The sequence below is a fragment of the Phocoena phocoena genome, chromosome 21 (assembly GCF_963924675.1).
Source record: "Phocoena phocoena chromosome 21, mPhoPho1.1, whole genome shotgun sequence".
NCBI lineage: Eukaryota > Metazoa > Chordata > Mammalia > Artiodactyla > Phocoenidae > Phocoena > Phocoena phocoena.
This window is the reverse complement of record NC_089239.1, coordinates 4,347,651-4,419,169: the sequence shown is the minus strand read 5'-3', so window position 1 is coordinate 4,419,169 and position 71,519 is coordinate 4,347,651. Positions and strand designations below refer to the sequence as shown.

The following is a 71,519-nucleotide window of genomic DNA, read 5'->3' as shown; positions in this document are numbered from 1 at the left end:
AATTGTTTCCAGGAATGTTGCACCAATTTATAGCCCTAACAGCAAGTATGGGTTAGTGCAAAAGCATTGCAGAAACAAGTCAATATTTTAAAATGTTTTTCATATTAATAGGAGGAAATGATATCTCATTATTTTGATTGATATTTCTTTGATTAATGGGTCTATTGAACCAACAAACCAATTCTTAGGTTTGTTGACCATTTGGATTTCTTCTATGAGTTGCTTGTTTATTTTCTTTGGTCATTTTCCAATTGGGGTATTAGTATCTTTTATTGACTTGATATAATTAAGGCTGTTGTTCTTTGTCAATTTTATTGCAAATATTTTTGCCATTTTTTTTTCACTTTTAATTTTTATTATAGAGGGATTTTAAAAAATACAGACAGTTTTGGGTTTCTTGTTTGTCTTATGTAGTTAAACGTAACAGTTTCCTCTGTGATGGATCCCAATGGCTTTATGCTTAGAAAGCTCTCCGCATCCCAAGATCAGTTCAATGTTCCCCTATTATTTCTTTTAAATAATTAAGAAGATTTATAAAATCACAACCTATAAGAACTGGAAAAGCTCTGTGTTCTTCATTTTATAAATGAGACAACTCAAGCTTAGGAGGCAAAGTAACTCAAAAACCGGGAGACAGCCAGTGAGTAGAAAAGCCAAGATTTTATTTCCAATTAAAGAATAATTAGCACACAATAAAAGTTACATATCTTAAGTATTCAGTTTGATATGTTCCGACAGTTGTACACACTCTTGTAACTACCACCCAAACCAAGATACAGAATATGTCTACCACCATCAGCACCTACTGTCTGACATCGTTCACTATAGATTTCTTTTTCCTTTATTTGGATTTTATAAAAATCCAAAAGTACTTTTTTGTGACTCTCTTTGTTCGCTTACTTAGCATAAAATGTTTAAGATTCAATCGTGGTATTTGGTCTACAGTAGTTCAGTCGTCTTTTATTGCTAAATATACTATGAATACACTAGTAATTGATCCCATGAATATATTATGTAAATAGAGCATGTTGTTTTCATTCTCTTCTTTATCAACGTTCAAGTTGTTTCCAGTCTGGGGCTTTTTTGAAAAAGGCTGATGTGAATTTTCTTGTAGAAGTATTTGTCTATACGTGTGATTTCATTTCACTTGGGAATGGAACTGCCGGGTCATTGAATAGATGTGTGTTTTACAGCTAGGGTTTGCAATCTGACTCTAAACACCATGTCCTAAGCCATTCAACCACACTGCCCCTCAGAGATGCAAGCATTAGGAGATCGGGTTCAAATCCTAGCTCTTCTATGTCCTTGCTGTGTAAACACGGGCAAGTTACATCCCCTCTCAGTGCCTTGTTTCCTCAGCTTCACCAGCCCCTCAGGTTATTATGGAGATTCAATGAATTAGCAGAAATAAAGCACTTCGAACAGGTCTGGCACATGGTTAGTTTTTATTATTATTATTATAAGAGAATGTGTCTACATTTAGCCTCTCGGATACTGGATTCAGAGAATGGTTCTCTTGAAGCCAGTGTGAAAGGCCTCCCTGTCGAAGGTGGGACCACAGCGTAAAGAAGATTTATGGAGGAAGACTGTCCCTTCCCACAAATTCAGCCGCACCTGCCACCTAAGCGCCTAGTGCTGGGATCTGGCGGCCTCAGGCATCTCTGGGACTCTGAGGGTCTCATTCTCTAGTTCCTACACTCGTCCTTGTCTGGTCCTACATGCATTCGGCCTCTGTGTCTGCAGCTTCCACATCCACGGATTCAACCAGCTGCCATTTTATATAAGGCCCTGAGCATCCTTGGATTTTGGTGTCCATGGGGATCCTGGAACGGGTCCCCTGCGGACACCAAGGAACAACTAGTTGTACTCTGTCCTCATGCTCAGTGCCCAGCCGCAGCCAGTCCCCGAGGACTCGCTCTGCCCTGAAACCCTCCTTCACATCTGAGCAGGGGCACACCCCTGGCTCCACCTCTCCTCCCTGGGCATCAACCCTATTGCCCAAGACTCTATTTGTGCTGTGTAATTACCGATGTCCCAGCCTGAAGTCAGTGTGGAGGGAGGTCTTCAGGAGGAACGCGTTAGTGGCCTGAGGTAGTGCTGTTGGCCCTGAAACAAGGAACACTTTTCCAATCCTGATTATTTCCTGATCTCTTTGGAGCGTCATCAATTATGGCCTTTTCTCCACGCCACTCTCCCACTGGCCGGTAAGCTCCACAGGGGCAGAATCCAGACTGTTTAGCGCAGGATGGCCTACTGAGTGCCTAGCAGAGACCCGGCACACAGTCAGGAAGGCACCCAGCAAGCATTGCTGATGTGTAAGAGGAAAAGATATTTACAGACAAGTATTCAGCGTCTCTCCTCTCCTCTTACCCGCCGGAGAGATCTCTGCCTCCCCTCAGAGTTCTGGGCTTTTATTATCAAGATCAGAAAATAGTTGAGAAGGGAAACAGAGCCCAGGGAGTCTTCTTAGATTTCGCTGGAAAATAAATACAAGCAAACTATTCATCCATGAACAGGAGTATTTATAAATAAATTATGACCATGCATATAATAGAATATATAGTTTAAATACACAATCTAACATGCACTAATCCATAGACTTTCTCCATGCTCTTATCAACATGGATAATCACACCAGGTTCAGTTTTTTAAATTTGGAAGGTGATATATACATACGTATATGTGATGCCATTCAAATGGAATTTGAAAAATGCAAAATTATGCCATTGCTGTTATAATAGATGGTTATGAAATAGACATAGAAAAATTATATATACACAATATTATGAAAATGATAAATACCAAATTCAGGATACAGGTCATGTAATTTGGGGGCAAACTATACGATAAGTGCACTTTATTTGTAGAGTATAAGTGAAAGTATTGGGGGAAAGAGTTTTTCATTCCATATCCATCGAGTGACCATTAGGTGTCAGGCACTGCTATTGGCACTTGGGATAGATCGGGAACCAGACAAAAGTCCCCATTGTCACAGGTATCCTTGTAGCTTTCTAGGCCTGAAGTAGAAGCACCTGTCTCAGAGTGGTCCAGCTGACAGCTAATGAGGGCCTGGAGGTGTAAGGGGAGGGAAGAGGAAGTGTTGGAGCTAGAGGCCACCCGGCTGGAGGGCAAGGCCCTGGGGTCGCGGGGGAGGCACGGTGTCATGGAGGAAAGTGGGACTTTGCATCTGCGTGACCGGAGCAGTGGGATGTCAGGGCAAGAAAGAAGGGGCTCCTGCTCTAGGCCTCGCCCTGCAGCAGGGCTGCAAAGATCCATGATGTGTTCCCTGCCCCCAAAGAGCTCGCAAATTAGTTGTGACAACCATTCACTCAGCAGTTCGTTCAGCAAATACTTTCTGAATAAGCGTGCGGACATCGGCGCTAGAGAACTCATCCTCCCGGCAACCCAACCAGAACTTGACGTCCAGCCCCCGAAGGCAGAGACGAGAGGGCCCCCGGCTCCGGACAGCAATGAACCTGGGAGAGTTACGAGGTGCGCTCTCCTCTCACCCGACTCAAGTACCTGCATGTCTCTTCCATAAACATTGTTAATTCCCCACGCCCAGGTCCCTTGCTGGCTCAGCCCCCAGGAGCAGCAGGCCACAGCCATAACTTTCCAAATTCAAAACATCCACTCAGGCAGGATAAATTTCTGGTTCTGGCAGGACCCTCTGGGAAGGGCTGTTACAAAGGCTCACCCAGGGCAGCTGGCTGCTCCAGGGGACTGAGCATCAGCCTGCAAAACTGGAGAACAGAAAGAGTCTGTAAGCAAGTCAGAGATCTGGGTTTAAGTCTCAGCTCTGCCACTAACGAGCTGGGTGACCTTGCACTACCACTTAACCTCTCTGGGCTTCAGTTTCTTCATGGGTAAAAAGACACACTTAGATCTCTTGGGGCCACTCCAGCTCTCACCACTGTACCGTTTCCTAGGGCTGTTGTAGCACAGTACCACAAACTGAGAGGCTTAGAACAACAGGAATTGAATGTCTCGCAGTTCTGGAGGTTGGAAGTCCAAGATCAAGGTCTCAGCAGGGTTGGTTCCTTCTGAGGCTGTGACGGGGAAGTGTTCCAGGCCTCTCTCCTGGCTGCTGGTGGTTTGCTGGCAGTCTTTGACATTCCTTGGCTTATAGAAGCATCACCCAATCTCTACCTTCATGTTCACTTGGCCTTCTCCCTCTGTATGTGTGTGCGTGTGTCTGTCTGTCTCTTCACACAGTTATTCTTCTTAGAGGACGCTAGTCATATTGGATTAGAGGCCCACCCTACACCAGTATAACCTCATTTTAACTACTTATACCAGAATGACCCCATTTCCAAATAAAGTCACATTCTGAGGTGCTAGGGAGTTAGAAGTTCAACACGAATTTTGGGAGGACATAATCCAACCCCTAATGAAAATCTTGAATCTCTAATTCCTCCTCCCATGGACCTCTGTTGGGGGGGCGCATAACATTTATTATTATCACCCAGCCAGGACATTTTGAGAATGAAAAGGGGCACCGTGAATAATTATGACAGACAACAGGTGTAACTGGGAACTGACCCAGGCAAACTGGGACGTATGGTTCCCACAGGTACTGTTAGGTCCAGCAGAGGCACCTGACACAAGTCTGGGAAGCAGGGATTGGGACTCTCCTCCTGCTTCCTGCTGGTCACTCTGTGACCAGGCTGAAAATCACATCCTGTCTCAAATGAGAAATGGACAGAGTGGGAGGGAGGAGAAGGGCAGGAAACAGTGCCTGGGAAATGCCGGAGGCCGGGACATGCTGGTGCTGAGAATGTTCACATGTGGGGATGAGTTGGAGAAAAGTCATCCCAGTTTCAAGCAGGAACTCTTCACTGAGATGCAAATATGGACTCGAGCCCAGGTCAGACCTGCAGGGTGTGCCTGACACCATATGAAGTATGGAAGAGTCCCCTCAATGAGTTTTTAATCTATCTTGAGTGAGGTTGAGTCCCGTGAATAATGAATAAGGAGGTACTGGGCTGCTTGGTGCAACCAGGGTTCAGAAGGGAGACAGTCGAGTGCTCTAAAGTAATTGGGAGATTTCAAGGTGTGTAAATATCACTTAAGGCCAAAATAAGTAGCCAGACAGCCTGAGTAAAACAGGCTTCATAAAATGAGTTGAGAAATGTCCCCTCTTCCTCTATTTCCTAAATTTGTGTAGGATTCATGTAATTTCTTCCTTAAATGTTTGATAGAATTCTCCAGCAAAGCCACCTGGGTCTGGAGTACTATTTTTTGTGGCATGGCTTTAAATTATGAATTCAATTTCTTTCATTGATTTGGGTCTACTCAGACTTTCCCTTCTTCCTGAGTCAGTTTTGGTTGTTGGTGAATTTTTTTTTTTTTGCGGTACGCGGGCCTCTCACCGCTGTGGCCTCTCCCGCTGCGGAGCACAGGCTCCACACACGCAGGCTCAGCGGCCATGGCTCATGGGCCCAGCCGCTCCGCGGCATGTGGGATCTTCCCTGACCGGGGCACGAACCCGCGTCCCCCGCATCGGCAGGCGGACTCTCAACCACTGCGCCACCAGGGAAGCCCTGTTGGTGATTTTTTATTTCACTTCGCCTTTCATCTAGGGTGTCAAATTTATTGACATAAAGTTTAAAAACTAATATCCTCTTATTATTCTTATAATGCCAGTAGGACCTCTAATGATGTGTTCTCTTGCATACTAGATGTTGGTATTTTCTGTCTTCTCTCTTTTTTTTCTTGATCAGTCCAACTCGAGGTACATCAGTTGTATTGTTCTATGCAAGGAAACAGCTTGGAGTTTATTAATATTTCACTATCATTTTTTATTGGAGTATAATTGCTTTACAATGTTGTGTTAGTTTCTGCTGTACAACGAAGTGAATCAGCTGTATGTCTACATATATCCCCTCCTTCTTGGACCTCCTTCCCAACCACCCCCCCATCCCACCCATCTAGGTCACCACAGAGCACCCTGTGCTATACAACAGGTTCCCACTAGCTATTTTACACATGGTAGTGTATTTATGTCAAACCAAATTTCACTGTCTTTTATTCTTTCTTTTTCATCAGTTTCTACTCTTTCCTTTGTTCTTTCCTTCCTTCTACTTATTTTGAGGATAATTGGCTACTCTTTTTCCACAGTCTCAAAATGAACACTTAGGTCCAGGATTTTAGATGTTTCCTTCCTCACATAAGCATTTAAAGCTATAACATTTCCTCCAAGTACTTCTTTAGTTACACCGCACAAATTTTGGTGTTTTTTGGTTTTATTTTCATTCTGTTCAAAATACTTTCCAGTTTTCCTTGGTACTTTTTAAAGTGCATCTCTTGTACATAGCATATAGTTTTTAAACTCTAGAAGTTCTGTTTGGTTTCTTTCTATATCTTCCATTCTCCTCATTATCTCCATATTTTCTACTAGATCTTTGAGCATATTAAACATATTTATCATAGCTCTTTTATTTATTTATATATTTATTTTTTTTGTATATGTATATGTATACACAGACACACACACACACACAGATAAACTCTTCCCATAAAGACTACCAACAGAGATCTGAAGTCCATTACTACTTTTTTTATTATTAATATTTTAAATTTGAATTTTATTTTATTTATTTATCTTTTATACAGCAGGTTATTATCTATTTTATACATATTAGTGTATACATGTCAATCCCAATCTCCCAGTTCATCCCACCACCACCCCACCCCCCTGCTTTCCCTTCTTGATGTCCATACTTTTGTTCTCTACATCTGTGTCTCTATTTCTGCCCTGCAAACTGGTTCATCTGTACCATTTTTCTAGATTCCACATATATGTGTTAATATACGATATTTGTTTTTTCTTTCTGACTTACTTCACTCTGTATGACAGTCTCTAGATGCATCCACGTCTCTACAAATGACCCAATTTTGTTCCTTTTTATGGCTGAGTACTATTCCATTGTATATATGTACCACATCTTCTTTATCCATTCTTCTGTCGATGGGCATTTAGGTTGCTTCCATGACCTGGCTATTGTAAATAGTACTGCAATGAACATGGGGGTGCATGTATCTTTTTAAATTACGGTTTTCTTTGGGTATATGCCCAGTAGTGGGATTGCTGGGTCATATGGTAGTTCTATTTTTAGTTTTTTAAGGAACCTCCATATTGTTCTCCATAGTGGCTATATCAATTTACACTCCCACCAACAGTGCAAGAGGGTTCCCTTTTCTCCACACCTTCTCCAGCATTTGTTGTTTGTAGATTTTCTGATGATGCCCATTCTAACTGGTGTGAGGTGATACCTCATTGTAGTTTTGATTTGCATTTCTCTAATAATTAATGATGTGGAGCAGCTTTTCATGTGCTTCTTGGCCCTCTGTATGTCTTCTTTGGAGAAATGTCTATTTAGGTTTTCTGCCCATTTTTTGATTGGGTTTTTGTCTTTTTAATATTGACTGCATGAGCTATTTTTATATTTTGGACCTTAATCCTTTGTCCATTGATTCGTTTGAAAATATTTTCTCCCATTCTGAGGTTTGTCTTTTCATCCTGTTTATAGTTTCCTTTGTTGTGCAAAAGCTTTTAAGTTTCATTAGGTCCCAGTTGTTTATTTTTGTTTCAATTACTCTTGGAGGTGGGTCAAAGAAGATCTTGCTGTGATTTATGTCAGAGTGTTCTTCCTATGTTTTCCTCTAAGAGTTTTATAGTGTCCAGTCTTACATTTAGGTCTTTAATCCATTTTGAGTTTATTTTTGTGTATGGTGTTAGGGAGTGTTCTAATTTCATTCTTTTACATGTAGCTGTCAAGTTTTCCCAGCACCACTTATTAAAGAGACTGTCTCTTCTCCATTGTATATTCTTGCCTCCTTTATCAAAGATAAAGTGACCATATGTGCGTGGGTTTATCTCTGGGCATTCTATCAATAGCTCTTTTACTTAAATAAACTGTTTATTTTGGAACAATTTAAATTTACAGAAAAGTTGTAAAGATAGCACAAAATTCCTATATAACCAACTCCCAGTTTCCCCTAATAGTAACATCTTACATAACTATGGTACATTTCTCAGAACTAAAAAATTAACAGTGGTACATTTTTATGAACTAAACTCCAGACTTGACTTTACTGGATTTCACCCATTTTTTCCACTAATATCTTTATTCCAGAATCCAATCCAGGATACCACGTTGCACATGGTCATCATGGTTCTTAGTTACCTCTGGACTCTGACTATTTCTCCATCTTTCCTTGTTTTCATGATCTTGACAGTTTTGACAAGTACTGGTCAAATATCTTCTAAAATGTTTCTCCATTAGTGTTTCTCATGTTTAGACTGGGGTTATATGGGTGTTTCGGAGGAATACCACAGAGGAGAAATGCCTTTATCATGGTATCATATCAGGAGATCAAAGATAATAAAATATCACTGGTGATATGAACCTTGGTTGCTTGACTAAAGTAAGGTCTGCCATGTCTCTTGCTGTAAATGACTACCTTTCCCACTCCATGCTCTTTGGAAGTGAGTGGCTAAGTCCAGCCACACTCATGGCGGTGGAGGTGGGGAAAGCTGAAGCATTGTTTTGACATTTCTTTCCATCATGTCTGTTTCTGAGTATCCTTTGAGTAATATTTTTGTCTTAGTTATGAGTTAGATTTTCCTGCTCCTTTGCAAATCTAGTGATTGTGTGAATTTTACGTTCTTGAATGCTAGATTTTGTTGCATTGCTTTAAAGAGTGATGGACTTTATTCTGGCAGTCAAGTAAGTTATTTCCACGTCAGTTTAATCTTCTGGGCTTTTATTAAACCTCTTTTCAGGACGTCTAGAGAGTCTTTCTTCAGATTCATTAAGTCCTTCTATTAGGTATGTCCCTTCTGAGGCCTTAATGATATAGAAGAATGTCTCTCCACACTGTCTGGTGGAATTGAATTACTCCCAGTTCTGTGTGGGGTGTGGGAATATTTTGACTAACAGTTCCTCACTACTCAGTGAGAAACTACTTCGAAACTTCCATGATTCCTATCTCTTCCCTCAGTTCCCTAACTGAGGGCAGCTACATTCTAGGGTTACAACTTTCTTAATACCTTAGTAGTTGGTTTTGCCTTTTCAGTTCTCCAATACAACTGGAAAATTGTATCATTAATAATTATTTATATTATACTCTCTCCATCAAAATAACGTGTTTTCTGTCTTCTGTCAATCACCTTCCTTCCATTTACTTATTTATTTATTATTTAATTAATTTTTTATTTTTGTCTGCGTTGGGTCTTCATTGCTGCGCGCGGGTTTTCTCTAGTTGTGGTGAGCGGGGGCTACTCTTTGTTGCGGTGCGCGGGCTTCTCATTGCGGTGGCTTCTCTTGTTACGGAGCGTGGGTTCTAGGTGTGCCGACTTCAGTAGTTGTGGCACACAGGCTCAGCAGCTGTGGCTTGCGGGCTCTAGAGCACAGGCTTAGTAGTTGTGGCGCATGGGCTCAGTAGTTGTGATGCATGGGCTCAGTAGTTGTGGCTTGTGGGCTCTAGAGCACAGGCTCAGTAGTTGTGGTGCACGGGCTTAGCTGTTCCGTGGCAAGTGGGATCTTCCCGGACCAGGGCTCGAATCCGTGTCCCCTGCATTGGCAGGCAGATTCTTAACCACTGCGCCACCAGGGAAGTCCCTTCCTTCAGTTTAAAATGGTAAGAAAGAGATGGAGGGAGAGGATTGGTGACAATGCATTTTTTAAAAATTGAAGTATAATTGATCTCCAATGTTCTGTTAATTTCTGCTGTACAAATAATACATTTCTTGAAGAAGGTTGGTGGCTTCATAAAAGTAGATATAGATGTGATCTCTCTGTGTACCACCTCAAGCCAAGGGGCCCTGGGACTAGAGCAGAGATCAGCAGGAGAGTTCCCAGAGGAGCATAAATAAAAGTGTCCCCTGGAGTTGGGAAGTCCTAGGGTCATGCATCTGACTCTCAACAGTAGACCTCTAAAGGCAGCAAGTGAGTGGTTATTTGGAAAGCCAAAGTCATGAGAGGGCTGCCCTGGGAGTGGCTTCAAGGGCCAGGCTTTCCCACTGGGGCAGAACAGGTGGCTGGGAGGAGCCCATCTAAAAGGCCCAGGTGACCCTGGCAGACAGCTCTGGGATTGTCAGCTGGAAGATGAGATATCGAGGTATCTCTATGGGGTGGGGAGCGGGGCAGGGAGGGAGGATTTCCAATAATTTATAAAAAAATATTTTAAAAACCATGAGAGAAAGCGTCTAGTTTGGGGCACCATCCAAATTAGGTGGCCTCTAGTCCAGACTACTACATGCTAGAAGAATAAGAACTTCTCCCACTGGGCTCCCAGGGCAGGGGGGTGCAGGACAAGGGGAGGAAGAGACGACCTCCCCTTTCTCCCCTGTAGGTTTCAGAGGCTGGAGCGGGGAGGGAGGGAGAAGTCAAACCTGAATAAGAACTTAAAATTTTAGGTAGTCTGGACTCTTTGGTCCATGAAAACGAGATTCCTCCTTAGTACCTGCAAGGACCAGAAAACTATGGAAGCTGCATGAGTTCTCAGAATCGGGATCCAACCCAGCAGGTGGGAAAAGCAATAGCTGGAAAAGGGAGTACTGTTTCCTCATTTCAGGCCAAGTTCAGTTCATGGAATAAACCAGGTACAAATACTAAACATGTGAAAATAGTTTATAGGAAAAGAGATGGGGCTCCAAAGGTCAAAGACAAAGGCCAGCTGCTGCCGGGCTTCCCCTGAGCCCATGATGGTGGCCTTGCTGTGGCCGAACCAGGGTCCAGATCTACCTTACCACCCAGAGTGCCCACTCCCGTCGTGGACACTTTAGACTCGTGTCCTGCCCCACTGTGTGGGCTTCACATGGCTATGCAGACACAGCAGGTGCCACGTGTGGTCCATCTGGAGAGAGGAAAGAGACTGGGCTTCACATGACAGACCCCAGCAAACAGTGTGAGGGAGAATGGGGTCTGTTTCAGGAAAGACCACAGCGGTAAGTGAAGGGACTGCTCCCCCAACTCTCTGTCATGAAAGACTCGTGAGGTTTTTCTTTCCAGTCTGTCCAAGAACTCTATATATTGTAAGATACAATAAAAACAAATTGTTAGGAAAAAATTGAATAAAAGCAAAGCATACAAAATCCAAGTTCAACATTCGTATCATTAGATTCGACATGCATTCACTCCATCAAATAGCGATTTCTGCACGCATTTCATATTTCACGTGTATAGTGACAGCCCTCCATGGTCGTGCTCTTGAATAGCACTAGCCGAATCAGTTCAATGGCAGCCACTCACTTCTCAAGCGCCTTGGACAGAGCCAGGCTATGTCTGTCCTCCTCCCTGACGGCCTCTCCAGGCTCCTTGAAGCAACTTCTGATTAGATCCATCTCCAGAGCGTGGGTGGGTCCCGCGGCATCAGCTCCGTGCCCTGATTCTCTCTCTCAATGTTCGTGCGGTTCCCTCTGCGTGGGACACCCTCTTCTTGACTCGGCATATCCCATCGTCACTATTCTCTGGGGCCCAATGTCAATGCCACCTGCCCTCCTTTCCCCATCCTTCTGGATAGCATTGCTCTGAGGCCTCTCTGATCTGGTGCTTCACTTTCTACGTAGCACTGTGGTCAAGTCCATGTCTTCCCTTCCCTAGGAGACCATAGGATACTTGGGGGAAGGATTCATTTCTGCTTGATCTTTGCGGCCTTCATAAAGGCAAATAGTGAATTGCCTCCATGCCAGTGGTTACCCGAGAAAGTTGGCTTTTATCAGTGACTGGCAACAACAGAACTGTCTCCCACAGTCTGGATGGAGCAGGCCGGGCAGAGAGAAATGGTTGTTTGTCTGTTCTTCCTAACCTTGAGGGCCAAGAATGTCCAGGCCCTGAAGGCCCCTGGCCAGGGAAATCCCAACAGCACTAAGAAAAGTAGTTGATTGCTAAGGGGACCCTTTTGAAGGGCTCTGTGCCTCTCAAAGCTCTTCAGAAAATGAGGCCACCAGCTGTCCCCTGCCTCAGTCAAGCAGGACGTTTCCTTTCATCTCACTCAGGCCTCTCCCTGCCCAGCAGGGTGTCACAGCCCAAAGCCAGTTGTCCCAAGCTGGGGAAGCAAATCTGACAGATGGAAGATGGGTCAGCTGTGTGTGAAGGGAAGCACTTTTGTTTAGAGCCTTGCGTGCACGGCAAGCACAAGTCTTGATTACAGGGTGATGGACCATGGGAGGAATGTGCCACCTGGGCTGGAAAACCATCGTGGCTTGTTTTTTTTTCCTGCATCCAAGGACAGCACGCAGGCAAAACGTGCCACATTTCATCCCTACAGGAACGGACCACGCCCCTCCTGTCCCTCAGTGAGGCTGCCATCCCCTCAACTCTGCCGTGATGACCCTGCTGCACAGCAAGCTTGGATGCCCTCAAGTCAAAGGCAGTGTGAACTGGCTGGCTGAGAAGCGTGGGGAGCAGGGCAGCCTCTGTAAAGGAGGCTGCCTGACCTGGTACAGCGGGGACAGAGTCCCCGAGTGTGATCCAGCCTGCGGGAGAGTCCCTGCTGCATCCCGCCTCAAAACACAAGTCCCCGAGCCAAGGATTGTATCTGGCTATGAAGGGGAGCTGAGAAAGCAAGGGGAGAGCTCGGAAAACAGGTAGGAAGATTGAGGGTGGAGGAGGGGCCGGAGGCAGAGCTATGAGGAAAGATGAGTTTTTGTGACTTTGAATATTTTTATTGAAATATATTTGACCTGTAACACTGTATAAATTTCATGCATATGACATGTTGACTTGATACATGTATATATTGTAATATGATTGCCATCATAGCAATAATTAACACCACAATCATGTCACATAATTATAGTTTCTTTTTAGTGGGTGGAACAATTTGGATCTAGTCTTTCAGAAAGTTTGATGATTGTAACACGACACTTTTGTCTGTATTCGCTATACTGGGCATTAGGTCTCTAGGGCTATTCACTGCTTGTTGCAACTTTGTACCCTTAAACCTCTGTGCTATCGCTCCCAACACACACAGCAGGGATGGACTGAGAGAACATTATGTTAATTAAGTCACACAGAGAAAGACAAATACTGTATAATATCACTGAAATGTGGAATCTAAAAAAGCCAAACATGTAAAAATGGAAGATGATTCAGACATAGAAAGCAAACTTATGGTTACCAAAGGGGAAAGGCGAGGGATAAATTAGGAGTGTGGGATAAACAGATAAACACGACTATATATAAAATAGATAAACAGAAAGGACCTACTGTATAGCACAGGGAACTATATACAATATCCTGGAATAACCTACAAAGGGAAAGGATCTGAAAAAGAATATCTATACGTGTGTGTGTGTGTGTGTATAACTGAATCACTTTGCTGTACACCTGAAACTAACGCAGCATTGTAAATCAGCTCTACTTCAATTTTAAAAATGGAAGATGATGAAAGAAAGAGAATGGAAAAGAAAAGAATGAGCAGCAAGAAAGGAAAATAAAGAAATCTTAAAAGCCGGGGTTGGGGGGAAGAGAAGGCAAATAGGGAATAATGTTTGCAGAGCCTCGTGGATTGATGGATACTGTTGCTTGGATACATGTTCCCTCTGAGTTGGGGCTTTTGGTCCAAACTCCGTCTTCTCACACCAGCAAGGAGCAGGGCCACACAGGTGAAGCCATGAGCTTCTCAGCAAAGCCCAAAGCAGCCCCATCCCCTTTCTCCTCCCAGTACAAGTCCTGGGGGCCCGGGGGGCGGGGCGAGCTCAGGGTTCCACTCCAGCCCAGCAGGGGCACTGGGAAATGGTGTCATTTCACACAGGACATCTGCTGAGCTGGCTGGAAAGTGTGTGCCTGTGAGCGTGCATGCCTGTGTGGAGGGACGGTTGAGGAGCTTGCCTGCCCGGGTTGGAGAATCTCGCCCCTCAGAGAATTCTGCTCACTTTTGCTTTGGGCGAAGCTGGTTTCCTCTTGTAATCCCCAGTGTGGTGAGCAGAGGAAGTGCAAAAAGCACCCCTGAGGTTTTTTCCATTACGGAGGCCACGAAATTGCACAAGGAGCTCAGAAATAAGGGTCTGCTTCACCCGTAGCTTCCAACTCACATTGTCCTGGGCTCTGGAAACCCTATTTTGTCCCGGAAATGCCCAGGAGAGATGGAACAGTATTTTTAAAAATTATTTTTAATTGTGGTAATTACACATGCCAAAATTGACCAACTTTTTAAAAACTTTATCTTTTATTGAAGTATAGTTGATTTACAATGTTGTGTTAGTTTCTGCTGTACAGCAAAGTGACTCTGTTATACATATGTATACATTCTTTTTCATATTCTTTTCCATTATGGTTTATCACAGGATACTGAATATAGTTCCCAGTGCTCTACAGTAGGACTTTGTTGTTTATCTGTTCTATATATAATAGTTTGTATCTGTTAATCCCAAACTCCCAATCTTTCCCTCCCCTCCTCCCCCTTGGCAACCACCAGTCTATGCCCAAAATTTACCATCTTAACCATTTTGAAGTGTAGAGCTCAGTAGTGTTAAGTACATTCACATTGTTCCCTTTTCATCTCACAGACTTGAACTCTGTGCCCATGAAACAACTCTCTATTTTCCCCACCTCCAGCCCCTGGCAAGCACCATTCTACTTTCTGTCTCTATGAACTTGACTATTCTAGGGACCTCATCTAAGTGGAATCACACAGTACTTTTCTTTTTGTGACTGGCTTTTTTTGTTTGTTTGCGGTATGCGGGCCTCTCACTGTTGTGGCCTCTCCCATCGCGGAGCACAGGCTCCGGACGCGCAGGCTCAGCGGCCATGGCTCACTGGCCCAGCCGCTCCGTGGCGTGTGGGATCTTCCCGGACCGGGGCACAAACCCGCGTCCCCTGCATCGGCAGGCAGACTCTCAACCACTGAGCCACCAGGGAAACCCAACCTCTTGCTCTTTTGAGTACATACCCAGAAGTGAAATTGCATGGATCACATGGTAATTCTATTTTTCATTTTTTGAGGAACTGCCATATTATTTCCCACAGCGGCTGTGCTATGGTTCCCTCTCTCTAGCGGTGCACAAAGGTTCCAATTTCTCCACATCCTCGCCAATGCTTGTTATTTTCTGTGCTTTGATAGTAGCTATTCTAATGGATGTGAGGTGGTATCTTGCTGTGGTTTTGATTGAATTTCCCTAATGACTAGTGATGTTGAGAATCTTTGCATGTGCTTATTTGTATATCTTCTTCAGAGACATGCTTATTCAAGTCCCTTGCCCATTTCTTACTCAAGTTCTTTATGTTGTTGTTGTTGAGTTGTATGTGTTCTTTATACATTCTGCGTCTTAAAACCTTATCACGTGCATGATTTGCAAATTCTTCCATTGCATGGGTTGCCTTTTCACTCTTCTGATTGTGTCCTTTGATGCACAGAAGTTTTTAATTTTGATGTAATACAATTCATCCATTTTTTTCTTTTGTTTCCTGTAAGAAGAGTATTTTAACCAATTTCAATACCATGGCTCTTCTCAAGATGCCTTTAAGTGAGAGAACAAGATAAAACGCTGTGCTGATAATGGGTACCCTGGATCTCAGTGGCCACAATGAGCAAGTGTGGACCAAGACAGGAGCTGACCTTCCCTTTCTGTTACTTTCCGAGTCAGAGTTTGTATGAGGTTATAAGAAATCTTTTTTTTTTTTTTTTTTCAGACCTATGCTAAACTTAGGGGTTTGGGTTTTGGCTTCTTTGTTTTGTTGTTGCTGGTGGGGTTTTGTTTCGACGCTGGGTGTTATTTTGTCCCTGCCTTCTGGGTACACATTTTCCCGTCGTACAGCAAGGAATCTTAAAGAATTAACTTCACATACAAGATCCAAAATGAGCCACTTATTTAGGAGAAAATATCCCAGGTTTTCTGGCCAGTTCAGATCTTCATGACTTGCATCTGACGGGACCACCCTAAAAATCAATAAAGGGTCCCCAGGGGAGTGAATGCGAACATTTAACTGCTCTGAAAGATAAGGAGCTGAAAGCATCTTAGAAGAAAGCGCTGAGCATTCAGGTCTTGGCTCTGTGCTTTATGAGTCCTAACTCTGATCCGTGTCAGTTGCTGAGTCCTCTGCCAAAGAAATACTGGAAAGCCAGCTTTCCCTAATTCCCTTGGTACGCCAGCAGCTGAAGGTCACCTTCTGTGAGGCCAGACCAAACTTTAATACATTCCAGTCTACTGGCACGAACTCACCACCTTCCTCTCATAATGGAAAAAGCAAAGCTAGTTTAATTGAAGACACTTTCAACCCAATGGTGCCACAGGAGGTGAGGAAGGGCTCCAGGGCAGGGACAGCAAAGCTACTGCCACACTGCCCACCCTCTTCACCCTTCCACTCACTTTCCTCCCTCCTGGGCGGTCTCACACATGCCCCCATCAGCAGATTCGGAAGTCCCATTGTTTCCACCCATCCCTCTTGTTTCTTAACCATAAAAACAAGTTACCCATGTGGACAAGTTACCTGAGTACAGGCCATGTGCAAGGCAGTGGAGGGGGGTGACCCAAAACTAGTATCACACAGGTATAATGCAGGTATAACTCATTACCATGTGTAATGCATGGTATAATGTATATTACATTAGTATTAGACCTCATGTGCTACACACAGGTTGAAGGGATTAAAAGACATCCCAGGAACAAGAGAGACCCATATGAGAGAGACTTGTCACCACACCACTTAACGTTCCATTATATATCAGGCGTGGTGAGTACTCAAAGGAGAGGGGCCTGTGAGGAGGGGACCGCCCCCCGCCCGCAGTCCGGTAGTAGAGCCACGTTACACACACAGACACCAACACCAAGGCAAGCACACACGTCCCAACCTCAGCTCCTGCACGCTCTGACACCCACACACACGCGCGCCTTCCATACACATCCACACCCTGCAAAGAGATGTGCTCTCCACACACCAGTTCACGGGTAATTGTTTTTTGTTGTTGTTGTTGTTGTGTTTTTCTGCAGTACGCGGGCTTCTCACTGTTGTGGCCTCTCCTGTTGCGGAGCACAGGCTCCGGACGCGCAGGCTCAGCGACCATGGCTCACGGGCCCATTCGCTCCGGGGCATGGGAGATCCTCCTGGACTGGGGCACGAACCCATGTCCCCTGCATCGGCAGGTGGACTCTCAACCACTGTGCCACCGGGGAAGCCCCGGGTAATAGTTTTTAAGTTCCTCTGCTGAAAGAAATGAGAAATGGACAAAAGCACATAGCTTTCTAAAGAAGTTTGGGTGGCCCAAGAAGGCACTCCCAGCTGAATTCTTTTTACTGAACCATAGTTGATTTACAATGCTGTGTTAGTTTCTGCTGTACAACAGGGTGATTCAGTTATATATATATATGCACACACATATACATATATATTCTTCATATTCTTTTCCATTATGGTTTATTACAGGATATTGAATACACTGGGACTTTTGTTGTTTATCTCTTTTATATATAGTAGCTTGTATCTGCTAATCCCATACTCCTAATTTATCCTTCCCCCACCCCGTTTCCCCTTTGGTAACCATAAGTTTGTTTTCTGTGTCTGTGAGTCCGCTTCTATTTCGTAAATAGGTTCATTTGTATCATATTTTAGATTCCACAAATAAGTGGTAGCATTCACATTTGCCTTGGTCTGTCTGACTTAGTATGCTAATCTCTAAGTCCATCTATGTTGCTGAAAATGGCATTATTTCATGCTTTTTTATGGCTGAGTAATATCCATATACATATATATACCACATCTTCTTTATCCATTCATCTGTCAATGGACATTTAAGCTGCTTCCATGTCTTGGCTATTGTAAATAGTGCCTCTATGAACATTGGGGTGCATGTATCTTTCTGAATTAGAGTTTTCTCCAGATATATGCCCAGGAGTGGAATTGCTGGATCGTATGGTAACTCTATTTTTAGTTTTTTAAGGAACCTTTATACTGTTTTCCATAGTGGCTGCACCAATTTACATTCCCACCAACAGTGTAGGAGGGTTCCCTTTTCTTCACAACCTCTCCATTGGCTAAATGTATAATGTCATCCTCCTTTTGCCCCATTCCAAACAGGCTTTATGAGTAATCCATAAGAAAATGCACCCTAAATTCCTGGAAGGGTTGGGCTTTTCGAAGGAGTAAATTAGTGTCCATGGGAGGTGGTGGCTGGAATTTCAGGTGAAGAAGAGAAAAGTGTGAAACGTTCATCCCGGAATTTCGAACGCTCTTGCGGTTAAGCGTTTATCCCATGAACAGACGCTGGCCTCTCTTTTCATGGACTCTGGCTCGTTTCCAGCACAGGTCAAGTTCAAATGCTTTATGCTGCCTAGACAGTCACTGGGCCGTGAGCAAGTCCAGGTGGTTCTGATCAGGTCTAGAGACGCCTGGCTTTTCCACTAGAGAATCGGGGGGTTCCAAAGGTCGGCATTCTTGCCCCTCGGTCAAGTTTCATGCCTAATGGAACGTCGCTTCCCGGTTCAAAGTGAAGATGCTTGATTCCTTTTTCCCACCTACCCTCCTCACAAAAAGTCATAAGGAAAAAAAATGGTTGGCTTGGAATAGAGGCCCAGAGGTTTGTTTGGATATCACCCACCCCTTGTAAATCAACATTTTAATGAGTTAAGCACACAGTGAGAAACACAGGGGTCACATTCCTCTGAAATACTTGGTCGGGGTGCATTTAGCCTAACTCCAAATCAGGTGGCGGGCCAGGCCCTTGTCACATCTCCCTTGTCCCCAGGTTTGGCTCAGCACCCAGGACCCCAGATGGTCAGGACAGAGCAGGGGCTCACAGCCTTGAATTCCTGTGCTGGTGGGTGACAGTTGCCTGACGGCCTGCCTGGGGAGGGGTGGGGGACCCCGGCTTCATGATGGATACCAACAATTCCCACCGCGTGCCCGCCCGTGATGGCCTCCCCGAGGGGCAGGCAGGTAGAATAGGAGGCAAGTGATAATGAGAACAATGAAAGAGTCTGACATGGAAATTTCAGTAGGAAACAAGCAATTACATGAGAACAAACATTCCCAGCGCCACTCACAATCATCCCAACGCATAACAGTGATTATAAAAACGAGAGCAACAAATTGAGACCCGGAGCTGTTTGCACTTTGAGAAAAACGGTCCTCCTGGGGTGGAGCTGTGACTGTCCTCAGGCACGTGTGTGACTCTGTGTGTGTGGTGGGGGGCTTCTGAAACATGAATTTCATTTGACTTGATTTAAAACTGGATCTCTTTCCCCTGCAGTTGAAACCACTTCTCCTGAACAAACACGTTTCCATCCACCAGGTCGGGAGGAAGCAGTGAGTCAGAAAAGAGGGGAGGATTTTCCTGGACCTGCTGTAGGTTCAGTGGAGCCCTGATTGGAAGCGTTCAGACCCGTGACGAATGGTCCCCAGTGCAGAGCTCAGGCTTGGAGGTTGGATCACAGCAAGCAGGGTCTAGGACGCAAATATTTTGCTAGGAGCCTAACTGACCACGAGCTGTCCTTTTTTTCATCAAGAGTCACAGCACAGTCGAGCTAGTTCTTAGGGTTTTAAAGGTGAGTTCTTTTCCTTCCAACTCACTAAACGGAAATAAAAGTAAGTCTCTGGGTCCAGCTGTCCATCTCAACTGTCCCTACATCGTGGGACGCCTTCATCACCCCTCTCCAGCCTCCACATCGTAAACAGCCTGAAGAGAGGAGACATCCAAAAGTAAGGAGTCAGCTCTGGAGAATTAGGAGAGGGCTCGGAGAGTTTAGCTGTGACAGTGGTTGGCAAGTCAGGGGCAGAGCTAGAGAGGCTTCCTGCTGACATTAATTGTCATTTACAGACTGGGGTGCAATTTTCCTCTAGCCAGCTCCACGCTGCGTCTTCCCACGCCTCTTCCTTCTCTGCAGGGGCCTTGAGGCCTCCCCCAGGCCTGGCCCAGGTCAGGGCCTGATTTGCTTGCCAGAGGGGAGCCACTGTTGCTAGAAGTCACTGAGTAACCTGCGGGATGGGCAGCCAGACTTGGATTCCCCGTGGTCTCAGCTGCCAGCCTCTGGAGGGAGTGCTGACCCCCCAGGAATCCAGTCAGTTCTGTGGAACCCACCCTGGCTGTCTCTGGGTCACACTGTGAAACACACACTTGGGTTTTGGCATGCAATGCCTTTATTCCTTCAGCTGATGGGCTAAATCTTCTAGGCAAAGAGGCAAAATTACCCAGATCTGGTCGTTACAAACTCTCCAGAGGACTCAACAGCAAAACTGGAAACCGAGGCCCTTAAAGCACCTCCCACCCCCAATCCATTCCCAGGTACAAATAGTGACGGTGATGCTGGTGTGAATTATTAAAAAGTGCAACAGAGGTGAGATCATGTACAAAACACTTCAGCAGCATCTCTTCTTTTCTAATTCTCTCTCTCTCTTTTTTTTTTTTTTTGAAAGGAAATCAAATGTGCACTTCTGGGGTTTGATGGCTTTATTATCTCTAAGTCCTGACATCCAAGAAATCTCAGAGCAGCCCTAGCCCAGGATCCCACCTGGCTAGCTGATGGACAGGCTTCTGCAGTGTGCTCAGTTCCAGGGCCCAGGACTCAGGAAATCCAGGGAAGAGAGAAGGTAAAACCATTCCTTGCATCTCATGGATGCCTACAGCAGAGCTTAGCTGAAATGCCGAGGACAGGACCGTGAGAATTCCGAATCCTTCGCCCCCGCCCTATCCACCAACTCTGGTGCTCAGGTGATGGGAAGGTCATCCTAATTAAAGGCACGTGGTGGGGTTTCAGCTGTGGAAAAATTGCTGGATCCTTTCTGCTACCTCCCATCTCCTCTGTCTCTCCTTAAACATACACATGCAACCTTCCCTCCCTTTATTTAAGCAAACAGCTCTCTCCGTGATTAAGTACAGCTCCCGCTTATCTAAATAGTCCACAGACCTATAAGGACACAGGCACTCTCGGGTGCTATTCGGAGCTTGTTCTGGCTCCCGTCTTCTCCAAACCTACAAAGAGCAGCCTTCCTCGGCCTTTGCTGACAGAAATTCCTCACGCCTGTTCCCCGGGTAAAGCAGCCTTGCTCGGCAGGCTGTGCTTAATTTATCAAAGAGGTGGGATTTCCCCTCCAAATACTTCATTCCCCCCCGCCACCCCTCTTTTCGTGGCCTCTCCCATAACCTGAGCTTGAAGCTGCCCAGATGTGAACATCGGAACATGAAAAGCCCCCGTCCTGTTGTCAGATTCTGATTCTGTTTGGCGGTGGAGGGGAACACCATCGAGAGGTGAACTCCAAGGCCCCCCAGTGGGCGGGGCTGGGGGGAGGGATGGCGGGGAGGTCCAGAGGCAGACCTGGACAGGACAGGTCTGGATGGCTAATAGTTTGCTGAGGAAGAAAAAAAAAAAGGGAAAGGAGTCTGGGGAAGAATCAACCCTGGAGAGCTAGGACAAAGAACCCTAACGAGTAGATGGAGAGGATGGGCCCCCAGCTTTGGGTTTCGAACTGCGACTCTCCCACAGCTTGATTTTCTCTCCACCCCAAAGCATGGTTCATATTTTGAGTTCCGAGGAGATGGGCGCTACGTGGGGACCCAGAGGTGACATTAGTAGCGCAGGGAGCCAGGACACTGCTGAGCGGGCAGCCCTTCTTCTATGTGCCGCTTAGAGCCTCTGAGGACCGGCAGCGCCCGCTCCGCCCCTCACCCGGGAGCCAATCAGAAATGCAGAATTCCAACCCGCCCTCAGATCTATCCAATCAGAACTTGCATTTTAACTCGTTCTCCAGGTGACTTATATGCATATTAGAGGTTGAGAAGTACTCCTTGGAGAGCAGGATGTACCTGGCAGTAAAGAGGTTCATCCCCTCCCTCATGTATCTAACTTACCTCTGTTAATTAATACCTAGTTAAGAATAACTCACAGAACTTCAGAAAGGGCTGCAGCAATATGAAGTGTGTGAGTAGGGAAAAGAGATACCAAAATAATCGTCTGCCTCTCATTCCCAAGCCACCACGTATGTCCTACTAGGATGTCATGCAAAGTAAGATCCAGAGGACTGCTGGCATCTGGAAAACCTAGAGCACTAGCTCAAAGCTGAGATTCTAGGGCCCCATGGCAAACCTCCCGAATCTAAATCTCTGGGAGTGGAAGACAGAAACTGCACGTTAGTAAGCTCCCCTCGGTGACACATGCTAAAATGAGCCTCCCTATTTCCTTTAAGTACTATTGGATGGTTGGTACGGATTTCTCTTCCTCCAGAGAGAAAGTGAATTGCTAGTACTTCTGGATCCGTTGTTGCCTTGGAAATAAGACCCACCTAACTTGGATAACATTGTGACCCTGATCTCTTTCTGCCCCGGAGTTGGAGAGCACCTGTACAATTCCTTCAAGAGGTGTGAGTGCTATGGAGCCTGAGGGTAAGGCTGCTGTTCTCAGCCCTGCCAACCCTCTCTTAGTCACGAGGCTCTGGCAGTCCTGACACTTGGAACAACCCAAACTCTAGGGTGACGCCAGCTGCTGAAGCCAGGATGCCTTTGAACACACTTCATCATCTTTTTGGTGATTTGATTTTTTTTTGATAATTCTATTTTAACTTTTTAATTTTTTAATGAAGTAGAGTTGATTTATAATGCTGTGCCGGTCTCTGCGATACAGCAAAGTGACTCAGTTCTACTGATTGGATTTTTAAAAATGCAAAAGAGCACTCTCGAGAACACATGGGTCGCGGTGGTAGGGTTCAGTGGGGTGACAATGATATCCACGCCCAGCCTAAAAGAGATTTTCCTTCTTATTAACCACAGAGGAATAAAAAGGAGATGCCAGTATTTTCCTTGGCTGGGCTGGCATTCCAGGTACAGGTCCACTAGTATGGGAAAATCTTTTGATACCAGAGCACGACTTAGTGGAATTTTTACAAGTCCTCATACCACGCCTTAAAAATGGTGTCTCTGTGCTTAGGTGTGGTCTGGGGTCACTTGGAGTACTTGCCCACTTCTGGGTGAGACTGCCAGTTGTCTGAGGTTTGGAAGTGCCTTGTCAGTCAGGGAAAGACATGAACTGAAATTGTCAGTGTCATCGCTCACAGAATTAAAAATCACAGCGAGGAATTCCTTAGGCAAGAAGCCTATAGCAGCCTATAGCCTCATATCAGAGAGCTTGGGCTCGCCAAGTGACACAGTCTGGGTCCAGAGGGAGGCTCAGCTGTAATTCAGACCTTGATCCCATGGGACTGGGACTTGGGAGCCCTGGGTTCTGGTGCCAGCAGCGCCAGTGACCTGGGAGTCCCACCCTCCTTGGGAAACCCTAGCCATCTCACATCTGGCTTCCCATCTGTAAATTAAAGGGGCAGACATGGTCTCCTCTACGGCTCATGTGGGTCTCGGACTCTAGGTCCCAAAGAGTTTTCAGATTTTAGTTGGAATTTTAACATAGAATTGGCTGGAGGGGAAAGATCATCTGAAACCAAAAACATGGAAAAGAAACGCAGGCAGGTTGAAAAATACATTCTTGGAGTGCAAGTATTTAACTTTCTCTCTGATCTGAAATACACAGCCGGGGGAAACTTCTGGAAATGATTCATGGGAGCAGGTGGTGTATGTGGGATGGGGTGAGGGTGTCTGCAGGGCACCCCAGGTACTCCTCTGGCCCACCATGCCCCGTTACCATTTGAAAGCTGTTAAACTGGGACCCGAAAAAAATCAAGAGAGGGGTATGTGTGCAGTGGAGGAGGGTGAATGGTGCATCACTGGCGGGAAAAAGTCACCATGCACATTACCGTTGATTAATTGAGTGATTTTAGTTGAGTGAATATTGATACATGGCGGGAAGGCATGAAAATAAAATGAACACATACGGGAATTACTATTAACATAAGTGATAACATCAAAACATCTGGTAAAATGCAGTTAAAAAAAACAACACACAAATGAAATGGAATGTAAAACATTTTCACAGTATTCAAAGCTTTTGTAAGAGATTTAGACTCTATAAGAGGAGTGCTACGTGGAGGAACTAGAGGAAACAGGAATCTCGTCTGTGTCCTGTACATCTGCTGGTGAAAGGTCAGGAGGGCCAGCACGTTACGCCACGAGCATCTCTCCTAAGACAGAACGCCTGAGCCCAGCACACCCACGGGGTTACAGCAAAGCCCTTAGTTACGTGGAGTCTGATGAGAAAGACAGACTCTAGGTTTGGGCAATGGGGTTTCTGTCATTTACAGACCCAGGTGCCTTGGGGAGCCCTCAGTGCTAATTCACCGACACCCAAGGCCAAGTGTGACACAGGATCCTCTAAAAATAGAGTGTTCTTGGAATTCTCACCTCACTTTCTATCTTCTAAGATAAGTACTAATATTCTTCAAAGATTTAGCTGAGTTCTGCCCGTGACCTCACTGGATTCCACCCGGAATGATGATTTTAAACCTTCACGAATACAACCTTTGCACTAGCAATAATGACCCAATCACACACAGACCTCTTTTGGAAACCAATGAGAAAGCCAATGAGTCTGCACATCGTTTTTGTTACATCCTTTGCTGAGAAAAACAAAGGTTTGTGATCAAATGCAGCTTTGGGCCCAGAGCCTCCCTTTGCCCTGCAATGGTTGATGTGTAATAGTCAAGGCTGTCCCAAGCCCACAGTGAAACTCAGTCCCGGGACTCTGTGGTCGGACTCTACAATTGCAATTCACATTTCCAACTTATTTTGAACTCTCTTACTGCTTCCTACCTGAGAATTCCCATTTAGAGAGCCCACCTGTCCATTTATAACCTTCCTGGGGTAACTGCTATGGCCCACACAAAGTCTTTCCCAAGGCCCTCACCCTGGACAGAGGCCTTGTTGCCTGACCCACTCTGTCCAAACAAGCAGAGGCATACGAGCACAGAACTCTTGAGTTAATCAGTCAAGACTAAGACCCAGATCCATACGCTCATGAAATTGCTCTGAATTTCAGTTGACGATAGGAAAGTAGAATGTCTCTAATAAACTAATATATATACACATTTTAAAAAAATCATCCAAAATTACAGGCAAATCACTTAAGATCCCCAACACTTTATGATTAAAGGTCAGAGAGAACCAAAAAAAAAAAGTATTAAATGATGGGTCACTAATTGTCAGGGGTTCATTAGATCAGGATAACCCTCAAGAACGTACTGAAGTTGGCAGGCTGGCTTTCAGACTGGAGTTTTGGGCAGTTAACAGAATCTTCCACTGTTTCTGTGTCAGGCAGAGAACATGCGGGTGACGCCTTCCAGCCCCAATGAAGCATTGGATTGGGTATAAACATTTGCCCAGAGGGATAATCGTTAAATCCTGGAGGTGTTACAGAGAATTAAGAATCAGGCTTGAGGGAGAAATTAATTCCTATACATTGAACAACAGGAGTCAAGTTGCTTCCGTGAATGGGTTTATGTACATCACTCATTAAACACAATGGCTTTGAGAATTATCTTGGGGCCCTTGGGGGAAAGCCGTAGCTGCTTTGCCTTTTAAACTCCCTCCTTGGACGGGGACCCTTGTAGCTTAGCTTTCCCTCTGCAGAAATGAAAAAAGCAAAGCCAAACAAACATTTTTTTTTTAGTGCAGAGGACAGGCAGGCAGGCTATTCTGAATTTCTCGGCTCTCTAGGCAATCAAGTTCAAAGGAATCCATTTCTGCACAGGAAAGACAGGAATGGGATGTACTGTGAGTTTTGATTAGCGTTGTGTTCGGGCCAGGGCAAGCCAGAACCCCTCAGGAGGGAGGACCCACAGCTACACTACCAGGAGAATCCACCTCCCACTGGAAATGCTCAGAGAGACAGCCACTCAGCTAGAAAGTTGCCTCAAAGGCACCAAGAGACCCCAGTCTTACCACACCTTTCAAATGCTCAGTGGAGACTTTTTTTTAAAACCTTGAAAAGTAAGTGGGTCTGTTGGTCGCTTTAAAACAATGTGAAATGAACAAACAAGGGAATTAGAATACTGAGCTCTTTACCCAATGACAATTCACCCTAGACTAGCAACTTGCTCGACTGTTCTCAATTTTTTCTGTTTTTCTCCTTTAACCCTGTTTTTTGAAAACCACCGTTGCCTTCTCAGCCTACGAATCATCACCTCTGTCACACCAAGGCAGGCCCGTGCCGCCCTCCACGGGTCAGGAGGTGAGATCAAACCTGAGGCTGACGGTAACCACCTCCAGGGCATCTGAGACTGGCTGGTTCCTATCGGAGCTGACACGTGGCCACAGGACCAAGCAATGCAGGCCCCTCCCTCTGCTCTTCCTATTTCTCCTGTACACTGTCACCCTCTGAGTGTGGTGTGTGTCCGTTTCTGTGCACGACGGACAGAAAGAGAAACTCCTCTGGAACTGAAAGCCGTGCATCTTACCAACAGTTCGAATTTTCTAGTTCCAAAGGCGTAGATTAGCTGATCCATAAGCAATCTGTAATGACACAGAGAGTGGCAGAACCTAAGGTTCGCTGCCGCCTCTCCCTTGCCGCCCACCCCCTTTCTTTACCGCAGCGTTTTCTTTTGTCGTGACTGTGTCTCTGACTGCGATGATGCTGCACCTCCCTTCCCCTGGGGACGTGCTGCTCCACACTGTAGGTCTTCAGAAGCTTCCTGATCTAAATGGGTCTCCTCATCTGGGCATGCGGCTTTAAATATCGGCTATACTGGGGTCTGGAGCATGGGGATGGAGGGAGGGCTGGGAAATGCTGCAAGGGCAAAGTAGCTGGATTACGATGCCCTCCACCTCGAAGGAGCAGGGGGTGTGAACCGCCGAGGGTCCAGGGGTGTCCGCTCCCCCCTAACCCACCCCACGAGAATCACTTAAAGACCGACTGGAAAGTGGGACATTCGTGATTCTTCATCTTCTTCATGAAGTTTTTGAATTCTTTGTTTTTCTTGTCCCACTTATGGATGGCCGTCAGCAGGTACTGGCTCTTGACCTTGCGGCCCATGATGAGGAAGTGGTGGCTGAGGTTGTCCAGCTGGTGACAGGGGCAGTCGGCCCCATTCTTCAGGTACAGGACCAGCTTCTTCAACTCCTTCTTCTTGATGGGCCCCAGCTTCAGGGGCTTCTTCTTCTTGGGAACAATCTTCTTGTCGCCATTTTCCTTTTTCACTTCTTTGATTTTCATCCTCAGGGCTAGAGAGGGGGAGGACAGAGAGGGGAAGAGGAGAGAAGGGAGAGAGAGAGTTTTAGAACATGGCTTTTCACCAGAAACCACAACCCACCCGCGGGCAGAAGAGCAGGAGACATAAAAGGCAAAGATCACCTGAAAGAGGGAGGCTCTATCTGTCTATTCTATAGATAAGGACCAAGGTCTCAGCTCACCTTCACGTACCAATTCTGCCCCCTGGTTTTGCAGTATCTGAGGGTATCTCAATGGTTGTCACAGGATGCCGTGAGAGTCTCAAATAAAAGTTCAAAACCAAATCATGTGTCTCTTTTTTAAAACTCCAGGACTCAGACTATCATACAATGCTTTAAGAGAAGAAGGGGATCATCTAATCCAATCAAGTCCACATAATCCAATGCTACCAACATCAGCACTCAAAGAAAAAACTTACCCTCAGTTTTGTTTGTTTGTTTGTTTTAAGGAGAAAGTTATTGGTTTACGTTTTTTTTAATATCCAAAGGACCTAAAATTCTTTGTCAGTTGGGTCCTGGAAAGAAGACAGACAGAACCTGTGTGTGTGCAGTCAGCAAGGGAAAGCTGACTGCATCAGACGTCAGCGTCCAACTTTGTCATCAGAGAAACCAGGGTTCCAACCACTGGGCCTCCAGGGCGTTCAGACAGCAGGTACCATTGACGTGCTGTCCACCACTCATCAACCACTAGATGGCGCCACTAATGGGCTATCCTACCCACCGTGTAGACCCACAGAACCAAACTCGACTTTGACCTCTCGACCCATTCGAGCAAGTCCTGGTGAGGGCCTGATGGATAAATCCAGGTGGTGATTCCTTAAATCTCACATGGTACCTGGGCTTCTTCCATTCTCAGCACGGCTCCCCGAAGAGAGGGAAAGCCAGCCCTCTGCCAACTCTGCCTTCCGGCCTCTTTGTCTCTACAGAGCCTGAGTCAACAGTGTTTCAGGGTTAGTGTGTGGACCACACACTCTAGTGCTGGCTTCATGGGGTTAATTGGTGAGGATAAATTAGCGTGGAGGCGTCCTATTCATCGGAAGTGCACCAGAAACACAAACACAGCGTCCTTTTAACAGTCAACTCCCCTCGAAGCCTCGCCAGCCCTGGAGAGTTCCAAAGGAGTTGGAAATCATTTCTAGATTCTGGTCACCAGATGATGTGTCCATCCCTTGAATTCTTGTGAATTCCAAATCACCAAGCCCTCTCTTCTGAATAACTCAAAGCTTCCACCCACATTCCATGAGGAAAGACTTGAATCGAGCTACAGAACAGTAGCTAATGACTAGGAAAGCATCTGGATGCCCTCAAGAGCACTGAGTATTTTCCATGCACTTCCTCAGTGAAACCTAATACCTCCACGAGGAAGGTGCAATTATTTCCCCCATTTAACAGATGAGAAGACTGAGGCGTAACGGTTACGTTTACTTGCCCAGAGTCACTGACCCTAAACTAAACCCACGGACTGAGTGTGCACTTATAATCACCGTTCTGTCCAGGCCGAATTGCAAAATTCTTTATAATGAAGCTGACATGTCAAGTGCTGATTAAATGGACCAAGACAATACGGGAAAAGGGCTCGGGCTCTCTTCCCAGGTTTACCCACATTTCAAAATGACTTTACTTACGAAATGGTAAGAGTTCCTCCTGGTTGAAAGGGAACACCGCAAGAGTGAAGGCTTTATTATTTATTCTTTAGCTGATTAGAAAGCACACCCTTGGCCACCCCAAGAATTAGGAGAAATCCTAGGAACAAAGCTTCAGTGAATGTGTCAAAATCAGGAAATCAAATGCACTCCCATCCCTTTTGCTTACAGAAGGAGTTCCAGCTCTGCAGCCACCGAGCCCCAGGTAACAAATAGCCCAGGCCCGCAGCCCTTAAGGAAGACCTCACTCCCAAGGGTGGTGGAGGTTTTGGGGACTGGCCCAAGCAGCAGATGGTTAGCCCTGACCTCGCAGGCTGGTCCAGCCCCCCTGCCCACGGGAGTGCACTGAGCACAGTTTCCCAGTGAGCTCCTCTCTTTACTGCCCCACGGAACCAGCCACTGCCCAGCACCTCTGATTTTGCTTGATTCCTGCACCCACTCCCACCCTGAGGGCAGAGGCAGGGGGACCAGCAGGTGGGAAAGCCGCAACTAGGAACCAGCAGAGACCACCCCTCTGGGACCTCCGCCCAGACCTGCCCAAGCAGCCCTCCCTCTCCCTCCCCGGCTCAGCTCCCCTTGTCGGCTTACCATCCTTGTACCTGGTGGGTCACCTGAGAAAAGACTTCACCTGGGCCAGTCTATAGTTCGCTCATCTAGAAATGTGTCCGGGGGGTTGAGCCAGAGGAGACTCCCTGCCCAGGCCCGGGCAGATCAGGGCTCCATCTCTGCCCGCCCTCCGCACTGTGAGAACCGACTGACCCAAGGAAGGCAGCCAGGGACTGCAGGAAGGCGAGGCGGTGAAGACACCCTCCGAGAAGTGCCCCGACGTGTCACGTGACCCAAGATCTAAAGCTGGGATCGATTACATCACTGGCAGGGACGAATGCATTTCCAGGGACAACTGGGCAGCCTCTTTTCTGCAGAGAAGTGAGCCATCATTTTTTTTGGAGAACCCACCGTGTGCGAAGCACAGGACAGGTGCTCTCTGTGAGGCTCTCCTGACTTAATGCACAGCAACCGCTGTTATTACTGACGGCGATCAAGGAGAAGGACTCGGGTTAAGGAACAACACGAGGCCACGCTTTGTGAAAAGAGACTCAGGACTACAGAACCCACCCCTGACCCCAAAGACCACGCTGGTTCCTGCTATACCATGACGGGGTTTCAGATGCCATTGCTTCAGTGGAAACTATTTCCCTCTTTTGATTGTGTTGCTTTTAATCACAACTCAAATCAAAAATTAATGTTCCTTTGCCATGACCGTGTCAAGGAATTTCGTTCACATAGGCGGGAGCACGGCGGGGAGAGGGAAAAGCAAACGATGGAAATGTGTTCTGCATTAGACCCTTCGCTTCTTGCCATTTGGCTCCTTTCTCTTTTTGAGGTAGGGAGAGTAGGGAAGAAGGAGGCACATGTGGCCAGAAATTACTAACATCTTTCCATCTTTCAGGGCTTTATTTCAGGGATGCAGATTACCAGCAATGTTTGGATAGGCGATTAGCCATCCCAGGTTGACTTCCCCCTGCCTTGTGGGTATGTGTGCAGCCTCCCACCGCATACACCCAGGGGCTGCTGGCACGGGGTGGGGGGAGACTGACCACTTCCTTTTCCCCCACCCGGCCTCCACCATGCAGACAGCCTGGACCCCAGGGATTTCGCTCGCCCAGGGACTGTGTTTGCGCTGCAACCAGTGCTGGTGGGCAGCGGGGAGCGGCCCCAGCAGGCAGCAGCTGGGCTCACGACTGGGGCGCTGCTGGAGTCCCAGGTCCTGGGTTCTAACTGGGTGGCCACAGAACCTGGATCTGAGCTCCTGGAGGCTGTAAAGCGTGGAGTGCCGTCTGCCTGCCGGCCTGGCCGGTCGAGCATGCAGAGGGCCCGTGCTGGGCAATCCCAGGCAGACTGCTGCGCCCACCCTGCCCCCGTGCTTCTCTGCCCCCTCCCGAGCCTGTCTCCCACAGGGTGATGATTCTACACCTGCCTCAGGCCCTTGATCGCAGCTACCCGTGACAGCCAGACCCTGAACTGAGACAAAACAAAACAAGAAACAAAACCCTTCTCTGCGTTTTTTCCTAGCAGCAACTGAACGCCCTCCAACAGTAGGATATGACTCCTGCCTTTCACCTTGCTGGTCAGGGCCAGTGAGGATGCAGAGACCAGAAACTTTGAAAACTCAAAACTTAAGGTCACAGTTAGGGGCTGTCTGGGTCTTTCTCTGCAACCTTAAAATAAATAACCCCTTCTATTCAGGTTAGACCCTGAAAGTTTCATCCCACTTGCAGTCACCGAAACCATATTTTTTGCCCACAAATGATACCCCCCTGGTAGCCTCCCCGCAAAGCCTGGCCATTTTCTGAGGCTGAAATGAGCAGAGGAAGCTTGTTACACTCATCCCAAACGCACACTCTGTTCAAAACCATCTTTTTCTCCTGACCTGCTTATGCTAATGGGGCCGCCATCCTTCCAAATACCCAGACAGGGAGCCTGGACGAGAGGCCACTGTTGGCCAAGGGCCAGGCATTTACACGATGGACAGTGTGGAATTGCTGCAGGAGCGCAAGAAAGGGCCTGAGATGGGGAAGGTGCCGAAGGGGCTGAGTCAGTCGCCAGCTTTGTGACTCATCTGATTACAGATAACGGTTGCAGTGAAGAATAAAGTACAGAGACGAGAAGAGAAGGAGGAACCTCCACTGGGGAGTTCCTGCAAAGTCATCAGAGGAACGGATGGAAAACCAAGTAGCTCAGCATCTCGGAAAGCACAGGGGGAAGGCGCTTCAAGTGGAAGAAATGCTCCTTCATCCCCAATGCTGCAGAGTTTAAGAATGAGTGTGGGACCAGCTTGCCAGCCTTGGCAGTGTGTGTGTGGGGGGGGTTTGTTGACGACCTGTGGGAGCCACAATCCCAGGGGGTGAGGGAGACTCCCAGAGAGCTCCAAACCAATGGGAAGTGAAAAGGTTTTCCATCCTGACAACCACCAAGCGTCTGGAATGTTTGTGAAGGGTCATCACTGGCCACTTCTAGCCAAACACAGTAGATTGAGCACACAATCATTTCTACCCCTCTAAAATTATAGTTTAAAAAAAGTTATAAACACACGCAAGAAAATGGTAAAGAAACAAGGACATCACATTTAGTATAATAGAAAGCAAATGGATGGTGGGTCCTGGCTTGATGAGAAAAGAAAAGCTGAAACCCAGCTGCTAACAGAGGGAGCTGACAGTAAGAAAGCAGCATATCCACATGGCAGGACCCAGACGTGCTCGTGAACTGGGGCCATTGGGTGCTTCTGCACTCGATGACAGAGACTGTATTAAATATAGGAACTGAGAAGTCTGCATCAGGGCACCCAGATCCACCAGCCTGGCCATAAATCCAGATGACTGCCCCTCACCAACTCCAGCTGCAGCCAAGACATTTATTCCGTACAGAAGGTTTGAACCCAGACAGACTGGGCTTGCGGACACCAGGCTCACAGGAGGACGGAGTAGTGGGGAGCTGCCCTGACACCAAAGGATTAAATGAAAGTCTGCACAGTGAAGAGCGAGACCCTCAGGTCTTAGAACACTACAGCAATACCCCCAGTCAGAGGACTGTAGGGTTTCTATCTAAAGAAACTAGTAGCCCCAAAGAGAAGACCTACAGCTCCCCCTAACAAAATTCCAAAATGAGGCCCAACAAATCACAGGCCATGCATACATGCAAAGAGCTCCAATTTAGTGCTTTACTCTTAAGCTCCAGCGGCCAGCCAAGATCAGCAGGCTTTTAAAGGAAAGACTCTAAATGGGAACGAGAGACCAAAACACACGAAACACACAGAAAAAAAGAAATCAGAGATAACAGAAACAAGCTATGGCACAGAAGAAAACTGTTTACAAAGATAATGGAAGATACTGTATTCATGAAACCAGCACAGAATGCTGTTAAAAGGAATGTTCAGAGAACCAAGAGTATTTGAAGTTTTAAGAGGTAAGAGCAGAAATAAAGAATGCAACACACGTGCTTTAAGGTAAGCTTCAAACAAAACGACAAAGAGATGGAGATAGGAGAGAGAAAGATAAAAGAGAGAACCCAACCAGGAGGTTCAACATCTGAATAAGAGAAAACCAAGAAGACAAATGAGAGAAAATACCAAAGAAATAATGCAAGAAAAATTTTCCAGAAATGAAGAATGTAAGTTCTCAGTCTAAAAATTAAAACGAAGAATTTAACTAAAAATTAAAGTTGTGTAAAAATTAAAATTAAGAAACAAAAGTGAGACAGATCTTTGTCTTCAATAATAGAAAATCAATAATAATAATAATAGAAAATCAATAAGCAATGTCTGAAAATCAAAATTAAAAATTAAAATTAAGTATGGTATTTATTTACTCCATTTTGCTATCTCTCATAAGAAATAGCTAAAATAGCTGAAAATTATTACCTCTGGGCTGGGGAAATTAGTGGTTGGAAGGCATGGGGCAGAGGCCTGCAGTTTTTTTGTTAAAAACCTTTTAATACTATTTGACGTTTTAAATTGCATTTATTCTGAAGCAAAAAACTTAGATTTTAAAAAAGCTTGCTGTCTAGTAAAGAACTGAAATGTATATAAAATGTCAATGAATCACAAAATGGGAGCTCTTAAAAGAAACACAAAGATTACATTTCCTGGCCCTTCACTCCCCATTCAGCTGGAGCAGCTTGGCGTTACTTAGGGCTTCTCAGGGAGGGTTTTGTTTAAGAATTCTGCTTTTTCCACTGTTTATTTGGGAGCACGGGGTAGCCTATAGAGCTTGTCAAGACGATCATTTTTCAGATAAAAAACCAATTAGGTTAGAATTCGGATTATTTACTTTGAATGCAAAGGGACGTCAAACCTGGTTCAGCTGAATAGGCTGCCCGAGGCTGGAGGTGCCCACAGCTCCCTGCCTCTCAGCCCAGCCACAGCTCCTCCAAGAAAGGAGCAGGAAAGCATGGGGTCCCAGCAGATTCTGGGGACAACTGACCGGCAGTCAGATATACCATCTCCAATAGGTGCTAATAAAAAATCATCCTAGGGGCTTCCCTGGTGGCGCAGTGGTTGGGAGTCCGCCTGCCTTTGCAGGGGACGCAGGTTCATGCCCCGGTCTGGGAGGATCCCACATGCCGCGGAGCGGCTGGGCCCGTGAGCCATGGCCGCTGAGCCTGCGCGTCCGGAGCCTGTGCTCCGCAACGGGAGAGGCTGCAACAGTGAGAGGCCCGCGTACCGCAAAAAAAAAAAAAAAATCATCCTGGGGCAGGTAACCCACCACACAGTCTGACTCCTGACTTGCTTGCTTTCCTAAATTACTTTCTCTGGCAGACAGGGCTGAAGTTCCCAAACAGATGATCTGTGCAGCAGCCGGGAAAGATGGACAAACTCTTTACTCAGTGGCCTGTTCCCAGACCCCAGGACCAGGAAGAGCCCGCAGGTGGGCGCCTGGAGCATCAGCCCTGGGGGTTCAGCTTACAGCCCTCCTCCCACCCTGCCTCCCGGTGTAAGAGCCTGTCCAGATAGCAAGACCTCACTGAGCAGTCAGACAGAGAGGACCTGCTTTCTACGTCCCAGCCCCGTTTTCACAAATCTCTTGGGTGGGCGACCCTGAGGCAGAAAGCACCATCCCCAAAGCCAACTGTGCAAATGAGATTTGGTAACAGCGCTGGGTAAGGGCGGGGCTGGGAGAAACTGCTGCTGCTTCCAACACTCAGCAGAGGGTCTGGGCACCGCACGGGCTGGCTTGCAGGCAGTGGGATCCAAATGAGTCCTGCTGACAAAGGCCCTGCAAAGGCAGCTCAACAGACCTCCGCTCCCAGCAGGGGCCGGTGTTTGCATCATTAATTCCTTTAGCAAAGAAAGGGGCTTGCGCTTGGTACAATAACTCAGACTCTCTCCCTGACCACAAACCACGTGCTGCATACTTACAGGCATCTACTGGCTACAGGACAGACGCTACAGAGAGAAAAGGAAAAAAAAAGAAAAATCAAAACAAAACAAACAAACAAAAGGATTGAAAGCAGCTTTTCTCTTTTTCTCATTTACAAGAAAACAGCAGATGTAAAAAATGCTCCTGAGTGACTTATTTGAGACAAATTATTTAACTGAAATTGTCCTGTTTTCTGGATCCCGGACATCTTCGGGAGATGGGGGGATGGTCAGGCAGGAGGGTGGAATTTGCAGCTCTATGCCCTCCCAACCCACTTACAAGTACTCACACACACAGCACGGCGGCGTCGGTGGCGTCGGTGTCAGCCATCGGAATCCCGCTGCCTAAGCGCTTGATTTCATGGATTGTGTTAAATCCCCACTGATCGAAGCTAATGGTGCAAAATGGAAACCCCACTTTGAGACCAAAGGGCTGCCTGGTGTGGGTTTATTCGGGACGACGTGTGCACCACGGCCCAGGCAGCAGGGACTTGGGCCCCACTCCTCCCAGTAAGGACCGCATCCCTCCCCCATGCCTCCCCAAGCAGTCGGCAGAGGAGAATAGGAGACTTGCTTAAATAAAGTCACTCAAAAGGATTAATGGAACCTTGGCTCCAAGTCCGGGCCAACCGGCCAAGGCAAACAGTCCTCCTGCCGGAGGGCTCACTAGTTTTCCATTCCACCCCGCAGTGTTCACCCCACACGGCACGTTGGAGTGCGCAATGGTCTCTTGGAAGGAAGACGATGGGGAGTGGGTTTCAGAACCAAGAATCGGAAAAGCCATGAGCTAGCCCTGGCTCTGAGAGATGCTCCAGAGAGAGGTCCTCAGGATGTCCTGGAAGGCTTGTTAAAATGCAGATTGGGGCGCTTCCCTGGTGGCGCAGTGGTTGGGAGTACACCTGCCGATGCAGGGGACGCGGGTTCGTGCCCCGGGCCGGGAAGATCCCACATGCCGCGGAGCGGCTGGGCCCGTGAGCCATGGCCGCTGAGCCTGCGCGTCCGGAGCCTGTGTTCCACAACGGGAGGGGCCACAGCAGTGAGAGGCCCGCGTACCGTAAAAAAAAAAAAAAAAAAAAAAAAAAATGCAGATTGCCAGCCTGCCCCCAGAGCTTCTGCTTCAGCAGTAATGGGACGGGGCCTGAGAATGTGCATTTCTAACCTGTTCCCAAGTGACGTAATGCTGCTGGTCTGGGGACCACACTTGAGAACCACTGGTCCAAAGGGTTTGAGGGCGGGCTTTTTGGTCTGTCACCATGGTTATTCACAGTGACGCATTCTGAGGACGCTTTCTTGGATGGTGTTTAAACTTACTGGAAGCCCAGGGCAGCCCTCCAAACTCATTAAAACTCAGGCCGAAGTCAGCGCGGGCAGGTCCAAGACCCAGCTGACCTTGGGCAAGCTGTTCTAGTGCCATTTTCAGAATCGCTGAGGTCTCTGGGGCCCCTACCCCGCAGAGGTGGAATCTTGCAAAGTCAGGAAAACCGAGGCTTTGTTAGCGAGACGCAGCATCTTTCAGAGTAAAGGACTCTAAGTCCAGAATCAGCCAACTCCAGCTCCTGGTTGGGATTCCATCACTAACTTTTGTACAAATCACTTCACTTCTCTGGGTCTTCATGTAGCCATTTGGACCAGTGAATGTCAATTTCCATTCCAGCACGGGCAATCTGTCTAAGTCTTCGTACTTCCTTTCTCTGTCTTGAAACTCAGTATAGATTATCCAAGGGAAAGTAGCCTCTATCTCAGATGGCACCGGCTGCCCTCGCCGGCTCACGGCGCCCGGGGACCCTGCTGACAGTGGTCACAGCCCAAGCCCACAGAGAACACAATGGCACAAGAGCCTGGCCCTGACTGTGGGGTTGCCTAAACTCAAAGACAGCCCCCAGAAAGCAACTCCCAGCATGGCGGCAGGCAGGTCTTCACACTATCCCATCTGACGGATGGGAGAAGAGGCCTGGCAGTGCCCTGACCCCTCGGCTGGGAGTTCCCTGAAGCAGCTATGAGTCACACCCCTGAGAAGCGGCGGCAGGCACACCTCAGATCTCAGCCCTTCACTGTTCTCATAGTTGATCCCTCTGAGCAGAGGGTGTGCTCCAGACAAAATTTATGCTTTTCCTACCCATCCTTCTGGCCAAGCTACAGATCATCTTCTCCCTGAAGGTGATCTTCTCCAGCCCTGACCTTCAAGGTCCCACCCCGCCATCTGCATATGGACTCAGCACAGGTGGTAATTACCCGTGAGTGTGCTTTCTCAGCCCCCTCCCACCGTGAGCCTGCAGGCCTGGCCCACCTACCCACCCCTGTCCCTGGACTAGTGGGTGTCCCACACATCCCTGAGCTCAGCTAACACTGATACACAAGCGAACGAAGAGATATAAACAGCACAGTCTGCCCTGAAGTTCACAGCCTCACTGGTGAGACGGGCATCATTCGCTCACACCTCTGCTTCAGCAGGAACAACTACGGCCAACGGCTACTTGGCAGATCAGGCCCTGGTGTAGGTGCCTTTACAGGTTAACTCACTGAATTCTCTAGCAACCAACCCTGTGGGGTGGACACCCTCCTGATAACTGGCTTGCTGATCGGGAGGCTAAGGCAGGATGGCTCAAGAAACTGGCCGAGCTTCCACGGATCTCGAGGGGACACTGTGCCAGGAGGAATGGAGGTGAGGCCATCACCATCCACCGCCTGAAGCACGGACAGTGCTCAGCTAAGGTCCAGGGGACCCAGGCCTCGCGTGAGACCTGGGCCGGTGGCCGCTGCGGGCTGGGTCTCACTAATTCTTCCCTAACACACAGAGAATGTTCTCCAACAAACCGACCCCAATCACTGTCCCTAACAGAGGTATGCCTGTGAAACCCTTGCATGGTACCTATAATTAAGAGAACATTTCAGAAACTAACACAACATTGTAAATCATCTTTACTTCAATTAAAAGAAAAAAAAAAAGAGGACACTGATACGTTGAAACAGTAAGTAAAAAAAAAATCTCTGTCTTTGAAAGGCCTAGGGTGAGGAAATCTGCAGAGCAATTTCAGGGGTGTAAAAGTCTACCACGTAAATTGATTTGGGAAGCAATCTCTATGCAAAATTGCGTACATCAAAGACGCAGAGGAGAGAAGTACTCCAAAACATCGGCTGTCTCTGGGCACTCCGAGAACGGCTGATGTCTAAGCTCTTTATTGTGTTTCCCACTATTTTCCAGGTTTTATAATTTTTATAGTGAGAAAAAAAATTACCCCAAAGAGAAGTAAGTCTTGTCGTACTCTGGGTAAATAAGAAGTTTACAGCTTACAGTTTATGACTCTTCCAGCAGGTGTTCTGCAGGTCTTCACAGAAAGCCCACGAGACACCAAATTAAACATCGATTAACCCTGTGTGCATTCGACCGGATTTCCCAAACAAACAAAAAATCAAATTCCTTGCTACCCCCTGAAGTTTCCTGGGGCAGCCAGCAGGGAAAAGCCCTGGTCATGGGCAGGGAAGCGAAAGGAATACAACTGGGCCTGCAAACCAGGACACTTCGGAGACAGAAAGAGGGCCATTTGTTTTTATGCTGGGACCACAGGAATAAACGGGGACTTTCCTGAGCAAACAGGATATGTAGCCACCCTAACAAGCAGGTGGCCCGCGTGTAAAGGGGAGGTGCATGTTTCACAGGTGTGGCTGGCATGGAGGTGGTGATGAGTGGCCTGGCGGAGGAGAGGGCAACGGAGGCCCTTCTTCTCCCTCTCCTGGCTGCCAAAGCTACCAGGCAGGTGCAGAGGTCAGAGGGTCTGCACCCTGTCTGACCGCAGGGCTGCCCACACTTCCACGGCCCTGGCTGGGGAAGCAGAGTCCAGTGGATACAGAACCATCGGGCTGGAAGGAGCCTTTGCCACAGCCCTACGTCCTACGTCCCGTTCCCTCAGTGCGGTGACGACAGCGAGGCCCGGTAGTGTCAGTGCCGCCGGGAATAATAAGCAGAAGGGGAGACCCGTGTCCCAGGGCCTCCTCCGCCGATGGGGCCTGGGGGCAGGCAGCGTCCTCACTGCCCCCCTTTCCCTCCCAAGGGCGTTCGAGGTATAAAAGGATTCGGAAAGGGAAGTACCTCTCTGCTTCATCACAGATGTCTCTCAGGTACCAAGTTCAAAAGAGGGCAGAAAAGCAGCCTATGTCCAAAATCGTTCATTCTAACCATCACGGGATAGCACAGGCAGAAACAGAGGCTGGTCCTAGACCTGAGCCCACCCCTCGCCCGCCATGAAGCTTCTTCCTGCTCAGCCGAGATCCTCACCCACGTAGCTACCCAGCTGACTGCACTTGAATGTTTCTGTTTCTTTTTTTCAGTCTTTCTAGGCTTTGTATAAAGAGCAGGGAGGGCAGAAGGCCCAGGCACCCTCGCAGCCTGCCTGACCCTGGCCTGGGAGGCGCCGAGCATCAGCCCGAGCCCAGCCTGCCATGCACACCTTCCCCGTCCATCAGGTGGGGTGGCACCCGGCTTCACCCCAAAGCCCCAGGGAGGGGCAAGAGCGCACACGTTCTCCTGCCACCCGCCCGGCACTGCCCCACCAGAGACAGACATGTATCCCCTTGGATTACAACGTAATGCAATCAGGATGGAAAGGAATGCTGGTCTCCCAAAGGTGAAGTCTGTCTTGGCCTCAGGTAGGTCTGGATGAAGCCAAGAATCTGAAAAGTTAATGGCTGAAGGCACCCAGTCCTAGCTCTGAGCTGGCCTCCCCTCGAAAAGGGAACCCTCCTGCACTGTTGGTGGGAATGTAAATTGGTGCAGCCACTATGGAAAACAGGATGGAGGTTTCTCAAAAAACGAAAAATAGAACTAACATAGGACCCAGCCATCCTACTCCTGGACATATATCCACAAAAACAAAAACACTGTGTATGTTGAGAAGATACATACACCCCAATGTTCATAGCATCATTATTTACAATAGCCAAGACATGGAAGCAATCTAAATCATCCGGATGAATGGATAAAGGAGATGTGGTGTATACACACACACACACACACACACACACACACACACACACACACAATGGAATACTACTCAGCCATGAAGAAGAATGAAAATTTGCCATTTGCGGCATGGATGGACTTGGAGGGCATTATGCTAAGTGAAATTAGTCAGAGAAAGACAAATACTGTACGATATCACTTAAAAATCTAAAAAATACAGCTAACTACTGAATATAACAAAAAAGAAGCAGACTCACATATATAGGAACAAACTAGTGGTTACCAATGGGGGGGCATGATGGGGGATGGAGAAGGGGGTGGTAAAAACTGTTGGGGGGAAGATAGGCTCAAGGATGTCTTATACAGCACAGGGAATGCAGCCAATATTTTGCTAATGGAAAGGAACCTTTCAAAACTGTATAAAACAACAGATACAATACATTGAAAGCTGGCCTCCTCTCTACTGTCCAGGCTCCTTGCTCCCGCCGAGCTCAGCAAGCAGGCACGCAACGTGGCCCATGGTGTCAGCCCCGAGCTGGGGGTCCCGAGTCCTGCTTCCAGATCCTGACTTCACTGGGTCTCCTTTCTTTCTCTCCACCCACCTGGAGCCCCACACACAGGTAAGGGGGCAGATCTGGGTCCTCAGAGCCCGGGGGGCTGCGGGCGAGGGGAACAGAGCGATAGGATGGGGTGCCCCCCTTGGGGCTCTCTTCTGCTTCTCCAGGAAAACTACTTATTAAAAAGAGACAGAAACAAAAATCAATACATCAACAAACAAACTTCCCCATGGCTGCGGAAGCCGCTGCGCCCCATGGCCGAGTTGGCCCAAAGGAGACCCCTCGGGAAGCCGGTGGGTGGGCAAGGACTCAGATGACGGGGACAGAGCTTCTTGGGCAGCAGGTGTCTGACCACATCCTGGGGCGGCGCGCCAACTGCCAAGGCACGCCTACCACTCAGGCGGCCAGTGCTTCCGACATGTTTACCAAGCTCCTGGCTCCGGAACCGACAGATTTTGGTTAATGGGCCCCAACACGCCCCGTGTGCGGTGCATCCCTTCCTGCTAAAGACAGTCAGGACCCCGGGGTTCCGGGCGATGGCTCTGGCTCAGTCTGCTCCCCAGCATCTGGCCAGGCGTGCCCTTCACTGGCAGAGGTCAAGAGGGCTGACCCTCTGAGCCCACACACTCGCTTGCCCCCAGTTGTCCCCCCAGAGCTGGGACGAAGCAGGAGGAGTCGGGAAGCTGGGCGGGTCCCCCCGGATCTGCCCAAGAACGGAGGTCACCGCCCCGCTCACGCGCCAGGCATCGGGGACTGATGTCACCGCCACTGACCAGGGATGGTGGGAGGTGAATGTCACCCGGCCTACGATCAGACCTCCGGCACCAGCACAGACACTTCAGGACCCAGAATGCTCGAGCTCACGGCCACCACCCGGCCATTGCAGATAAGCTGGTACTACGTAGGAGGCACCTTGTCACCTGTCAGCACCCGTTTTGATCTTTGGTGGACAGACGTATAGGCACCGTACACCCAACAGCTACAGTGCCAATTTGTCGTAAATTGAGGGTTTGCAGTGAAACCATCCTTAACACGGCCTGCACGCGTGACTAATTACTACTGGTAGCCTGAGGGGCTGACACACCCTCTGAAGAACTTCATTTGCTGGCCAGTGAGGAAAGATACGGTTTCAAGACCCAGGCCCCCTGGGCAACGCTGCTGGCTGTTCTGATCTACCCCAGTCACGATTTCTCCAAAGTTCCTCCCTCCTGTGAACGCAGATTTTGTGCCTCACGTTCTCGTGCCTCACGTTCAACAAATAAACGATCTTTAAAGGGTCCTTATTATCTAAAGCGCTTCAGATGAGCTGCTGGGGCAAACCCATCCAGCTGGAGGGTTTCGGGGCACTGCAGGCCAGGGGCACAGAGGGGGGTTCCACGATCGCTCCCGCCACCCTTTAGAACCTGTTCCGAGCCGACCTTGGGAGCCGACCTTGCCCCACATCTGCAACTGACTTTCCCTGGCTTGGCTGAGGGGAGACGTCCTCTCACCTCCGATGCTCTAGACACTGCACCCTGAGGCTCTTGGTTTTCTGCGGTTCTACTCCCAAGCTCACCTATAACGTTAGAAATCGGCCTTGTAACACCCCTGCCCCCAGCAGATAAACAACAGAGCCACTGGCTGTATTTGGAGCTGCTCCCTGCTTCCCAGGGGCCACCAGGAACCAGGCCCTGCTGTGTGTGACACGGCACTCAGCGGGCCACCATCTCACATCTAGAATTTTCTCTGCCAGGCCAGGTGCTCCAGACCAACAAGGCTTTTTCTCCCTTACAAATGCCTTCCACGATTCACGCGTTGGTACTCACCGCGTGAAGCCGGCTTTCTTTGTCTGCGACTCCATCACGCCTTTGAGGACCACCGCCCTCTGCTGCCACCTCCCAAGTCCACCTTACCGCAAGTGTCAGGCATCATCCTTAAGGGCCTTACAGAGACCTGGTAAAGTCGGTACAACTATCATTCACCTTGTAAGACAAGAGGATTTAGGCTACAGTTTTCCAAAAGACACCAGCTAGTGAGTAACGGAGAGTTCAGTAGCGTGCCCCCAAATTCACATGCACCCGGACCCTCAGAATATGACCTTATTTGTAAATGCTGTCTTTGCAGATGCAATTAGTTAGGATGGGGCCACACTGGATTTGGTGGATCCCAAACCCAACGACTGGTATATCCTTACAAGAAGAGAAGAAAGGACACAGACACCAGAGAAGAGCCACGTGGAGACAGAGCGGAGACTGGAGCCATGAGTCAAGGGATGCCGGGATTGCCAGCGGCCAACAGAAGCCAGGAGAGGGCCCTGGAGCAGAGTCTCCCCAGAGCATCCCCTGGAGAGCACCCCGCCTTTGGTGAGCAGGTGGACCCCAGCAAGCGCAGGTTGGCAGGGCCACAAGCTGCGGGCGGCAATGTCATCGTCCATACCCACAGGTGACAGGCTATGGGACACTGGGTAAAGGCCTCGATGTCCGTCCAGGAAGAAAGTACACAGCGAGTGTCTCATCGGATAACCACAGACCTTCTTTCTTGAGGTCAGACACCCTTCCACATGCCCAGGAACCTCTTAAAAGAGTAAGGGTCAGTCACGCGCCGCGAGTAGGAAGTGGCCAAGCCAACCCAGGTCCAGGTCCCCCTCCTCCAGCGTAGAGGCCCCCGTGGACCAGTTTCTGTGATGAAGGTCAGGGTGAGATTTCCTTTGAAGAAAGGTTCCGCTTCGTGGTGTGTGTGTTTAAAGAACACCACGTTAGGACACAGCACCTGCTGAGAGCGACGTGGGATTTAAGAGGCCATCCAGCCAAAGCCTTCTTCCAGAGATCAGTGAACAGAGGCTGAGAGGAAACAAGGACCCAACTCATCAAGAGCTGGAACCAGAACCCCCGCTGCCCCCCGCCTCGATCCCCAAGCACTGTCCTTCAACACACACTCCGTCTCAGAAAGACAACCCCCGGCCCCTCGGGCTCCCACCGCATGTAATCACACAGTCCCCTTCCCTCCTCTCCGAATGCGAACAACCCTCCCCCTGCTCCAAGGCCAGAACAAAATGCCCCAAACCGGAAAACCAAGCTGCAGCCGGGCTGCAGGACAACCCCGGCTTGCTCTCACATCTGTCACTTCCTCCAAGAAACGTGGCTGCTGTGGAGGAGGAAAGCCGGGGCCAGAGGTCCCTCTGCCAGTCCCCCCACCATTCAAGGAGAACCTGGCCCCTCACTCTGACCCAGGACCACCCATCAGGCAGAACAGCAGGCTGCGGCCCAGCACTCCATCCCCTCCGGTCCTGGAAACTCTTACTGAGCCATCCTGGGGCCTGTCCTCGTGAGTCCCAGACCTGCCTTCCTCTGGGGGCCTTTGGGGGTGAGTCAGGGGTTTGGACGGCAGGCTGCACTCCCATGCATACCCTCGTTAGAGAGCCGCCTGGGAAATGGGCTCTCAGGCCTCACACCCCCGTGACAGCCAGACCCGGGGTGAACGCCAGCGACCCTCCAGGCCACTGCACAAGTAGCCGCGTGTCGGTTTCCTGAGCCAGGGTTTTTTTGGGGTGTGGGCCCCCCTGGAATTTCCACGCTGAGGGCTCCCAGGGAGGAACAGGAAGCTTCTCAACTCTGGCTGGGGTTCCTCATTCTAAGGCCCCGGAGCCAGGCAGGAGCACAGAGAGTTCTCAGCTGGTCCAGACCGGATTCCACCCCCCCAACCCGCTCGGGAAGTGGGGACCAAGATGGGGGTGGTGAGCAAAAGAAAAGGAAAGCACCGGTGCTCTGCGGGGCCTGAGTAATTCGAACAAGGAAACCTGCCAGAAGACACATTAGGTCTGTAAGGAAAGAAGGCTGCAGGCGAAGAGCTGTCAGTCACGAGCAAACCCACACCAGCCACGGAGCCCCGTCCTTCCAGAGAAGCCGGTCCCGGGCTCCGCTGCCCCCAACGCCTCTCACACACACCCTCACACACACACAGTTACACAGCTGGGAAAGCTAAGTCCCCAGGAAAGCTGATACCCGGAGCGGGGGGTGGACCAGATGTCCCGCCTGCAGGGCAGGAGGGAGGCCCGCCCTGGCCTGCGCTTCATTCCAGGTCTGTCGGCCTCCTCCCTGGCAACCAGAGGACCGGTCCCCAGGAGTCAGGAGCTCCAAGCAGTCTGGTCTTTGCCACAAAGACACGCAACTCAGACCAGCTTCGAGGTTCTGCTGTGCACACCGGAGCCGGCCTTTCCCTCCTGAAGGGTCTACGGGTGAGGGCGGGGACTCGAGGCTGGCATCCCAGGTTGCTGGGTGACTTGACCAGGCCACAGGCTGTCCCTCCACCCTCCTCCGGAAAATCAGGCGACGTCCTCCCGAGAAGGAAGGTTCGCCCTCCGACACAGCCACCTCCCTGGGGAAGCCATCAGCAGGAGTGCCGCCAGCAGGTGCCCTGAGGACCACGGACTCCGTGGGGCTGGAAGGACCGGAGAAGTCATCCTCCTGCTTCCTGCCAGATGCAGCCCTCTCGGGTCCACAGGCAAGAGGCCATCCCGTCTGTGAACGGCTCCCTGGGGAGGGGGGACCCCACCACCTTGTCAGTCAAGGTTTTGTTTCCTCAGCAAGCCGGGTTCTACCTGAACTACACAGCACACGATTTCCCTTGGCTGGACAAGCCAGTCCCAGTTCTCTCAGCCACTGTCCTCCTGGCACTTGTGGTCCTGAGAGGCAAACACAGCCTTGTCGTTTGAAGGAGGAAGTGGCAAGAGAATCACCAGGCCCCAGAGAAAGCGGGAAACACCCAACTTTGACCCTGTAGCACCTAGGTGTGAGGCTCACAACCTACCTGCTGACACTTCAAGCTGCTGCCCACACGAAGTACCCACCATTGGCTACCACGGGCCAAAGGGATGTCGGGTGCTCATTCCACACGCCGGCATCAGTGCAGAGGACCAGTGCAGAGGGTGTCAGTAAAAGCCCCGGGTCACTTGCCACTGAGGGACACAGGCTCCTAGATGTGCCCTGTCTGCACCCGGCTTGTCATGGCCACTGGCCCCTCTTGGGGACAAGACTGATACAAAGTCTCCGTCCCAGACGTTCTGAGTGTCCTCTCCACCTGATGCTTTGAACTTTAGTCTTCAGGTAAGATTTGCTCCCCTTGTGACCCCAGAGACGTCTGGGGCGTGAAGTCTGCGTGTATTTTAATAACCTCTAAAATTACTGTGAAGCTCCTCTGAGAAAAGCATCACCGTTAAGTATCCTGGTTCAGATCTGGTCTATCTGTAAAATGCATTCATTTTATTTTTTCTTTTTTAAGGAAAGCCAAGTGTGTGGCTTAGGTTAGAAATGCTTTAGGGAAGAGCGGCCATGCGGGGTTGCCCAGCAGAGCTGTAAGATGGCACGTGGGACCGTGGCCAAGGTCACAGGCTTGGGGTGGATTTGCAGTGTGTCCTTTCCAGGACACATCGGTACAATCTCATGGGGTCTATCCACCAGTTCTGAGAAGTATACACAATTATCCCGATTTGGCAGGTGAGAAAACTGAGGCCCAGAGAACTGGAGTTGGCCAGAGTCTCGTGGCTGACAAATCATGGGGCTGGAATAGAAAATCGGTTCTGAGGTTTGGAAAGTCCTCCTTGGAAATCACCCACACCGTGCCTGCAAATTGGTCTCCCATCAGGCTGTCATCCCCGCACAGGTGGAGAGGGTCCCCACTGTCCCTGGGTTTCTGAGGAAGCATGGGGGGACATGTCCAGGAGAGGGGCTGAGGTCGGGGTGCCCAGCAGCCAGCCAAGCCCCGTCAGGGGATGCGGACCTGCCGTGGACCAGTGCCGCTCCCAGGCTGGGGGTCCCACAGCTGCACCCCAACCCAGCTCCTCCGCGACGGCCTCCCACTCACTGCTCAGCGCTTCCACACGCGCCTGAGATCGAGACCCAGGTCCCCAGCAAGCAGGGAGGTGCCAGCAAAGATATTTATCAAGAAACCAAGTCACAGAGTTTTGCGGAACAAAACCATAAGATTTCAGAGCTGGAAGGAGCCTTAGAGGTCACCCAGGGTGACCCCTTCAACTTGCTTAAGGAAACAGGCTCAGAGACGTCACTGACTGGCCGAGTGGCAGCGCTGGGTCACATCGCAGGACTCCAGGATTGGGGCGATTGTCTGTCACATCCCACTTTATCTCCTCGCACAGAAGTTTTTAAGTTTGTTTTATTGTTGCGTTTTGTGTACAGGTGGGTAAACTGAGTCATGGAGCAGTGAAGCGGCTTGCCCAAGCTGACTCAGTAGGTGGTGGGACCAGGCCTTGAACTCAGGCCTGTATGACACTTCAGGCCATGCCTGTTTCTCCGGATGGATTTTTTATATCCCAGGGATTACACCATGCCCTTCACAACAACCCCTGCGAACCGCTGGAATCTGCCGAGGAGGTGGCTCTCGCCCAGAGAAGCAGCAGTTCTAAATGGACTTGCTGCAAACGCTGAAACCTAACAAAATCAGCCTGGTTGGCATCTGGAGGAATAAACAAAACACGGGGACTGGAGGAGGGCTCGCCGACCCGCAGAGATGGCCCTGGGCGATCCTGCTGCCCAGAAATCCCTGCCAGGCTCCAGAGCCCTCCCGAGTCTGGGGACTCGGTGGCGGGTTCTGGAAGGCGTCTCTCTGGAGCGACGGGGAAAGGAGGAGGCCCCTGACCTCAACCGTGGAAACTCAGCCCCCGGAGGGGTGACTGGCACCCACGCTCACCAGGCAGACACGCTATGCACAGATCAGCACGCTCAGACCTACCCACACACACTCAGACGTGTGCACACACACAAACCACACTCCCACCCCAGCCGAGGCCTCCCTCCCCCGCCCCCGTGTGGCCACAGCCCCTCTTGCCTCCCCCTCCAGGAGGCCCCAGACCCCTGGGTTGACTCAGCCCCACCATCACAGGCCTGGCTCCACAGGCGCCAAGCGTGCCGCCCGCCCGGCCGCTAACGAGGTCTGGAGAGCAAGTGAGCAGTTTACGTCGGCTCAGCTCCTAATGACCGCCGCTCTCGGGAATGACCGGCTCGGCGGTGACCCGCGTGTGGGCTCATGACACTCTCGGGCTCCTGCCCCGCGCACCCCAACAGAGGTCTCCCGAGGCCCTGACCGCAGCAGATGGCCTGCCCGGCTGCCCGAGCCACGTGCCGACCTCATCAGGACAGCCGACAGCGGCGCCTTCCAGTGGGTGGCCCGGCACCGGCCAGCGCTGCCCTGAGCCCACAGGCCCTCCTGTCCCAAACCTCTCACCCCTGACACCTGAAGCTCTGCACATCGTCGCTTTGGATGAATGAGCACCTCCTCCTTCAGTTTTCCTCCTCCCCGTCTTCGTCCCCCCTCCCTCCTCTCCTCCCCCTCCCCAGCCCCTCCTCTCCCTCCTCCCCCTCTCCCTCCCCCTCCCCCAGCCCCTCATCCCTCTCCTCTCCCTCCTCTTCCCCCTCCCTCTCCTCCTCCCCTCCCCAGCCCCTCCTCCCCTCCTCCTCCTCCTAACCCTCCCCTAGCCCCTCCCTCTCCTCTCCCTCCTCCTCCTCCTCCCCTTCTCCCCTCCTCTCCCTCCTCCCCCTCTTCCTCCCCCTCCCCCCTCCCCCTCATCCTCACCCTACCCCAGTCCCTCCTCCCCTTCCTCTTCTCCCCTCCTCCCTTCCTCCTCTCCCTCCTCCCCCTCCCCCCTCCTCTCTCTGCTCTCCACCCAAGCCCTTCACTTTAAAATAGGCTCCTGGCCCCTCACTGCCAACAAGACAAATGTTCCTTTCTTCAGCACGGCATTCAAGGCCCTGAGCTGACTTTTGCCTACGCTGTCAATCTCATTTCTAGATACCCGCCCCCATACGCCTTATAAGCCGTCCACAAAGAGAATCACCACTCCCCCATATACAGATGACGTCATGCCTATGTGTCCTGGTCTCTGAGGGGTCCACCACTTAGAATATTCTTCCTATGTCCATCTTTTTGGTGAGAAACTCCAACCAGTCCTTCAGTGGACAGCACAAGGCGCCTCCTCTCTGGAGCTGTCCCGACCCCTCCCCAGGAAGACCTGCTCCCTCTCCTGTGCTCCCATGGCCCCAGTGCTTACCTGTTACGGGGATTTCAGCGTTGATGACGTGATCTTATACTTGCCTGTTTTCTCCCCTCTGTCTCCTCTAGACCGTAAGCCTTCTGAAGGTAGAAAGCACACCCCGGTCATCCTGCACGACCGCTGTCGTGCGCACTCACTGCTCCTGAGTCTGCACGTGATACAGCCTTCAATTCCGCCGGCATTTATGACATCTCTAACGCAAATGCGGGACTGGGTCAACCACTCACTTCCCTCTCAAGGGCAGGGAACACCATATGGACTGGCACAGAACTGGCGGGTGCCAGGTCCCGAGAGGCAGAACAGAAGCCCCATGGGGAAGCCCCCAGATGAAGCTTTGGCCTCAAGCTGGCTCCAGGAAGAGGGAGGGTGAGGTGCCCTGGTCCTCCTATGAGGTCACCTAGAGACACCCCGCCCCCCGAACACACCACCCCCGCCTCCACCTCCACCACGTTTGGATGGAGGCCTGATAACGTGGGCCACTCGCCCCCTCAAGGCAGCTCAGTGCAGGCCTTCTCACTGAGAATGCAGTTTGAAAGGCTGCACACAAACGGATGGACGGAACTGCCCCCACTACAAAGCTCCCCTGATGTGCACAGGTAAAAGCTATCTTCTGCCTGAGGTCTGACCTTCCAAGCCAAGGGCAGAGCACCTGCAGAGAGGAGACAGCCGCTCTCTTTGGCTTTGACTGTGCGGACTCCCCTCCTCCCAGGCTCTGGGAAGAAACAGTACAAACACTCCTGTCTCTGGATGTCTGTCGATCCCAAAGTCAGCATACGTAGCTTAAAGTATAAGCAGGGCCGTGTCCTCAACAGAAGCCCCACAATCGTCTGCAGGATCAAATCTGTGCAAGACTCTGCCCACCTTCTGCGGTCGCTAGACTTCTCAAAAGAAAACACACGCACACGTCATATGCCTGTTTTTAAACGAGTGCATGCCAAGAGTAAAGGAGCTGCCACCCTAGAGGCTGGGTGCTAGCTGGCACCTGGCACACTGTGGGCATCTGAGCCTCCGCATCTCAGAACAAAGGCCAGGCCGTGACTCTCTCTAGTCAGCCCCCTCCCTTTCGTGGAAGCCGCTGTAGTTGACATGAAGTTAGAGACTGTCTTCGTAGGCTCAGTCGCCCAGGGCAGACTGCCACACTCCCCCTGCAGCCATGCCCCGCCAGCAGGATCCCTGACTCGGACCCACAGCCACGCTGGTTGGGTCACCCCTGTAACACACCTGCTCACTCCGGCTGTTGCTCCCTCTGGGGCCCCAGCATCCTACCAGCGGGGAACCTGGAATCAGAAAGACCACGTCCTTCCTCACACCTCAACTCAGCCCTTGAGTCCCTGGGTTTCAGCCGAAGCGAGTCCTAACAGGACGCCGAGTCAGCTGCCTGAACCAACAGATGACCTTCTCTACCTGTGCGGATTTACCTGAATCAGGTTTTGTCAACTTAAGAAGTATTATTTGATACCATATGATCTCGCTTATATGTGGAATCTAAAATATGACACAAATGAACGTACCCATGAAACAGAAATAGACTCACAGACACAGAGGACAGACTTGCGGTTGCCAAGGGGGAGGGGCTGGGGGAGGGATGGAGTGGGGGTTTGGGATTAGCAGATGTAAACTATTATATAGAGAATGGATGGACAACAAGGTCCTACTGTAGAGCACAGGGAACTGTATTCAGTATCCTGTGATAAACCATAATGGAAAGGAATATGAAAAAGAACGTATATATATGTACAACTGAGTCCCTTTGCTGTCCAGCAGAAATTAACACAACATTGTAAACCAACTATACTTCAATAAAATAAATTAAAAAAAAAATTTTTTAAGTACTATTTGTTTTGAGTCTTAACTCCTTTCCCAGCCCTCACCTCCTGACACCAGGATGCCTTCCTTGAATTTCTCCATTAACCTTCATCTCCTCTAGGGAGCCGCCCTGGATGTATCCAACCCCCACGGGAGACCCTGCCCTCCTACAGGCCTGAGAGCTGGAACCCGGCACTGAAGCAAGAGAACAGGGACTGACAAGCCTGGCTCCGGCCTGCCTCATCCTCCAGGCCCTCAGATCTGTTCAGGACTTGATGCGGAGCTGAGACCACAGGAAGGAGCACAGGCCGTCCCTGCCACAGACATAGACCTGGGTCCAAGAGGCCCCAGTGGAGCCTGAAGGGTTCCACGTGCCTACTCCAGGCCCCGATTCTAGCTCTGCGGCCATAGCCACGGAGGTGGGGACTTCCTTCAGCCCTAAAGCCGTCTCCAGAAGCCAGCTGGATTTGCAGTGAAAGACACACCAGTGTGAACTCATTTTCAAAGGGCTCACAAAGAGCAGAGAGCACGTCTGAGGAACTCCCAGAAGGAAACGTCCCGGGGAAAATGCTGACGGAAGAAAATCCCTCTTGGTTATCCTGCCTGAATGAGAGAGAGCATCGTTTAGGGAAGCTGGTTCCTAATTTCTCCCCTCTGCCAAAGTACTATTTCGGCATCTCTTTCCAACTCACGGACATCCTTTCATAATCTGTTGTAAAGGATTTCCCTTAATTCCTGCCCTAAAGAAATACTCCTTTATTCCCCTAAATACCCACAGGCCAGTAAGCATCCATTACCTGCACATAAATCCCTAAGGAGCTGTCAGGACGGCCGGGCCTTACACACCCACGGCTCCTCCAGCCGTGAAAGACCAACACCGTTTCCTCTCAATCCTCAAACGTGAGCCCTGACCCCAACCCCCAAAGCCCTCGCAGGTGACATCATCTCTTCTAGGGTCCTCGCTTCCCCTCCCTGACCCACCAAGGAAATCAGGATGACCAGGGCCCAGGATGGTGCCTAAATAACAGGTGGTACCCACAAGCACCTTCAAACTCAGCCTTCCATGAGGACGCCAAGACCAGGGTGACCCAGAAGCTCCTGACTCCAGGGCTGTCTGAGAACAAGCAGTAAATAACTCAGCAGCCCCTCCCTGAAAAGTCACTCTAAATAGCCACTGCACTATCGCCCTCAGAAAGACCTAGGAGGCTCCGTTTCCTCTCATCCCATCATCACCATTCATCCGTTCATTCCCTCCCTCCCTCAGACAGGTCCTGGGCACACGTGCCTGTGCCGCCCTCACAGGGCTGGATCTTCCCCTTTTATTCCTAAATGGAGCTCTCACAACCCCCAACAAGCAGAGCCAGAGACCCTGGGAAAGCATCTCAGCCCTCTGCCCCCATCCTTCAAGCTCGGCAGAATCTTCAAGGTGATTTCACCCCCGACCACCATGCCCCGGCCCCAGCTCCCAAATCATTCAACACGCCCCAGCCTCCTGCCAATTTGGTTCAACAAATGTCTATTTGCAAAGAAAACTAAGGTGGCCACTTTTGGACGGGCTGTCGGCGTGATGCAGAGGGAAGCCGGACTGAGGCTTGTCCCCTCTGAACCAGGAAGTTCCCTGTGCCACACTAAGTGGCACTCGAGCCCAGGGAGGCCCACACAGCAGTGGCAGCTCCGGCACACAGGGGCCCTGCCAGTCCTTGGGCCTGGCAGCCCACCGGCCCGGCTGCAGGGCCAGGTCCTCCGGGGCACAGCGGGAGTGACAGTGCTGGTGACAGGCCGGGCCTCTGACACAGCAAATCTGTAGCTCAAATATTTATTGTATGCGTCTGGCTTTCACACAGAATTTGCAATCTGCCAGTTACCAGTGTTTACCTTGGTAGAAATTCACGGGAAATCTTCGTCTGAACAGGCCCAGAGTTTATTTTACTGCCAGATAAACAACTTTCTTTGATAAATCATCCATGTGACAGTGTTCCTGAAAGACTAAACAAAGATTTCAAGTGCAATCTATAGGGCTTTGAGAAGCCTTCCAAAGCTAATGCATGTTTAATTGGCTGCTCCAAGCAGGCTGGGGCAGGGCGAGGGCCTGACATCTCTTTGGCCATTTGCTCTCCTTTGAAAAATAAATACAGATTGGAGCTTCTGGCTCATTTCTGAAAAACTGGAAGAAATTTGCCAATACTTAAATGCTCACTTGCTTCTGAATATGGCCTATTTCTTTGGCTCACGGGAGTGCACATCACAAATATCACAGCTGCTGGAAAAAACGTGAAAACTGCCCCATAGACGGTGCTCGGGAGAAGGGGACAACACGGAGGACTCTAAGGTCTCTCTTAGACCCGATAAATTATGAGCAGAAAAATCATATCAGGAATAAGGTTTCTAAAAATCACTCAAAAACAAAAGAACAAAGTTCAGTGGGCATGTCCTAGAATTAGCAAATACTCAAGCCAAGCTCTACGTGTTCTGCGGTCATCACCGTCCGATGACTCCCAGTTTTTACAGTGACTTTAGGGTGTCATTTCACTAAAGCCCGGACTGTCTAACTTCTGGTATTTATAGGGTTGCTTTTGGTTTGATTTTGGTTTGGTTTTGGTTTTGTGAACTTCAGCACCCTGAAGCCGCATCAACCTTTTAAAGTTTTCCCCAGTGGGGTTTGTAAAAGATTTCTCCAGTTTAATCCTCTACTAACCAGAAATTCACCAGGACATTCCATTCCATTTCCTAACATTTTGTGCCAAGCAAGCTGGTTTTATTAGTGCTTGCATCCTCCTACCCAGGCCAATTTCCATCCTGAAACAATTCTTTCCAATAAGAAGAGATAATAATGGCTATGGCTGGAGCAGGCGCCATGTTCCAGGAACTGAACATGCCTGACTGACCCAATTCTCCTCCCAACACAGTCACACAGGAATCACCATCCACAGGTGATAGAGACAGGCTCAGAGAGGTTAAGAGACTTTCTCGTGGCCGCTCAGCTTATAAGGGTGGGATTTCATCCAAGTCTGTCTGGCCTGAAGCCTACGTTCCTTCTATTCAACAGCACCGCCTGCCCCTCCACAAAGAAACCAACGATCGCCGAGCTCTTCCCCTGTGTCAGGCACAGGCATCAGTCCATTTATACCCGGCAAACTCTGAGAGCATCCAGTGCCCCTTCCCAGAGAGCCTCGTCTCCCATTCCTGGCAGGATGGGAACGTGATGGGCATGAGGGGACATGAACGAGGAAGGGTGTGGAATCCAGACTGGCTACCCAGCTAAGAGCTGCTGGGAACAAACCCGGCAAGGGATGCCAGGCAGAGAGTGGCCTTGGGCAATCTGATGACTAACTCCTTTATCTGAGTCTTATTTTCCTCCATCTGTAAGCCGAGCGCCCTGCACTGGCTGATCTTTGAGGTCCCATCCAGCTCAGCAGATCTTCAGAATGACAAAGGGGTACGGAGGAGCAAAGCAGCACCCAGAGAAATGCGCGAGCAGCCCCCCTTGTCTCAGCTCACCCTCTACGCCCCTCCTTCTCCACCCGCCCCCAGAAAGGCTCCAGGGAACAGAGGTGAACTTAAGGGTAAACCCTTCCCTTGGCTTCCCTTCTCCATGACCGTTTATATACACATCAAATGATGCTAAGTGAAATAAGCCAGACACAAAAGGACAAACAGTGCAGGCTTCCACTTACACGCGGTACCTGGAATAGTCAAAGTCAGAGACAGAGAGTACAGTGACGGTTCCTGGGAACTGGGGGGAAGGAGAAGGGCAGTTAGCGTTTGGGCGCAGGGTTTCAGTTTGGGACGAAGACAAATCGCCAAAGATGGACGGTGCCGATGGCGGCACCACAGCGTGGATGTGCTTAACGTCACTGAGCTATACACCTAAAAAGGATTAAAAGGGCACATCTTGGCTTCCCTGGTGGTGCAGTGGTTGAGAGTCCACCTGCCGATGCAGGGGACGCGGGTTCGTGCCCCGGTCCGGGAGGATCCCACATGCCGCGGAGCGGCTGGGCCCATGAGCCATGGCCGCTGGGCCTGCGGGTCCGGAGCCTGTGCTCCGCAACGGGAGGGGCCCCAGCAGTGAGAGGCCCACGTACCGCAAAAAAAAAAGGGTACATCATATGTCATGTATATTTCATCACAATAAGTTTTTTTTAAAAAGGAGGGGAAGGCAGTGAGGCGGGGCCCCTCAACAGGAGAATCACGGAATGGCAGGTTGGAGGGCGCGCCAAAGGGCACCCAAACCCCGTGGTCTGGCAACTGACCGTCCCGAGGAGTAACATCTTCGGAGCTGGACTCATCGACAAAGAGGGAGCAGTCACATGCCCCCACCCCCACCCCGCCACGTGTCTTGGGTCAAAGAAAGCAACGACTCCAGCAGGATGTGAGACAGGGAAGGGCTGGAAACAGGATTCGGCTCGGGAGAGGTGTCAACTGAGAGCCTTGGAGCTGCACACCCTGCTCCTCTAGTGAAGGGAGGCCTCGTCTGCTGTGAACAGAGGGCTGGGCCACCCGTCCTTGCCAAGACCCCCGGGATGAACAGTGAGTCCAACGGGTGTGCGGGGCCCAGGGCTGGGTTCCTTACACCAGCTCATCTGCTCCTCACTAAAACCGATGCTGGGTATTAGTGTCACCTCGCAGGGAAACCGAGGCCTGGAGAGGTTCTGAGATTTCCCAGTGTTGCCCGGCGTACGTATAGGGACAGAGGGAGAAATGAACTCAGCTCCTGGGGAGCCGCCTCCACCCGTGGATCCTGGGTTTCTGGGTCCTTTCTCAGTTCGATATACTTTCTCAGGGCCAAATATGCTAAAGAAAAGTGTTCCTATTGACATTTGCCTTATCTAAGAATCTTCCTGCCAGGTACAGCCAAGAGAGAATTAAATGTGCAGAGACCGCTCACCAGAGGGGGAAACTTGGCTCTTTTCCCAGCTTTTCCTCGCGGTGCCTCAACATGGCTTCAGAGCGCAGTGTGGTCCCCATGGGATCTCGGCCCAAACTGCCCAGGGCTTGATTCCCCCAGCTAGGCCCCCAGCTCTCCACTGGGAGGCCGTGGAATCGCCACCATGACCCACCCCAGCCCATTGGAGGGCTTCAAAGGCCCTCAGGGGTTCAGCAGTGGTCTCTGCACGGAACAAGCCACCCCCATCACGGGCAAAGGATTTAGGATGGGCCACAGGCCACGAGCTGGGAGAGGCATTTCCAGGGCACCTAAAGCTCTGACCCCGTGTTTCCCTGAATGGGAAATGCCATACAGCTCCTTCCAACTATTTCCAGATCTGTGGATGGGCTGTGTATTTTAGAGACCTTCACTGACAATAAAAACCAGTTGTTTTCAGCCTACCAACTCCACCCCGAGGTTACAGTTCCTTCCTCCATGTCTATTTAATTTTACTTTGACTGAACTAGATTTCTAGATATTAGGGTTTTGTTTTTTTTTTTAAACATATACACTCAGTCACCCAAAACAGGGATGCAGTTTCCCTCGAATTTAATAAACAAGTTATACATACTCGTTTGGAAAGAAGTTTTCTCCTTTTACAAAAAAGGAAAGCCATAAACAACGAGGTCCTACTGTATAGCACAGAGAGCTATATTTAATATCCTATAATAAACCATAATGGAAAAGAATATTAAAAGATGTATATATATAGCGGAATAATTTTGCTGTACAGCCAAAATTAACACAACATTGTAAATCAACTATACTTCATTAAAAAAAAAAAAGAAAGAAAACTGGAAAACAAAATAAAACCAATGCTCTGTTACTTTTTGCCTCCAAGGTGCTTCTACTGCCGGAATAATATCGTCTATTCACCGGTTTTCTGTAAGTACTAGTGGAATGGGATAATAGTGAAAAAGGAGGCTATACAATGGTTAAGGTCAAAAAAAGGCGACCCATACAATAAGTTAGAAAGTAAGTCTAAATTATCCCAATTGCTAGTCATCTGGGAACATTTTAATATTAAATAATTTTACATTGTTTTTCTCACTTAAATACAACCTAATCTTGTGATATAAATATACTTGTGCCCATTTAACAACTGTGAACATTAAGGAAAGGCATTTCCACGCACACTGTAGAAAATCTAGGATTTGTACTCAGATGCGTACTATTATAATATTTTTGGATTAAAAAATTCCTATATTATTCATCTTTGTGAATTTTAAGATGATGCAACATAAAACCAGGTTGTAGTTACTTTAACAGAAAATAAACTGGAAATTAAACCACTCAAAAAAAAAAAGGCGAATTTCCATCTCCCTACCTTGCCCACACACTGTCATTCATACACACGTCCAACGCACTTTTATTTTATGCCTACCGCGGATAAGACACCATACCAAGGATGATTTAACTACACACAGGCCTTGTTTTGTTCATTCTAAGACACAGATTCTCTTCACATTTTAATGTGAAGTATGTTTTCTCTGTGGGCGGGGCATCTCCCACGATGGATGGTGTATCCCACAATCAATGGGTGTCTTACCCTTAGGTAAAATATGGCATCAGAGACCGATTCTGCTCTCAAGCAGCTTACAGATGTTGCAATTACCGTGCTGGCAGCTACCATCTCCTCCTCTGTGGGAGGAAACCCAAGGTTTAGTTTGGAAAGGCTGAGCCTCCTTTTTGCAAGAAATCAGACAATGCACCTCCAAACAGCAGCCCAGCCAAAACACCTTGAAAGCAGAGTGAGCCAGAGTGAGAACACTCTGCTCACTTTAGTGAAGGTCCAGAAACCGCTGAGAATGTTTCTTCTAGGAAATACTCCCAAACACTAATGGTGAGAGCCAATTTTTTTCTCTTTCCTCAGTTTAGTGTTGCAGGGTACAGTTTGACTCTTTATGAGGAAACATATAAACGGGGAAAAAAATACTTCCAGAAGACAAGGAAAATTTCTAGGGGCCAAGAAATCTTTTTCCACAACCAGAAAATACTGGGCTAAAGAAGTGGCCACTTGAACTCAAAAAAAAAAAAAAAAGGAGAAGCCAGTACAAGAGGAAGCTCTGAACTGTCTTAGCAGAAGTATATTATTCCACACATTTCTACCAGGAAAGCTTAAGGGTGTTTACAGATCCAGAAGCTACAGAGAGTGGCCAGAGGCAGGATCCTAACCTCACAGCCATTATAAATCAGATCCCCCATCCCTGGGATAAGCTGAGCTGAAGGCAAGACAGTTATGGGTGCTGAGTTGTTAACAGCAGGATTATTAGTGTGGCAGCTTGCAAATAATATATTGACCCGTCGAAGGGAGGACAGCAGCACCCTGCTGTCATGGAGCAGGAAAAGCAGAGAGAAAACAAGCAGCAGGGCCGGTGTTCTCATTGAAGCCCAGCAGGCAGCCTGGCCGCCATGTTGAATCCACAGACTTTGCACCATCTAACTTTTGGCCGTCACACATCTGGTGCTTGATCCAGGCTGATCCAGCTGCATTCCTGAGCATCAGCCCACAGGTGTTTCTACCGAGGCTTTTCCCTGCTGGGGGCAGAATATGTGCTCTGAACTGAGGAGGTACAGTGCAGGGGTGGAGAGAACCAAGCAGACCTGCCAGAGAGTTAAAAATGCACAGTGCCCGGCGCAGTGGTTAAGAATCCGCCTGCCAATGCAGGGGACACGGGGTCGAGCCCTGGTCCGGAAAGATCCCACATGTTGCGGAGCAACTAAGCCCGTGCGCCACAACTACTGAGCCCTCGTGCCACAACTACTGAAGCCCAAGCGCCTAGAGCCCGTGCTCCGCGACAAGAGAAGCCACCGCAATGAGAAGCCCACGCACCGCATAGAAGAGTAGCCCCCGCTCACTGCAACTAGGAGAAAGCCCACGCGCAGCAACTAAGACCCAACACGGCCAAAAATAAATAAATTAATTAAAAAAAAAAAAATGTGCCGCCCGGGGAGCCGGTGATAGGCCGGGCAGGCCCAGCTCCACGGGGGCGGCAGGGGTCTGAGGACGCACTGGCAGGAGAGGGCGAGGGCGTGCTGACCCAGAAGGAAAGCACCCCTTGTTCCTGGAGCTCCCAGGGAGCCTTCCAACAACCTGATGTCTTCCCACAGGGGATGTCAGGGCCGCTTAAAGCAAAGTTTGATCCCTGGAGTAGGGAGTAAAGCATTCTTTTTCTTCTCTGTTGTGTGTCAGCTTGCCCTGCTGCATTTCTTTGTCTCTTAACTGAATCGCATCAGCGTGGCTGACTACCTCCCTTACTTGAAATGAGCTGAGCTAGGAAACAAGTTTCTCAACAAGGCTGCATTCTCCAGGGTGCCGAGAAGGGCAGAGCTGAGCTCAGCCCCTGCAGAGAGAGAGAGAGAGAGGAAAAAAAAATCCTATTTACTGCCTTATGAGACCATGACACACAGAAAACCCATAAAAGTCTCTCCTGCATTCAGATAAAGAAGCCTGGCGTCCAGGACACCCAAGCAAGGAGGAGATAAATGCCTCCAGGAGGGAGCCCAGCGGCTGTTCATCTTCTCTTAAGGGGGGAAGGCAGCGTGACAGCGAGTAAAAGAACTCCAGTGGGGCAAGTCAGACGCCTTATTTGTGAAATAAGTGGACTTGATAGGATGACCTGGAGGATCCAGGAGAATTCAAAAGTTCTAGGAACTCAAGAAGGAGATAATCTCCCGGCGAAAGGAACACAGTCTCAAACAGCCAATCAGATTGCCCAGGCCCTGACTGGTTATTAAAATAAGATACACCCCTGGCGCCTGCACGCAGGGAGCCACTGCCGCGGGGAGAGGATGTCCCTCCCCAGTAGGCTTACCGCAGCCCCCTCCACACCTTTCCCCTTCACCCAGAGGTCAACCTTCACACTCAAATTCTTTCCCAAGGTTTGCTTCTTCAGCCCATGTCTAGCGAACGGCTCTAGTTTAACGAGTTGCCACTAAAGCCCCCAACAAAAGCAGATTGGTGGGGTACTGAGAATCTGAACGAGAAGGTGCAGATTCTCTTCTCAGGGCTGCCGAACATCCTTCTCCTGGAGTCTCCACGGCGCCCCCTTCAGGCGGTGAGTTCTATGACACCACGATGCTCTAGGAAATCACCGATTCGTGTTTGGTCGGGGTGAAGAAATTTCTTTAATGAAATTTTCGTCTATTCTAGGTCCGTATTTGAGGACACGGTATCTAGCACAGAGCTCTGCACTCAAGAAATGTTGAGTGACCGACTGGACGCGCGGCTCAGTCAATGACTGGACACACTGAATCTGAGTCGCGTCCTCCGCACACGCAGTCCCAGGAGAGGTCATCTGAACGTAGAACATCAGCTAATATATTACCTTTCAGAGTGGGCTCTAATACGATTGCCTGGAGTTGCTGAAACGTCAGGGAGTCGACTTCTAAAAGTGAGTGTGGTGATTTACACTATCGGAAGAGGGTCAGTGAAATCTAAAGGCGGCCCCTGAGTATTATCCACACTGCCTCCGGCCCCCCGCAAGGAAGGATGCTTCGGGATAACAGCCACATCCGAGCAGATTCTTCCTGCCACCCCCCCCACCCCCCCAATCACGCAGCAAAAGGCTTCTCATCAGGACTTCTGAGAGATTTTATTTCTGGCCTTTTTCTCGATGCCCAAATGCCTCTTTGGGAAGGAATCTCGCGCCGTTTGCGGAAGGAAAGCTTGTGACTCGGACAGGCTGGGGCCGCGCAGACTCTTTCGCAGAGACCCGCCAGCCTCGCCGGGTGTTGGGCTCCCCTTGATGGAGCAAGGGTGTGAGCCTCAACAAGCAAGTGTCACCGCCGTCAGACGGAAGGGTCATCAGAGTTTGGGAACATTGCTGCAGGTCCCTCTACAATTTATCTGAGTTCATTTAAAATGGCAACCAGAACAAAGGATGTAACTCAAACACAAGCAGTGGAATGCTTGGGGGACGAAATCGTCCCAGCGGTCATTCACCAAGAACCAAGAAGGCAGGGAGAGATACTTAATGCAGAAATAAGGCACTAAAAAACGTGTGCATTCTCAAGAAGCTCTCCGTGGCAAAGGGTCAGAATTCGCCACTTCCCGCCTTCAGTCACAATGACAAATACCTGAGACTACACCTGTCACATGTACCATTTCCTTCAGCTTACGAGTGCGCACATACACATGTGCAGCTCTCCAACACGGCACTTTGCCAGCACGAGGCCCTTTCACGTACTTTATTATGCTTGGTTAGTGAAAACCCAGAGTAGGTAGTCCTGGATGGACGTAAACACGCACGTTACCTACCATCATGCTTTCCCTGGGAGGAATTCTGTAAGAAATCCAGCCTCGGGGACACAGTGGCCAGAATCGTGAGAACCTGTCCTTGGCAAAGCAGGCCTGGCAGCAGTCACTTCTCAGCATCCATATAAAATAGAGGCAGGCTGGAGGGAGTCGGCCCTTCAAAAGGATGCAGTTCACGTCTACTTCTCCAGAGGACAGCCTCCCAAGGTGTGTGAAGCTCGGTCTTCTGCGGGGCAGACTACCGGGGACCGTCCCTGAGAGGCTCCCTGAGATCAGCCCCCGGGGCCACATCCAGCCCTTCTCCTAGGGCTGCAAGTGCTCATCCAGAATTCCCTTTTAGCCCGGAGTGATTTGCGAAGAGGGGAAGGAGGACCCCTCACTGTGGGATTGTCAGTTTCCTGGACTGGAAGGACCTGAGAGCTGCCACACCCACTACCCGCCCGCCCCCGGCAATGCCCTAAGCGCATGGAGGCTCCCCTCCCAGATCCTGGGCAGAGTGGTGCTGACACCTAGGGGTGGATGGAAGAAGAGCTGTGCCGAGAGGCCAGCCCAAGCCGCCTGGTTTCCCCCAGCTCCTCTACAGCTCTCCCCAAGCCTGCCTCCCTCCACTCCTCGAAAATGTTCCCCCAAACCTGCCGAGTGATCCCACACACGGAAGAACAGAAGCCAAGTTTGACTTTCATAAAAACCGGCCGGTTCCCCATCCTATCTGGCCTTCCATCTGCCTGAGAACAGCAGCCATCCGGGGAGGATGGAGGGAGAGAATACACATCTCCAAAAAGATGCTCCAACAGGCTCTGCACCACGGATGTAGAATGGGAGCAGTCAGGGATGCCCAACCTCCCGGAGGCGGCCAGGGACGCTTTCTTACCAAACTCGCTGGCACAGAGATGCTCGATTATGGCTTCAGATTTCAGCTCGTTGTCACAGGGAGGACACACCGTCGTGCCTAGGAAGGGCAAGGGGAGAACAGGAGCTGAGTGACTGCGGTGGAACGCAGGGAGGACCTGCCCCTGGGGCCCAGATCAGCCCAGGGACCAGGCTGGAAGGAGTTAAAGGTCTTCTGGAATTCCTGATAGGGCAACTTGAGAAAAGACGAGTCCTGGAGACCAAAACAGACACATAGTTTCTTGAAAATCTGGGGACTAGAGCTGTTGAATATGGTACAACTATGAAAACCAACATGATGTGGGGCTGGATGGGGCGGGTCCTGAGTCGTGGCTTGATGGATGTGGTGGGTCCCTAGGAGAAGCTGACTTGTAACCAAACACTTCTACCCCAGTTGTTTGCTCCTGGTTCTTTCTCCCCTCTCCTTGAAATACCCCCCTCTGATTCCTGCCCACTTCCTGTTCCCAAACTCCCCAAAAGACGGCCCATCCGTCCGACCAGCTCTCCAGGAGCCAAGAAAGAATATCAGCCCGACTCACAAACTCCAACCACAGGCCCTGAACACCCCTCCCCAGAAGGGCTATTGCAGCGAGCTCCTGCCAGGGGCAGGAAGCAGGAGAAGCTGGTGGGGGCTGGGAACAGCACCAGCCCTGCTGCCCAAGGGAAGGACTTGGCCGGACATGGGAGAGACCCTCTGGAGGCGTTTTCACACTGTGAAGGGCTTTGAAGAGGAGGTGTGTGTGCTGCAGGGATGGGGGCCACCGGGGGCAGCTGAGGCCCTGGGGGAGGGGGAGGCCTCGGAGGCCAGGGCCAGCGGGTCCTCCCAGCCAAATGCTGCTGATGCTGGAGAGACCCCTAGGCGGTAAGGGGGCTCCGTGGAAGGGCAGGGAGAGAGCGGCCCAGTGGGATCACCAGAAGGGAAGGCGGCTTGGCACCACCGCCGCCGTCCCACCGTCACCTCCATCATCTATCAGACAACCTGGAGTTTTATCCACGATGCGGGAAAGCACGAGCACATTCTAAGGGTCCTCCACCTCGGCAGCACTGGTGGAGGCCATGCCCGGCCACGCTGGGGGGGGAGCAGTCACCCCCGGGGAGGATGGGGCGCTGAGTGACCTTCGCTCCGACTCAGGCTCTTCATCCTCTTCCTCCCCCTCCGTCTTCGTGGCTCCTATGGCGGCATCTCCTTCACCTTCGAGCACTTCTGTGGCTCAGAGAAACAGGCAGAGCCTCCCACGGTGGATAAGAAGGGAGCTGTACAGCCCTCCGAGGCCAGTGCCGCCCCCAGGACGCAGCTGGTCCCCAGCGCCAGGGAGGTGATGCGCGACCCCCCTGCCCCACTTCCAAGCAGGGTCCCTGCGAGGCACAGCAGAGGCCGTACACCTTCGTCTTTACTGACAGATCCCTGTCCCACCTTTACTTTGTGCCCAGGGCCGCACTCCATCCAGAGTCCTGCAGCAAGAACCACAGCCACGCCCCGAGCAGGACACCATGGGGCTATATTTTGGCCCGGATGCTGGAAATGTGCTTTTCAGCCAGAACTTAAGATCGGATTCCAGAGGCTGTGTTTCTGACAAAAGGGAAAAACTCACCCAGAATTTTGCATCATGGTTCTTGCTTCCATGGGGAGAAAAACGGAAAGGAAATCCCGCAATGTGGGAAGGACCGTGGTATCTACTTCGGGAGTGTGGACTGTGCTTTGGGGCTTTCCTTGTTTGGGTTATTTTTTTTTTTCAGTGGAAGTTATCACATTGCAAAGTTCTATGAATGTGACCTTGACCAAACAACCTGCAGGGCAGGACTATCTGAATACAAACACCGGATTCCCCTTGTTCGCTCACATCACCTTGTCTAGACGCTCTGAGTTCCCTGATCCGACTGGCGGCCCCCGGGCTCAGCTACGTTTGGCCCTCAGCGTCTCCCAGGCGGGCAGGAGCTGGCTGCAGTGAGTTCTGCGCGTTCGCACGGCTTGCCCCCACCCACAGCTCTAGACTGTGTAGGGCGCTATTAATCTGTGGCCTCTCTGGATTGTGCTGGGGGGCCCTGCGAGCGGCCCGAGCAGGAGAAATCCACCCAGTCATCCATCGGAGAGGCAGAACTAAATGGCTGTTCTAAGGTGTATTTAAAATAATGTTTAAAGCAAAAGAACCAAAAACCAAAAGGTTTTGTGCTTCATCAGTAGTTAAGGGAGAGGACGGGAAAGTCCAACACTGGAATCAAGAGTAAGTGGATTTTTAAAAATCAATGCACACGGCACACACCCCCACACAGCACACACACACAGAGCACACACGCACACAGCACACACACGCACACACAGAGCACACACACGGCACACACACCCCCACACAGCACACACACACACACATGCACATGGCACACACACACCCCCACACAGCACACACACACAGAGCACACACGCACACACACACAGAGCACACACACAGAGCACACACACGGCACACACACCCCCACACAGCACACACACACACATGGCACACAGCACACACACACACACACAGCACACACACACACATGTACACGGCACACACACACACACACACCCCACACACACAGAGCAGGTCTTCCCTGGCCAGCTGTTCAATACAGGGAAGGGACCCTAAGGAAGGCTCCCGGGAAGGATGAGTGCACCGTGGCCTCTGCAATCTGTGACTAAAACAGCCAGGCTGTTTTAACGCACAACATGCCTAATCAACAACAAAATAAAACTCAAAGGATGTGCTCGTTCGCAGAGCTTGAAGCAGTAGAACCTGGCTGGGAGGAGGAACGACAATTTACCGGCCTGGGAATGTACGGGTCTAATGCAAGGGCAAGATTTAGAAATAACTTTCCTGAAAACAAACAAACACTTTTCCTCTCCCATAATGGATGCTGAAGCAGCTTGGGCATCAGCCTTTTGGGGGTGTGGGGGAGTGTCTTTTGACTCAGTCTCATTAGCAAGTTTATCTTTGATAACATGCGGCCCCAAAGGCCTGCCCAATACCCCCAAACGGTGCTTGTCCAAGTATGTGAACAGAAACCAGCCTGCGGCATGCAGAGATATGCCGCTGCTTCGAAAATTCCATTTTAAGTTTACAGAATAAAAAGAAATAAAGAATAAAAGTAGGGCATGTATACTTGGTCTCCTCCAAAAGTACCAGTTCTGATTCTGGAGCCACCAGCCCTAAAGTTACGAGGACCAGTCTCCACCTGTCCTACACACACACACACACACACACACACACACACACACACACACAGCCCTCCCACCTCTGGGCTCAGCTGACAGTCAGTGGCCACTCGGCCCCAGAGGACTGACTCCTATAGGGGGTCCCTCCCACTGAGGGGCCGCAGTCCTGGGCAGGAGCGGAGCCTCCCCCAGAGCCTGTCACCAAAGACTCGGTGGGGACAACCGGGTCCCAAGTCCCACACGGGACTGGTCCCTTCATAACTGTTCTCTGTGTGCCGCTGGTCTCAGGAGGGTGACTACCTGAGCACTCCTGGGATGGAGGGAGGAGAGGAGATGGTACAAAGGGCAGACTTTGGGAGCAGCCAAGTGGGACAGCAGCCAAGGAGTCAAAAGCTCCAAGAAGAGAGCACGGGTTTGGTCTCCCTACCACCACTCCGCCACCCCTGCCTTTGGGGCATCGAGGTGAAGGATGCTCGTCCCTTCATAAGTAGGCAGCCCAGCCAGCACCCCTACCTTCCCGTCAGAAGGGCTTCCCCCTCAGAAGTGTTCTGTCGCTGATTGTACCAGAAAGGGGCACTTAGGGGGTGGACTCAGCCCCAGCAGAGCTGGCCGCGGCCTCCGGGGGCAGGGCTGGGCTAGTCTGCCCGCCGGCAGTGCCGACGGGGAGAAGGAAAACCCCGTGGGTTCCACGCGGACAGAACACAAAGCGCTTTGTCCACTCCAGGTAACGGCTCGGCTCCCGTTCTCAAAGGGCTGCGCCTCCCCGAAGGTGAACTCTGTGCAGACCCCCAGGAAAGGGGACCAGCGGGACCCAGACCTTGCCCCCGCAGGCGGGCCGCTGCCCTGCCCACCCGCCAGACCTGCCACCCCACACCCGCCCCTCTGGACCACCTCCTCCTTCCCTGGAATAAGCCAAGGCATTCAAAGTTCGGGGTGCCCTTTCCCGGGACTACCCCGCCCTCACTCTGGGGAGTACGCCCCTCGGGGGACCTTTGTGCTTTGGCATCCCTTGGAGATGAACTGAGTCAGCAATGAGCAGGTTCCCCCCACCCTAAACCCGTTTCTCAAAAGCCCCTGGGATGCGGACCGCTCTGCTCGGCGCCCTGGGTATGGACCTCCACCTCTTTGAGCCTCAACTCCGCTTCCGAAGAATTTGGGGTTGAATTCACTCCTCTAAAAGTCAGGCCACAGTGCTGGGTTGTTTTCGTTGGCTTGTTTGTTCTGTGGGGTTTTGTTTTGGTTTATTTGCTTGTTAACTTGTTTCGTTCTGTTTTGTTGCCTCCCCGGGATGCTTTTTCCTCCCCCCCACCCCCACCAAGAACTGCCCTTTAAGTGGAAGGGGTTTCAGACAAGTACCTCTGGCTCATCCCTGGGGCTGTTAGGAAAGCCTCCAATCTGCGGAGCCTCGCTCCCCAAGGGGAGCTGAGCCATGAGCTAATGACAATTTTATCTTTCTAATTACCTGAGGATTTGTGTAAATGAGAGAAGCAGGGGGTATGCAAGAATGAGGGAGAAGAGCCTTTCCATCCCGCCCCCGCCCAAACCTTCCCGAAGCTGTTAACTGAAAGGGGTAGAGAAACAGAAAGCCTCGCAATTTCTGAACTTTTTTTTCTCGGCCAGTTCTGAACCAGTCCTGGAGCTACTTGGCTGAATGACTAGCTAAGGAAAGCGTTTAAAAAAAAAAAAACCTCCCCAAACCTAAGAAAATAAACAAAGCTGCACCTTAGCATTTGCTCGGCCTTTCTGAGCTTCCCAGATTTGGGGTTTGGGCATTTTTTTTTTTTTTTTCCCCCGGCGCATCCCGCCTGGGGGGTTCAAAACTCCGATAGGGACTCGGTTCCCTCGCGAGGGACAGAAGAGCTCTTCTGGGAGCCAGAGCTAAGGCTTTGTTTCACCGTTGACTGGATCCCAGGACAGCGGCTCCAGGACCCGGGCCGGGTGCGCGCGAGGCTCGCCCCGCCGGGCACCACCTCGGACGGGCCGGTAGCTCTCAAGGCGGTCGGGCACGGCCGAGAGCACGTCCCCAGTCCCGGGGCGCAGCGCGGACAGCCCCGGGAACCCCCCGCCTCACCTTGGGGCTTGGAGGCCTCGGTGGCGTTGGGCGGGGTCATGGCGATGCAGACGTCGCCCTCGGGGAACTTGTCGCACTTGAGCATCTCGGGCCAGTAGAAGCCGAAGAACTGCATGACGGGCTCGCACGAGTCTCGCACGGCCTCGCAGAGCCAGCGGCACGGGTAGATGGGCCGGTCCAGGCAGACGGGCGCGAAGAGCGAGCAGAGGAAGACCTGGGTGCCGATGTGGCAGTTCTTGTTGAGCAGGGGCACCCAGCTGCTGGCCTGCTGCTTCACCTCGGCCATGGTCTCGTGCTCCAGCAGGTTGGGCAGCACCATCCTCTTGTAGCCCACGGTGTGGCACAGCCGCAGGTCCACCGGGATGTCCACGCACTGCGGCGGCTTGGTGTAGAAACGCCCGCTCTGGTACGCGCCGACGTCCGACTGGAAGCTCACGTAGTCGTACTCGCTGGCCGAGCCCGCGGCCAGGAGCCCGGCGGCCAGCGCCAGCAGCGCGCCCGCCGCGGCCCAGCGCCCGCCGCCCATGCTCGGCGCCCCGGCCCCTGCGACGCGGGGCGTCCTCGGCCGCCTCCCCGCGCGCGTCCCGCCGCGAACTTCCAGGAGCCCCCGGGCACAAAAGGCGCCGTCCGCACCCGCGCCAGGCGCTGGCGGGGCGACCCTGGGGAGCTCGCGCGGGGAGGCGAGCGCGCGGCCCGAGTGCGGCCCGGCTCCCGAGGCGGCGGGACCCGAGTGTCCGGCGCTCCCGCGGCCGAGCCCTCCGAGCCGCGCCGGCCAATCAGCGCCGGCCGCCGCGAGCGCTCCGGGCCCGCCCGTCAGTCACCCGCGTGGCCGGCCAATCGGCTCGCGGGCGGGAGGGGTCGGCTCCCTAGAACTCAGCGCAGGTCAACACCCCTTAAAAAACAAAACCAAAAAATAAATAAAGGAAGGAAGAAGGGGGGAAAACGAGAAAAAGAAGAAAAAAAAAAAAAGGAAGAGAGACTGGGGACGAAGAGAAGCGTGCGGTGGGTAAAGACGATGTTTAACGCTGCTGTTAACTTGAGTCAGAGGGCAGGAAAGTAAGGAACCTTAACAGTACTTGCAAGTCCATGAGATAATCAAGACTTTTTTTTTTTTTTCAAACAGTTTTCCCTAACTTTATGCAGCAGCCCACCTCCTCGGTGTTGTTCTCTGTGGCTGCAGACAAGATGGGCCGTTTCCGACAGACCGGGGCTCAGGAAGGCTGTGGCGAAGGAGGTCTGCTTTTCAATCCCCAGCCCGTGGGCCTCGGCTCCCGCAAGGGCCAGGCGAAGGTGTCGTCGGGCTGTTTGCTGGCTTAAAAAGGCAGCGCCTTTCCAGGTGGGATAACCGGATGACGGCCCTCCGACAACCCGGAGGCAGTGAGGCAGGAAAGGGTGCTAACAAAGGTGTTAACTTTGCGAGAACAGTTTAAAAAAAGAAAAAGAAGAAGAAAAAAAAAAGAGCCCTACTCAAGGCCCAGCCCAAGAGCACGTCTGTGTGTGCACGCATATGCACATTGACATGTTTGTGGTCTAGAAAGCCAAAACATTAAAAACACATGTGCACTTATCAGCGTGGCTTGTGTAAATATCAAGTCCATCACTCAGGCACACATGCTACATTCAGAGCTGGCCCAGGAACTTCAAGTCAAAAACCAGGGGTTCCATTAAAGCAGGAGGCAAGAGGGAAGTCTTAGCAGAAACAGCCCATCCTTCCCATCCAGCCCCCCCGGGAAATGAAGTCCCTCTGCCACTGCCACCTCAGAGCTCCTGGGGATTCTTTGTATGTTTCAAACGGGACCCTGAGAGGGAGGCTCAAGCTTCAGGGACCTGTAGTGTGACCACAACTGACCCCAGGGGCAGAAGACAGCAACAGCAGTTCCGGAGGTTAACTGGGTCTCCACACTGCTTGTGTCCTGAAATGTGGGGTGGAGGGCGGCCAAGAATGCTGCAGACCACATCTGAGCAGTGTGGCACCACCCCAGGTGGCAAATGGCCACAGAGCTCCAGGCTCAAGGCAGACACCGGAGGAGGCGCTGCCTTGCTGGGCCAGCTTGTTTGTAAAGCTCTGGGGAAGCTTGCTTTAGATTCTGCAGACCAAATTTCTTGATGGACACATTCCAAGTCAAACGACTAGAGTTTCTGAAGAAGCGAGGCTATTTTCTTAAAGCCCTGGTGCCCCTAACGAGATGGTGATTCCACTGTGCACACAGGAAGCAACTGCCAGTGGTCACCTTCTCTGTCATTTCTAAGCTAATGAAAGGTGCATTAACGCGAGAGGGGAAGCGTGGAGGCAAAGAGATGGCGGGAGAGCAAGATGTTGGGTGGCAAAGGGTTAATCCCTAAACAATTGGTAATGCTCAGCCCCAGAAGCTGGGGAAGACATTCTTCACAGACACAGAATAGACCTCAGGAAACCAGGCAACTGTGACTCAATTCAAGGGGCAGTTAGAGAAAAATGCAGTTTGGTAGGGGTCCTTTTCTCTCCTCCAGGCAGGCCCTCAGTCCCAAGACAAATGTGTCTGTTTACGCACTCATTGCAAAGAGTTGTGTTAGCAGATAACATCCTGTCACCTCTGGATCCAGGCTTTGCCCAGCTCTCACTCATGTTTGCACTGTTTCCCCAAATGGTGGGAGGACTTGGGTCTGCCCACCATGAAAATTCTGGAAACTAGTCCAAGTGACTACACCTCCACCAGTCCTGGGGCGGGGTGGGGGTGGGGGTGTCTCGAGTCTGGAGTAAATCTCACAAATCCGTTCATGGGAGGGCCTAGCCTAGGTCTTGCTGTTTCTCATTGATCACCCACAAATGGCCTTAGCGAGAGGCCTCTTGGGGCAAGCCAGGGACATGACTGTCCTGAGAAATACAGGGAGTGTGGATGTAAGACCCCAGAATCCTAAACTCAGTGCATTTCTGGCTCCTCTCAAGGCCCAGCTGGAAAGGAAAGGCTCAAGTCTGTCCCACTGACAGACTTTAACTCACACCTAGGATTTTGGAGAATGACTGCCCACCACCAATCAGTGCCCATGGAGTTTGGAACTGCACTGAGCGTGACTGCCCAGGTAATCTTTTAAAATGTCTTTAAAGAAAATGTCTTGATTTTCTTGAAATTGAGGAGGAAGCTAGCACTAATTTTTATAAGGTCATCTCATATATAACAAGAGATGTAATGATTTCTAAATCCAGATATTCATAGGGTAAGTGGAAAATTGAATAAATGATTAGCTCTGAGCAGACAACTCTGGTGAAAATTTACTGAAACAGTACAAATATTATAAATTCTAAAAAAATATGTGGAACAGCTATCAGTTAATAAATTTTAAATTAAATCAAATAATATAACTGAGCAAGTTTGTTAATCTAATAAATTTTAAACACTTTAGCTATTGTTTTTGTTTGTTTTCTTTTTTCCGGTACGCGGGCCTCTCACTGCTGTGGCCCCTCCCGTTGCGGAGCACAGGCTCGGACGCGCAGGCCCAGCGGCCGTGGCTCACGGGCCCAGCCGGTCCGCGGCATGTGGGATCCTCCCGGACCGGGGCACGAACCCGCGTACCCTGCGGCGGCAGGCGGACTCTCAACCCCTGCGCCACCAGGGAAGCCCTAGCCATTGTTTTTGATACCTGAATATTTACCCTAAGTTGACCTACTGCTTTTTAAGAATAAACACAATCTCTTCTTTCTCCTCCTCCCCTCCCCCTCCCCCAGAACAGCGCCAGGCAGAGCAGCCCGAACACTTCATATTTTAGAGCTGCATATGCAGCTGTTGGGTTTGTGTGTGTGCTTTGTCATATTGTCAAAACTTTGCACTTCAAAGCCCAGTCTCCCTTGCTCTAATGGCAAGAATGTGTGTGTGGAGGAGAAAGTTCTAGAACAAAGGTTCTTTAAACATGTTATTGACATGACAGAGCTCTCAGAAACCAGGGGTCTCCAGTATGGGAGTTGTGAGCCAGGCACATCTTTCCTTCTTGAATGAACAGGGGCAAAATACACCTTTAAACTTGCGATTTTCATTTCAAAAAAGTGGAAGTGGGACTTCCCTGGTGGCACAGTGGTTAAGAATCCGCCTGCCAACGCAGGGGACACGGGTTCGAGCCCTGGTCCGGGAGGATCCCACATGCCGCAGAGCAACTAGGCCCGTGCGCCACAGCTACTGAGCCTGCGTGCCCAGAGCCCGTGCTCCGCAACAAGAGAAGCCACCACAATGAGAAGCCCGCGCACCACAACAAAGAGTAGCTCCCGCTCGCCGCAACTAGAGAAAGCCCGCGTGCAACAGCGAAGAGCCAACGCAGCCAAAAATAAATATATAAATTTATTTAAAAAAAAACAAAAAAAAACCGTGGAAGCGTGTTCCCTGTTGCTTCATGGCTCCAGCTTAAGGAGGCATTCTTCAGTCTCCCGGGTCGCCAAAAGCTGAATGTCAGGCTACGCAGGGTCACTGCAGGGCCTCCCCGGCGCCTACACACAGAGCTCCATCCTGCCCTCTTCCAAAAAAACAAGGGTTGCGGGATGGACCTTTCCGGCCAGTTTCTCCCATTCTGTTTCATTGTCATATCATCAGTGATTTTGATGACACTCTCCAGAGGTACCCTCAGCATCCTCTCCATCATCCTGGAGCGAGGGTGCAGGGCGGAGGGTCTCCTGCCTGTGGCTGGGTGGTGATGGGTCTGCGTTCAGACCCAGGATATACGGAGTATGGCCCCAGTTCTGCTCCTTACAGGCTGGATGACTCACACTTGACTCTCTGCTCTGAGTTCTCATCTGTAAATCAGGGCTATTAATGCCTGCCCTGCTACCTCAGGAAATAAAATATGTGGATTCTCAACATCCAGTGTCAGGGAGACACACAGTCCTAACTGTGTTCTACGGTCTGCAACGTTTAAAATGGCATTCCATACAAGACACCACAAAGCACAGAAACGTTCTCACTTGGACAAGCTTCTTTTCCGCTCCGCCTCTGTGGAGGTGCAAATGCCCAGAGGTTCCCAATCCCCTCTGACTCAAGAATTGGCCTGACCTAGGGGCTTCCCTGGTGGCGCAGTGGTTGGGAGTCCGCCTGCCGATGCAGGGGTCACGGGTTCATGCCCTAGTCCGGGAAGATCCCACATGCTGCGGAGCAGCTGGGCCCGTGAGCCATGGCCGCTGGGCCTGCGCGTCTGGAGCCTGTGCTCCGCAACAGGAGAGGCCACAACAGTGAGATGCCTGCGTACCACAAAAAAAAAAAAAAAAAAAAA

General features: G+C 50.3%; 1 protein-coding gene across 1 annotated transcript; it reads right to left on the bottom strand.

Annotated features, from left to right (window-relative positions):
- Nucleotides 1-26,713: 26,713 nt before the first annotated feature.
- Nucleotides 26,714-66,816, bottom strand: SFRP1 (secreted frizzled related protein 1). Its single transcript, XM_065899966.1, has 3 exons — nt 66,291-66,816; nt 61,013-61,090; nt 26,714-27,036 (listed from the first exon to the last, which is right to left on the bottom strand). The coding sequence occupies exons 1-3, from the start codon at nt 66,814-66,816 to the stop codon at nt 26,714-26,716; spliced, it is 927 nt and encodes a 308-aa protein (XP_065756038.1).
- Between the last annotated feature and the right edge of the window lie 4,703 nt (nt 66,817-71,519).

Bases quoted from the DNA above. Each gene is read 5' to 3' on its own strand.
- SFRP1 (XM_065899966.1), bottom strand. From the start codon at position 66,816: ATGGGCGGCGGGCGCTGGGCCGCGGCGGGCGCGCTGCTGGCGCTGGCC. The intron at 61,091-66,290 runs GTGAGGCGGGGG...TGCCCTTCCTAG, and splicing joins CGAGGCCTCCAAGCCCCAAG to GCACGACGGTGTGTCCTCCC. The intron at 27,037-61,012 runs GTAAGAAAGCGT...CCCCCTCTCTAG, and splicing joins TCTCTGTGCCAGCGAGTTTG to CCCTGAGGATGAAAATCAAA.